Source organism: Bidens hawaiensis, unplaced genomic scaffold (genome assembly GCF_021521415.1).
Source record: "Bidens hawaiensis isolate Kalapana, Puna unplaced genomic scaffold, B.hawaiensis_p1.1 tig00041814_1, whole genome shotgun sequence".
NCBI lineage: Eukaryota > Viridiplantae > Streptophyta > Magnoliopsida > Asterales > Asteraceae > Bidens > Bidens hawaiensis.
This window is the reverse complement of record NW_027505744.1, coordinates 97,451-169,539: the sequence shown is the minus strand read 5'-3', so window position 1 is coordinate 169,539 and position 72,089 is coordinate 97,451. Positions and strand designations below refer to the sequence as shown.

Sequence of the window (72,089 nt, the reverse complement as noted above, 5' to 3'; positions counted from 1 at the left end):
CGAATAAGTCCTTGGTAGCATATATGTCCAAAAACTTACCCGGCTTATATGTCCAAAAAAATATCCGGCGTATATGTCCAAACAACCAAAAAATATTAAAGTATTTTGACGTTTGACATATGAAACGAGCTTGAAATCACACGAATTTTTCCTTAAATGTTCCCAACATAAAAAAGAACATTTTGGTGCAATCGGATTTTGATTTTGGAACGGGCCAATTTTCGCGTTTTGTAACGATTCTTGACGTTTAAGCAGTTAAACGAAATTGAAAACCAACGAAACTTTCCAGACTTGATCTCTAAACAAAATCGAACAATATCTGAGCTTTTGGGCATGATTTGACTTTAACAAACCCGAAACGAACTTTTAACAAATTGAGAAATATATCGAATCTTGACGTGAAACGATCGTGTCTTGTCGTTTCTTCCGATATTGAGCACCAAATTTCTAATACCACTTGTAGGAACGTGTTCGTGTTGTGAAAAAGACGTAGATCTATATCTTGAATCAACGTGAAGGTGTGGAATCCCTAAACATGATAAAAAACAACAAAACTACTCATATATTCTCTATATTTCTCATATATTTCCATCAATAGCAGTGAAGTATAACAAGATATAACAAATATCTATACATGTACATTCTGGAAAAAAAGGTATTGAACTTATAAACCTAGACCACTATGTATAGACTTGGCAAAACATATACGACGTATATGTCTTTTCTGGCGCATAGCTTATGCGTCGTATAAGTACATATTCGATGTATTACTTATACGTTCCAAAACATAAAAAATACATTCGAAACACTAATATTCTAATACACAACCTACAAGACCTAAGCGATAGACATTTCATGTACTAATAATATCCCTTTTGGATATTTCTTGGTCTTGGTGTCTATGCAATAGACATTCATGCTCCTACAAAAGGGAAAAATGATTTTTAAAATTTCTTTTAGTTTGTGAAAATCAGTTGCAACTTTTTTTATGATATACAAAAAGTCCTTAGTTAGCGCTAAAGTTTGCGAAGCTTTATGATTTTTTTACGTAAAATAAAGGTTTTCTTTTGGGCGACGTCCTAGGAAGTAGAGGATCTCTAGATAAAATGACTTGTAGAAATAGTATAAAAGGTCTTAGAACTTGTTTGAAACAAAATATTTTATTTTAAAGATTTCATTTAACATAATAATAATAATAATAATAATAATAATAATAAATCGTTTGGTTTGACTTAAATTCCTTTTTAAAGAAAATCAACTTTATTAAATACTAATTAATTAACCCTTTTTATTAAAAAAAATTTGAGGATTTGAAAATTTGAAGTATAAGGTGTTCATAAAAAAATGAATGCGGAAAAGTATGCATGTGCTTAAAAATTATATTTGACGAGTATGAAGAGACTAAGTATTGGTTCAAGGCTACGAGTACGCTTCAAGTGGCTAAGAATACGGTTTAAGGTATTGCATGACACAAGTTATGCCATCCTGAGCATAAGGGGAGTGCTTAGGTCACTTAATGGTAGCATGCTCGCAACGTGAGTATATGGTGAAAAATAAGGTGGGGTAAATGGTTGAATAATGGGTCATCGGAAAATTTTCGGTATTGTGAGATGATTGAGTGGTGACCAGTACACGGGCTATACAAAGGTTGTGTTTCCGTGCAGGATTTGTTTTTTTCCGTACAACGTGAGTATATGGTGAAAATAAGGCGGGGTAAATGGTTGAATAATGGGTCATCGGAAAATTTTCGGTATTGTGAGATGATTGAGTGGTGACGAGTACACGAGCTATACAAAGGTTGTGTTTCCGTGCATGATTTGTTTTTCTTTTGGGTTGGGATTTAGAGTCTCGTGGTTTGGATTGGTTAAGGCAGAGTTTTGGTGTTTGCGCTTATTGATGCGGTTAGTGTGGGTTTTGATGGTTATCATGGTCGGGATCATGACAGTGAATTACTTGACAATCTAGGCCGTTATTTTGCAGTTAGAGTTTCCAAAGTGACGAAGCGGTAAATGAGAAGACATGCTTCGAAGTGAAAAAGATTCGCGAGACTTAGGATGTAAATATGAAATTTTAATTGAAAACCAAAAGAAACACTACATGAAACATTCTTGAAATCAGAATCAATCTATTTAAATCATAAAATAAATAAATAAGTAAAATCGCATGAAACAAGATTTGAAATCGAAAATGAAATATCCATGGATCACTATAAGTTTTCATTTTTCAATAATAATTTCATAGTTTGTTTTGAATAATCATATGGAAACTGTATGAAATTTGAAATCAGAATATCCATAAACCATCATGTATTTTCATATCCCAATACAAACTTAATAAAAAAAGTGAAATCGAACTGAAAATCTAGCGTTTATGTATCACCATGACTTTTTGAATATTCAATTAAAACCACATATAAACCTAGTATATATATAAAGAAAACGAATTGAAACTCAAGTGTTCTTGTATCACCATGATTTTTCGAATTTTCAATTAAAACCACATATAAACTTAATATCTAAATAAGAAAAAAGAACTGAAACTTGAGTGTTCATCTATCACCATAACATTTTGAATTTAAAATTAAGGCCACATATAAACTTAATATATAAATAAAGAAAACCAATTGAAACTTGAGTGTTCATGTATCACCATGACCTTTTGAATAGTCAATTAAAACCACATATAACTTAATATATAAATAAAGAAAATGAATTGGAAACTCAACTATTCATATATTACCATGACTTTTCGAATTTCAATTAAAACCATAATTAAAACATCGAATTCCCATAATCATACGTTGCACGAATCACCATGACTTGTATATAAATTTAAGAGTAGGAGTGTAACTATTTTCTATTCATAAAAAAATGGCCACATTTGATGGCTTAAAGTGTTGGTTTGTATGGCGTTTGGTGTGGCATTCTTTTTCCAAATAGGTTCCATCAACCTTTTCGAACCCTCCAAGTAATCAACAAGGTCCCACGGCTGACTGGGATTTATGTGCATTGCATATCCTTAGGTTTAACAACCTTGATGACAAGTGTTAGAAAAAAAAGTGTGTCCCCCTTCCTGTTACTACATACTTGCCATATGAAATCATCTTTAAGGAGAGAAAAAAAATAAAATATCGAAACATGAATTTCATTGAAATATCATAGCATCGTTAAAAACGAAAGAATATGAAATCATTTAGGTAAAATCCTTCGAATAATGTGCGAATATGTGTACATGCAATAAGTATACCGAAATAATATAACTACGTGTAAAGAGCATGTGAACAATTCATAAATGCGGGCACATAAGATATTGAGTATATATCACAGATCCGAAAAAATATACTTATGACTATTCTAGGTTGTTACGTCTAACCACGTATCATATAGTCATTTGGATCTGGTATTAATCTGTAACACTCCCACCTTGGGCATAATATGTTTGGGCGGTACGTACAGATTGCTCACAAGCACATGATACTTTTAATATGACTAATATTATTATTTCACGCCATTAACTCACAAGTACAAAATTTGGCATGAATCAAATAACAATACAAGAAATTTGAATTATGATATATTTCTAATATTTTTATGGTCCAACTATCTAGTCTTTAATCCTCAAATTAAACTTCAACCTGCAACACGTTTAAAATAATATAATTTGTCAACACATATGTTGGTGATATTACATAAGTTTGCATATGTATATTATGTGATAAAGGTGTGATTCACTTATCATCATGAAATATATATATTCCAACATAAAGTAAATTAAAGCAAATAATGTCATCCTCATGTTCCTTTAGTCGAAGCTGATGTAATAGGGGAAATGAGAACCACCATGCATAACAACCGAAGTTGAAGCGTTAGGTGGTGTAGGTACGTCCCGTCGGACCCTCCCACTATGTGTGTGCGTTGTGTATACGTCTCTTCCACAATAAAAACAGTAAACATGTTGTACATAATTCATGTATATATCATAAACAATATGAAAAAAATAATATTAAGCATGAAGGATGTAATGCGAATTGGTTTGTAAACAAGTGCACAACTAACGAGATAACAATTGGTAACGTGCTATGTCCCAAAATGTTAAAATATGAAAAAGTGGTTATGAAAACTCACATGATAAAGCGTAACGGACAGAAGATGAATTTAAGCATTTAAACGAGCTGAATCTGATAATTTTGGTTCGACGAGCCGAAGAAAAATAAACGGAAATGGAAGATTTTAGAATATTCGGTTCATGGTTTAGTTTTTAAACCTTTGAAAGCAAAATAAACATTTACTCTGTAATTGTATATTTTTAGAGTTTCCGCCGGAAGTTTATAAGTTTGTTATTTTTAATCATTTATAAAAAGTTGGGTTATAATATTTCTTAGTCATGTTATTAGGTCGGGCTCCTATCAAGAAAAATCCCAAATGGGCTAAAAATAAGTTTAAGCGAGTGGTCGTTTTTCGGCCCCGAACCCAACTTTTTCGATGTGGTTCGTTTCCAGTTTGGTAAAATATTCCGGAATAATAGATAAAAAGAATTTGATTTTTATACGTTGATATGATTAAATTAACTAAACCGAACCAAATGGACAATAAGCGAGCTGCGTTTGTTTGTTTGTTTATTTTTTTTGAATGAACATTTATGTTTGGTGGATTTTAACAAAGTATTACAAAAGAATCCTAACTTGTTAAATACAACTACAACATACCTGGATGAGAAGAAATAAAAAAGAAAACTTGAGTTCTTTACAATTTGACTTTCAAAGTCAAACCAGAGAATACGAGCAATTCCTCTTGAAAAGCACCATGAACTTGGAAGATGAAAGATGAAGAATAAAAAATTGAAAGCAAAAGAATGAGGGACTATTTGTAGAAGGAGAGGGCCAAAAGAGTTACAAAATAGTTTGAAATTGGTTAAGCTAGTTAAAAACTCATAAAAAACATAGAATTGCATTAATAATTAACGCAATGAATTGAGTTGAAACTTAGTAACTTGAGTTGTAACATGTGGTAGAAGAAGATGACGATGATGAAGATTATCCAAGAATATCCGAGTATTGCTTTTCCCTTGATACTCATGGCTTAATTTGTGCCATGAGAGATCTTGGAGAAAAATCAAGGTGGCATCGGAAGAATGAGAAGTCAATGTCCTTCAAAGGTAAGTCCAAATGGTGTGCATTTCACGAAGACTTCGGGCATATGACCGATAACTGTATCGGTCTAAGGAGAGAAATTAGGTATCTTCTAAGAAAAGGTCACTTCAAGGAGCTTATGAGAAGAAATAAATCAAAGATCCAGTATCTTGACGAAATCCCACCATAAGCAGCTCCACAATCACCTGATGCACAGATTATCAATTTTATCTCAGGGGTTCATACATATGTGGAACCTCATTCCCCTCGGCAAAACGACATGCCAAAGTAACCAAATTGGAGAATGGTGAAAGACCTATCAGGACAACAACTTTAACTGGTCAAAGGGTCATAAAATTTGACGAGGAGGATCAAATGCACCTTCGGGATCCTCACCATGAAGGTTTGATTGTTACTTTATTTATAGTTGACCATTATGTTCGCAGGACACTCGTAGATGGCGGGAGTTCTGTGAACATCATTTAGGCCAATGTACTCAAGAAAATGAACATCCCTGAAACTGAAATCACATCGAGATCATCTGTCCTCGCTCGTTTTGGTGGAGAAACCAAAAACAAATTGGGGGACATCAAGCTTCCTATTTACATCGAGGGAGTTAATTGTTTCCAAAAGTTTTGTGTTATAGATAACCTGTCATGTTGTAATGTGATTCTTGGCAGGCCCTGGATACACGAGATGAAAACAGTAGCCTCCACCTATCATCAATGTATCAAGCTCTCAACCCCCGTGGGGAGTAGTGAAGTTGTGAAAAACACTTATTTTCCGCACCTTTTATCGTCATTTTAATTGCTTAATTATATAATATATAATGATTTTAACTTGTTTTGGCATGATCTTACAAAGTTTATAATTTTTTGTAGGTTATGAGTTTTAAAAGAGAAAAGGACCGGGTTTTGGAAGACATGAGAGGCTTTTATGATCAAGTTTTGAAGACCAAACTCAAGGTCCGACCAAAGCCCACTAGTGGAAAGCCTTAAACACATGAATATATAATAAACAAAACAAGAAAAAAAACCCTAGCTCTAAAATTGTGTCAGTGCGGCAGCAAGAAAAGAAGAAATTAACAAACCCATTTTGGGTTGACTTCCTATCGGAAGTTGGTGCAAGAAGAAAAGAAAGAAAATAAACTTTTAAATCAAAGTTGGTAGAGGATTTGATTTAGTTGTCAAGGCAGCAACAACAAACAAAGAAAATATAAAAATTAAACCAACTCCCCATACCCATAGCAGTTCGTTTTTTGCACTTGTAAGGTAAAGGGAAGAAGAAGGAAGCTAAAGGAGAATTGGGACAACAGTTAGGGAGTGTTCTTCATCATAAAACTCAGCCTACATGATAGTATAACATTCATAATCTTTGTGTTCTTGTTTACATTCATAACTAGTTGATTTTTATCTTTAAGGTTAATTGTTTTGCAATTGAATTAAGGATTGAGTTGTGCTTGATTATCATTGATTATTGAATGACTTGGATTATGTTTTTGATGATTAATATGATGTTTTTATTAAGTATATGCGGCTGTCCAAAAGTTATGATTGGCTAAACTTGTTAGTACTACCTAGGTTTGATGATTGTTGTTCGGTTTTGATGAGTTGATTGGATTGTTTGATCAATATGACTTGAATTGATATAGAAAGTTTAGTTTATGTTAAACCAAATTGTCCATCTATCCTTGGTTGCGTAGTATTCGTTTCCATTAGGGCCGTGTGTCAGTGAGTTCGAGAGGATAGTTGGGATTAGAACACCTTAGCATTCGTTTACGGTTTGTTCTTAAAATCAATTAAGTGTAAGTTAGGGTTTTTTAGGGAGACCGAAAGAGATCTAGCTTTCTTGAGCGAACCTTAGTTGTGTCATCTTTAGATACCGGTGTCGTGATATCATCAATCCATTAGCTTATTAGACCGTCAATATGATTCTTCCCTGTGTAGACGTTTTCTCCATAGTCAGTCACAGTCGTTATGTTTTGTTAAGTGTTCCGTTAAGTTTCGTTAATTTAAGTTAAATAATTTAGTTAAATTAATTTAGGTCAAGTAGTTTAATTATTAAAAATAAATTTAAAAAATATTATTCTTAGGAAGGTCTTGTCTAGGGTTTAGTGATCATAGGCGTTTTCGCATGTCCTTGTGTTCGATATTCAGACTTATTAGGTCTAGACTACTTGTGATCGGTACACTTATCGGTTGTGTGTGGATTCATTAGTAGTTTCGTTTTAAATTTAAAGCTTAATTGTGACTTCCAAAGAAAGAGCATTCAGTAGGCACACATCAAGTTTTTGGCTCCGTTGTCGGGGACACGGTTTGAGGCATATTGTGAACGACTCGAGTTAGGACCTACCTTGTTTGCTACTTGTTTTTTTTTTCTTTTGCTTTATTTGTTAGTTAAAATAGTTTAGCTAATTTTAGTTTCTTTTATTTATCTTAATAGTTGTATGCGACGTACTCGATCTCTAGGACCGCCTGAATCTGAGGGATTTTCCGAACCAGAGAGAGTTGCGTGAGAGACGTCGTACCAGGCCGTCTTCAAGTTCTTCTTTTTTTTTGTTGGTAATACATCCTCTCCTCCTACTTTTTCTGAATATGTCATTAGGGATAGGATTATGGGCGACGCACCACAGAGGAGGACAATTGCAGACCGGGCCCATCCCGTCGATGCGGGTGCGAGATCCAACAATGCTCCACTAGCCATCGCAGTTAACACGAATTGGCAGATTCCATCGAACATTCTGAATACCATCTCACATTCTGCTCCATTTCACGGGTTGCTCCACGAAAACCCGTATTCTCATCTCACTCGCATTGCACGTATTTGTGACACTTTTCATCTCGCCGGCGTATCCGAATACGCCATCAGACTCCGGTTTTTCCGTTCTCACTCGTTGATCATGTGAGTATGTGGCTTGAGGCCCTCCCACATGGCTCCATATCCACTTGGCCGCCATGCAGACCCAATTTCTTGATAAATACGATCCTCCAGCTAAGGCCGCTCGTTTGCGTAATCAGATTCATTCTTTTCATATGGAGGACACCAAGAGTTTCTACGAGGCATGGGAGAGATTCATAAATCTACTTGCTTTATGTCCGAACCACGACCATCAAGACTAGGCAGTTGTTGAGAAGGTCTATAACGAGGTGATGTACGCGACACATAGTATGCTTGACACGACGGCGGTAGGTAACTTGCTTGACACGACGAAGGATATTGATGAGTGCATTGCTTTGTTTAACGGGTTAGCCATTAGTGGATACTAGCGACCACCGGCTAAGAGCACCAAGACCGTCGACTCCCTATCACGCGACGTGCATTTGGTCGACAAGAACACCGCACTCGCAGAACAGGTTGAGGCGTTGGCCCAGATTGTGAAGGACTTGCAGGTGAAGAGTAAGTTGTGCGAGATCTGTAGACGAGGGCATGATACTGTTTAGTGCCCCGTAGGTTTCCAGTAGTATGCGGTAGACTTTTTTAGTAATCCGAACCGAACTCAAAATTCTTTCAATTCTTATAATTCGGGGTGGAGAGAAAATCAAAATTCCAACCGGAGGAACGAAAATTAGTCCGACTTCCAGCAGTGTCAGAGTCTATTCCAGTATTCTGGTAAGGGAGCGAGTAGCGGATAGAAGAAGCCCACGTTAGAGGAGATGATGGCACAACAGACACAGATGCTGTCACAGCTTATGATTCGAGAGGATTCCCATCACAAAGACACCCAAGAGAAATTTCGATAGCACGAGTCATTCATGAGAAATCAGGGAGCGTCAAGTCAAAATCTCGAGCGACAGATGGGAGAGATAGCAAGTCGTCTGAATGAGAGATTTCCAGGAACACTTTCGAGCAATACTGAGCAAAACCCGAAGGCGTTCGTGAAGGCTGTGACGACGAGGTGCGACGCAGGGGCATGTAGCGAGCCTGTTAGTCAGGAGACTATGAGAGGAGTTATTGAGGAGCCTGCAGTCGATGGAGAGGAGAAGGTGGATGAAGAGATTCAATTTCAGTCTCCACAGGCCAAGGTGCATCATAGGCACAGCCCTGGAAGTACAGCACAGGCCTAGGACCAGCAGTTACCCAGCACACCAACGAGAGTCTATAAACCTAGAGTTCCATACCTCGGGAGACTCCATAGGGATAGAGACGAGGAGAAGAACTCCAAATTTCTTGATCTTTTGAAGCAGCTTCACCTTAACATTACATTCCTTGAGGCAGTAACTCAAATGCCGAAATATGCAAAGTTCCTTAAAGATATTCTTTCGAATAAAGAGAAGTTAGCTGGGGTATCTTCCATCCCATTGAGTGCTAGTTACTCTGCAGTCTTGCAGAGAAAGTTACCAGAGAAGATGTTCGATCCTGGGAGTTTCGCAATTCCGTGCATCTTGAGTGATAATAGGGTGGTTTATGCGCTGGCGGATCTTGGTTCCAGTATTAACCTCATGTCGTATTCTGTGTATTACAAGTTGGGTTTAGGTGAACCGCGTCCTACCCGGATGAGTATCCAGCTTGCTGATCATTCTGTGAAATACCTTCGGGGAGTGGTCGAGTGTTGGGCCTAGTTTTGTTGTTTGAGCTTAGTTGTTTTAGTTTATCTTGATTATGGGCTTTGGTTTCGGGTTATAATGTAAACCGAGAACACTTGTGGGTTCTCGGTGGGCTTGGTGTTTGTTTAGGCCGGCCTTAGTTGGTTAGTGTTCCTATATATAGTGATGTTATGTATAGGGTTAAAGGTTGTTCATTCCTAGTATTATTATCTATCATTGTAAGTGCTTAAGCACCCGACGTATTCAATAATATACGTGTGTTTTGAAGCAATTCTGTAACGATTCCGGCAGAATCAGGTATACCCTAACCGGAATATACTATTTATGTGTTATTTAATAATGAATATATGAGTTATAATGTGTTTATACGAGTATGTATGATTCACAGTACGGATTATACTCGATTATACAGTTAATCGTATTGGAAATACGATCAACCGATTAACGGTTATTGAAGCCCGAACGAATCGGGGATACATTATAAACGAGATATATAATATATAGTGATGTTTACGAAGTATTAAAGCTTCGGGATAAGTGAATTAAAGCACAGAAAAGAATTTTCGATTTAACGGTACGTCGGTACGTTAAACGAAACCTTTAATACCAAACCGAGCAAGAGACTATCGATCAAGCCGAAAAAGATGCGTAATTATTAATAATATGATGTTCTAAGTTAATGAAAGTCATGGTTTAAGTTTTTGAAGTTTTTAAATCGGCTTTATATAAATTTCATTTTTAAGCCGAAAAACGACCGTTTTAGCCTCGTTTTAAGCCGAATTAAACATTTAACCGAAAAACGAACTGAACCAGATTATCCAAAACATTATCCGGATTACGAGAATCTGAATATGTGGCTTAAAATGGAGATGTGGGTCCCACCCCACCCTCCAAATGGTCCGATCGGAAACAAGGGTTTCCATACCCTTATTATTTTTTTTTCATCCAACACATTCATCAATCTTTCAACTCTCTCTCTCAACCTTTGAACTAAAACCCGAGATCCTAGCAAGAAAACCGAGGTAAAGATCGTGTTATGTACGTGTTAATCTTCGTTTCTTGAGTTTAATTTCAAGAAAATGAGGTTTCAAGTGAAAAAAGGGTGAAAACCCGAGATGAAACCGATTCTTGCATGATCAAGTGATGTATACGGGTTATACAAGGGATCTTGGTCCAAGAAAGGAGTTAAACGAACCAAAAACGAATTTTTACGGTTAAATCTTTGTTTTTATATCATAACCGAAACCATGAAAGAAATGGCTTGATTGTGGGTGTAACTTGCTTGGTGTGGTGTTATTGTGCTTGTAGGTGTTGTATCTAGTTGATAGCAAAGGCTAGAAAGCGAGATCCTTGCGATTTGAAGCTAGAAACACAAGGTAGTTCGGTTTTTGTGTGATGATTAAGTTTTGGACAGATTGTGACTCGTTTAGAGTTAGGTCATGAAATTTTACAGAGGTGTTTGATATATGAAAATATGAGTTCTGTGAATATTTGGTAATTTTTGGACAAAGGATGAATATTTGGTGAATTTAATGCTCGGTTTTGGCCAAAAATGGTGAAAAATAGTTAAATATCATGAAAAATTCTGGAAAATTTCAGATAAGCTTTTTATAACATGTATAAGTCACACACAAAATTTGGGGTCAGTTGGAGAAGTCTAAGTAGGCTTTTCGGTTGAACGAGTTCTAGGGTTTTCTAGCTCGGTTTTAGTGAAAATGGCATAAACGAGATTTTGGTTCTGGAAAAATTACAGGGGACTATGTTGATGGCAGGGGTCATCCAGGAAAAATTTGGGATTTTTCTAAGATCGTTTGGTATTTACGACATATTTAGTGTTTAAATGGTGTTTAAAAATAGATAAATAAATTTTAAATATAAAAATTAATTCTGGAAATATTTTTATAAAAATCCCCACTGTCAAAAAGTGATTTTTGCAAAATTTCAAGATCCGAGTCTAAACGGATAATTATTTGTGCTAAAAAGAAGATAAAAACAAACTTTTAAAGCTTAAAACGCGTAAACCGGTAAAGTTCGCATAATCGAGCTGACTGGTGTATAAAAACCCTAAAAATGGACTATTTTCATATAACTAAGCTAAACAAGTAAAAATAAATCATCCGAAAATAATTCGGATGATTTGAGTAATTTTTACCCGATTTAACAGTTTCCGGTGCGCTAAAGGCGGAAACGGGTCCCGCGGCCAATCGGGGCGCCTAAACCGAGCTCTAATTTCATAACTATAAATAAAATATCAGTCAACCACTACTTTCGGGTCGTGTGTGACCAAACTCATTTTTGAAACCTAAAAACGGACAACCGTGCTAGGCACGCAAATCGGGGAAAACAAAATAATAGTAATTTTGACTGTTAAACTCTAAAAGAATCACAATCTGAGTCCGAAAAAGTGTTTATGGGTTAAAGTTGTATTAATAGTGATTGTATAGTAACGAACTTAGGGATCGTATTACAGATCCGGGCTAATAGCTGGTGTACTGTGATACCTACTTGTTGCGATAAGGTGAGTTTCACGAGCCCCTTTTTCCTGAATTGTTTTTAAATATTTTCCCGGGGCGGAAAGCATGTTGTTACTAAAATGTTTAAGTACATACTGAACGCATGGATTTGCATGTATTTATATATTTTTTATTGTACGGGAATCGTACGGAAATGTACTAAGATGGTAATTGTCTGAGTTACTAACATTGAAAGGCCCCGCAACACGAGTGATTAACTGAAAGCCGGTAGAGTGTGGATAGTACTATTGGTCTGACAAACCCAACTTGTCCGGCATGGAATTGCTGATGTTTCCCAGCCAGTTGCACATGTCTATATTGGGTGTTATATTTATTTTGCTATGTAATGTTAGGCATAGCGGTTTGGGGCCGGTTCGTGGGCGGAGTATGCCACGGGGTTGTGTGTGATAGTCAGAGGTTTCACTTGTGGGCTCAGCATAATTACATCGCTAATATATGATTTATCATAATGATTTGTCAATGTTTATTTACATTAGTGAAACTCACCAACTATTCGTAGTTGACCCGTTTTCTTTCCATGCTTTCTAGGTACTCCCAAACTGGAATAAGTGCTACATACTTGATGATGCGTGCTTTTTGTGGAAGCTTAGTGATCATTTTGTATTAATTATGTTAATGTAATGTTGGTAAAACTTATGTGCTATCGCCTAGACGGTAACTAAACTCGGAACAATGTAATATGATGTAAATTAATGTAGTAGTGTTTTCTTTATAAGCAATGTTGTTGATATCAGATGTGTCTGTTGCATCCAGTTTACGTTTCCGCTGCGGTTACGGGGTGTTACAAATTCCGAGTTACCTTTTACTGTTCTTATTCATATTCTTGAATCACCGAGTGTTGGTATTCCGCACCAATACTCGTTTGGTTAATATCATATTGTAGTGATCCAGATTCGGGACTTACAATTGGTATCAGAGCCTTTGACGAATTCAGGCTCGTTATTGTGATATCAATGGATTCAAGATATCAAGGTTGGGTGGTTCCTGTTATTTCCGGTGGGTGTGTGATCGGAAAAGAAGCAAGAAACTATTTTTGAACAGATTCACCTTGGTTTGGAAACAAATCAAAATCCCATTTTCTCGGGAGTTTGTTACAAGTCAGCTGAAGAAATCTCTGGTTTTCGGCCATTTTTGTTCTCGACTCATTACTGTTCTCGGTTTAACTTTTTGTTTTTGGTGACTGAGTGTTCTCGGCCACTGTTAGTTCTCGGTCAACAAATTGTCAACTTTTGAGTTCTCGGTCAAGGGGAACCAACTCGTCACTTCAACTGGACCTAAGCACAATTTTTAATCAGTAACAAATTTGAAATGGCACATTTAACTAATGGCAGCAATGCAACCAATTCGTCACTTCACCAAGAACTTGATTCCATCATGGGCACTGCTACTCGCATACCTCGTTTGTTATTCCACGAGGGTATCAGTGAGTGGAAATTCCGTTTCGAACATTATGCAAAAATGAAAGATGCGAAAATTTAGAGAAGCATTGTGAGGGGACCCCAAGTGATCATTTATCAAAGAGAAAATTCAAACGAGGTCCTTGTAAACCCGGTTGTTGACTATGATGATGATGATTTTGCTAACGTTGAAGAAGATGAGAAAGCTCTCTCAACTCTAACCATGGCACTTTCACCCGAGATTGCTCTTCATTTAGAGAACTCCGAACATCTAAGGAATTGTGGGCTGCACTGATAAAGGTTTATGAAGGGAATGAGGACATGAAAAGAAGTCGCCAAGATCTTCTAAGACAAAATTTTAACATGTTTAATCATGTTCTGGGAGAGACAATGGAGTCCCAACTTCAAAGATTTATATCTCTTGTAACTGAAATGAGAACTGCTGGAATATTTCTACAAACCTCAGAGATTAACAACAAGTTGGTCAATTCTCTGCCAAAGAATTGGGACATGAATGTTGCAGTTATCAAAAAGACTAAAGATATTAATAGAATGAGCATAACTGAAATGATTCTATTAAAGCCTGTTATATGGATGATAAACAACGGGCAATAAATCATGCTAGTTCTTATAGTGTTGCTGGATATAACGTTGCATCAAACAGTGCTCTCATGTCACAAGATAGTTTCTCTTTGTTCAAGCCTACTAAACAACCACCACAGGGAAACTTTCAGATGTTTTCATCTACCCTTGGTCAATCATCGTCATCCAAGTCACCCAACTCAGCTGCAGTATTTTTCACCAAGTCTGGTCTGTCTGCAAATGATTCTGGAAAGACCACTCCTAGTCAGAACTTCAGCCAGATTCCCACCATACCGAAAGAAACTCAAGAGAATATCACATTAATGGAAGGATTTATGAATTGTTACCATGTGTTTCTAGCTGGAGACTTGGTTCAACCCATGGCTGCTACTGAATTTGATCAGATTCATCCTGATTATGTTGAAGAAATGGACATCGCGTGGCAAATTGCCATGGTGGTTTTCCGTGCTAAGAAGTTTACCAAAAGGACGGGTAGAAATAATTGGAACATGCCAAATAATAAAAAAGTGGGTTTTAACAAGGAGACTCTCAGGTGTTACAACTGTCATGAGCCGGGTCATTTTGCTCTTGAATGCACCAATCCGGCTAAAGATGGGAATACGGAAAGGGCTTTGGTTCCAACTGGAAATGCTCGTGGTGAAACTGGAGGTAGTTCAGGAAATGGTGAAAGAAGTATGGTTGCTCAAACGTTCTCTTGGGAAAATCAAATGGTTACGCTAAACATTGGAAATCAGACTGCCAATTTCGCAACTGTTGAAGACTCGGGAGAAGAAAACATTGCTGAGGAGAAGGTCAAGGAGCTCCAGTTTGCATACATGGCATTCACTTCTCCAGATACGTCTGAGGTATGCTTTCAACCATGCTCTTTAAATTGTGGTGAGAAAATAGAAATGTATAAAATTCATAATGACAGTCTAAGTAGAGATATGGAAAGAATAAAATCAGAGAGTTTTAAACTTAAGAAAAATGAGAAGGGATTTTTAGACAAAATTGAATCTCTTAACAAAGACATTAAGAAACGTAAGTCTGATTTTAGCATAAAGAGATGTCACCATCGTGATGCTAAACAAGAAATCGCTGACTTACTGCTAAACTGGAAGCCTCTAAGTTAGAAATTTTAAAACTTAATTGGAAGCCTCTAAGTCAGATTTAAATTTAAAATGTTTATTCAACCAAAACTTGATTTAAAATCTAATTTTAAATTGGAGGACACCGTCGATCCTATCAGATTTAAAGATACAATCATAGCACGATAGGGGTCAAAGTCAGACTTAAATTTCAAATGTTTATTCAACCAAAACTTGATTTTAAAAAATTCGATGGTTCTAGTAAAGTAGTTGATTCAATGATTGAAAAAAAATTATGGTGGAAGGAAAATGAAGGTGAGGGAATAGCATACAGTCAAGTTCCCCCACCTTACAATCACAACTATGTCCCTACCCCTGTCACCAAAGAACAGGAAGAAAAGATAAAGGATATGAAGTATGGCAAACAAGACAAAGGTGATGGAACCAGCTCTACGGATGCTGGTTCGTCTACTTTAAATATGACGAATCTAATGTATCTACTTCATGTGCAGAAAAAATAATTGTGAAGGAATGGACTGATGAGGATGACGACCCGTGTTTTGATTTTGATAATAATATTGTTTCTGATATTTCTTTAGAACTTCCTGTTTTGAATTCTGTTATTCCGACTGTTTGTGTGGGCTCTGTTTTAAAGAGCAAAGATTCTTGTGTGGTTGATTCGGTTGAGATTTTAAAATCTAACAATTTAGTTTCTAATAAAAACAAAATTTCAAAAACGTCTGAAAAATATGTTGCACCAAAGTTTGTCAAGGAGGGATGCTCTAATGACAAACCATGTGATAAGTTCAAAAAGGGGAACATTAATTTTTGCAAATCCAAGCAGACTGGTCCACACAACCAGTCCAGACAAGGAGCTGCCCAGAATGAGTTCTTCATAAATGTCAAACATGTTTTAACTGTGGCACTCCTGGTCATATTGCTAGAAACTGTCCATATATTCCCTATTACGGATTTTATCAAAGGAATATGCCATATATGCCCCACAACTCTTACAGGCAAGGATTCAGGTATTATCAAGCTAGTTCCTTTGACGATGATTGGAACAGAAATAAATCTGGCAGGTTTAGTCCTCATCAGACCAAATCTAACATGTCAAAAAGAAGGTCAAAAAGGGTGTTTTAAATTCAAGTTCTCACAAAACCACCAAGGCTAGACAAAAACAGGAAAAGAAGACTGATTCTTCTTCTTCCACACCAAAAACACCGGAGATCATGGCAACCATTCGTACATATAATTCTAAATCGTACAGACACAAATAGTTGCCTAAATCTCCGTCAAAAGTGTTAACTCATTCAATTTTTTATGATATTAAGGATATGTCGTGGCAGTCTGTGACAACAGTTGATGATTCAGGGTCACCCAGTGTAAGTATGGACTGGGTACCAAAAATTAACTAATCCCGCGCTTTGTGCAGGGACAGCTATGGAGGAATATCATCAGACCTTGGTATGTTGATAGTGGTTGTTCCAGGCACATGACAGGAGACATCACCCAACTACACGACATTCAAACATTTAATGGTGGGTATGTGTCTTTTGCGGGAGGTGAAAAAGGAAAGATTACTCAGAAGGGTACTGTAAGTAACGGTGTTTTAAAGTTTGAAAACGTTAATTTTGTTCCAGAATTTAAGCATAGTCTTTTGAGCGTGTCACAAATTTGTGACAAAGAATTTTCAACTCATTTTACTAAAAAGGAGTGCTTAATTCTGAAACCTGGTATAATCATACCTTAATATTGGATTCTTGTTCGTTCACAACGAAAAGATAATGCTTATGTGATCGACATGAACAAAAATGTTCCTGACAAAATAACATGCTTGTTTTCAAAAGTGTCGGAACATAATGCGATGCTTTGGCATCGTCGGATTGGTCATGCTAATACTAAAAACTTGAATCGTCTTGCTAAAAACAACTTAGTGCTTGGTATACCAATCAAGGATTTTGTGACAGTTGAAAAATGTGTGGCTTGTGCTTTGGGCAAACATCATCGAAAATATCACAAGCCAAAATTGATTAACACCATCTCATCTGTTTTTCAACTACTTCATATGGACCTTTTCGGGCCAGTTCATGTTCTAAGCTTGTCTCGTAGCTCTTATTGTCTTGTTATTACTGATGACTACTCACGTTTTACATGGGTATTTTTCTTGTCAAATAAGAGCGAAACTGCAGATCTCATCAAGAGGTTTATTGTGCTCATGGAAAATCAACTGAACCTGAAGCTGAAGGGAATTCGTTGTGACAACGGAACGGAATTCAAGAATGAGAATCTAAATCATTTCTACTCAGAAAAAGGGGTGCTTCGTCAGTACAGCGCCCCTCATACTCCTCAACAAAATGGTGTAGCTGAAAGAAGAAACCGAACCCTTATCGAAGCTGGTAGAACAATGTTGTGTGACTCCAAATTGCCACTGTTCTTTTGGGCAGAAGCTGTTAACACGGCATGTTATGTTCAGAATCGGGTGATAATCAACAAGTCAAATATGAAGACTCCCTACGAAATTGTCTATGGTCATCAACCTACGGTTGCACATTTCAGAGCGTTTGGCTGCCCATGTACCTTACTAAATTTGGAAACCACTCCAAAGTTTGGGGCTGCAGCTGATGAGTGTTATTTTGTTGGGTATGCGGGAAATACGGCCTACAGGTTTTACAACAAGTCCACAAAACAGATTTTAGAGTCGTTTAAGGTTCGTTGGTTGGAGGAAAATGAGACTGATGCTCGTGTCGGTCCCGATTGGTTATTCGATTACAATGAGTTCTTCAAACCATTCTATGTGTTTCCAGTTATCAACTCCGAACCCCCTTGTGATCCCTCGGTGGGAGTTGCAAAGGAAATTCCACAAACTGTGTCTCATATTTCCCCTCTTATTGATGATGATGTTGTAGAATCGACTGATGCCTCACCTGCCTCTTCTGAAAGTCAGTCCAAAAATACTCCATAATCAAACACCAGTGAAAGTGCAACCAACATTGAGGGGGAGAGTACCATTCGTCAGATCTTCGGGAGCACTTTGTTTCACGATGACTTTCCAAATGAATACGTTGCCGGCACCTCATACTCTCATAGCACGGAAACATCTGGATGGAAAAACCCTCTTGTTGATAATATCGAGAATTTGTCAAATCTGCAGCACACCAGTGATGTCTCTGAACAGTTAATTCCATCAAGAATTCAGAAAGATCATCCGATTGAAAATGTCATAGGTCCAGTTGAAGCAGGCGTGTCCAGCAGAAGCCAAACCGGACACATAAACACTTGTATGTTTTCGTGTTTCATCTCTCAAATTGAACCTAAAAATGTAGAAATGGCTCTTCAAGAACCAAGTTGGGTCGATGCGATTCATGAAGAGTTAAATCAGTTTGATAAGTTGAAGGTCTGGAGATTGGTTAAACTGCGAGAAGGAAAGAAAGCTCTTGACACTAGATGGGCTTTTAGAAACAAGCAAGATGACACAGGGGTTATTGTACGAAATAAGGCTAGATTGGTAGTTCGAGGTTTTCGTCAGGTTGAGGGATTAGATTACACTGAAGTCTATGCCCCAGTAGCTAGACTTGAGGCTATTAGAATTTTTCGGGCATATGCTTCCTTCATGGGTTTCACTGTATATCAGATAGATGTGAAGACTGCGTTTCTGTATGGAGAAGTTAAAAAGGAGATTTATGTTGATCAGCCACCTGGTTTTGTCAATTCCAAGAAACCTGATCACGTCTACAGATTAGACAAGGCCTTGTACGGGTTACATCAGGCTCCTCGATCGTGGTATGCTACACTGATCAAGCATCTCCTGGATCATGGGTACATGCGCAGAAACATCGATCAAACCTTGTTCCGCAAGACGATTGGAAAGGATTTGATTCTCGTCCAGATCTATGTTGATGACATTATTTTTGGATCCACAAGCATGGAGTTGTGTACATAATTTGAAGATGTGATGAAAAAGAGATTTGAGATGAGTTCGTTGGGTGAGATGACCAAATTTCTGGGGTTACAGGTTCGTCAGAGTTCAGAAGGGATTTTACTCTATCAAGGGAAGTATGTTGAGGATATGCTGATAAAGTTCGAGTTTCAAGATTCAAAGAGTGCCAATACTCCCATGGCGGAAAGACCATTGCTATCATCTGATCCTGACGGAAGTCTCGTAGATCAAACATACTACAGATCGATGATCGGGTCTCTTATGTATTTGACGACAAGTCGGCCTGACATTTTGTTTGCAGTCTGCCAGTGTGCTCGTTTCCAGGATAATCATAAACTCTCTCACTTAACTGCTGTTAAACGTATTTTTAGATATTTGAAGGGACAACCGAAGTTAGGTCTTTGGTATCCCAAACAATCAGAATTTGATCTTTATGCTTTTGCTGACAGCAATTATGGTGGAGATGACATTGACAGGAAATCCACTTCAGCCGGTTGCCAGTTTCTCGGAGACCGCCTTATCTCATGGTAGTGCAATAAACAACAGACGGTGTCTACTTCGACTGCCGAAGCAGAGTATATTGCTGCATCTGCTTGCTGTTCTCAGGTTATCTGGATGCAAAACAAACTGCTGGACTACGGTTTGGAATTTCATGACACTCCTATTTTCTGTGATAATGATGCAGAAATTGCCATTGTAAAAAACCTTGTCCAACATTCTAAAACCAAGCACATCGATATTAAAATTCATTTTATTCGTGACTGCTTCGACCGGAAATTGATTCATCTTGAACAAGTCCACACCGACAACAACGTGGCGGATTTATTTACAAAACCGGTCGGAACAGCAAAATTTAATGTGCTTGTGAGTTTTCTTAAAATTCTTCGTTTTGAGGATTGAGTTTTTTTAAGGTTAAATTTGTACATTAAAATTATTTAACAAATTTAGGGGGAGAAAAATAAAAAATTCAAAAATAGTGAGTGTGTGTTTCTTTTTATCCTTAAAAAATATATTTTTCAGATTCATTCTCGCTTAAAATTATGTCGGTTGCTCAAGTCTGAAGGACATATACTCGTATATGGTTGGTCCGGTGTTCTTCTTGTAGCTTCACAGGATAGCCATTTACCCAATGACTGAAAGCACCCAGGGCGATTATGATGTGTTTTGTGTTGTGTGTTCTTTCACTTAAATTATGTCGGTAACTTTGAGCTGGAAGGACATGCATATCCATGCATGGTTGGTCCGGTAAACCACTTGTGGTCATACAGGATAGCCATTTACCTAAAAGCTTGATAGTGACCGGGGTGACTGAATACTTAACACGTATGTTTTTCTTAAACTCCTTGGGAAATGATATTACTATTCAGTTGACAGCTTTTAGAAGCATCAAAAATATTTTCAAATGAAAATTGATCCAACCATTGGAAAATGATAGATGAGTCGTTTTTGTGTGCCTAACGGGTGAAGTTATTAAGCTTAAAAGGCTCTAGAACAGTCATTGATATTGTACGGTAGCTTTCCATGATGCGTAAAAGTTAAAGTGATATAAACTAAATTTGCTAAACTTAACGTGAAGGGTCATTTTGAAGACAGGTGCATGTCTCTAGATACATCTCTCCGAATGATAGGCAGAAAAGCAACTACCCAGTCATACACGAGCCCGTTAGTGTCTTGATCACCAAAAATATTATGCTATTGTGTTTATTATTATGATTTAAAAAAAAATTAGCAAAGGAGTTATTTATGAATTACTAATCTATTATTAAATTACTTTTAATAAAGGCTTAAAGGGACAAACTAGAACTACAGAGATGGGGGCACACAAGTAAGTCCTGTCATGTCTCGAATGAAAGGTTTGTCAGTTTACTGGCACTAAATCCAACGTTCAACCTTAAAGCCTAAAATATTTGCGTTTATAAAATTTTTGATCAAGCACTAGGGGGTTGGAGTCAAATTGGGGTGATCTGGGGAAAGCCAAATACGCTTTGAGAAGAGATAGGAGGCACCACATGTCCATAAGTGATGTCCATCTAAGCTTTATGCCGAACTGAACCTTAATCATATCACTGATGCAATGAAAATCATGCTAAGTAAGTCATACCTGCTATCAACGTGTCTCTTTATGTCATAATAACGTTGAACATGAATCCTTGTGACAGCCTCTTAAACAATATGATTCTATGTTCGGATCTTTTCATAAAAAGGGCGGTAGTTTTACTAAGAACTGAAATTTGATCCCGACTTTAAATTCGAAAGGGAGTTGTTTTTGTGGATAAATATTTATTTTATTTTATTTCATCCTAATCTTATTTTTATTTGCTTTTTTTCCTGTCTAATTTTATTATTTAATCTCGAAATTACTCTCCTCGAAATGTTCGCGTAAATCAAATTTCCTTGCTTTGGGCTAAAAGGTATTGCAGGTTTTAAATAAATTCTATTGGATCACGAGTTCTGTTGGGTTTTTTTTTTGTTTTTCGGACTAGCTTGACCCACATAAAGAGTTTTTGGCCCGCTGAGGTGAGCACATCAAAGGTTTTCGGCCCACTGAAGTGGGTATAAATGGTTTAAGGGTTTCTTATTTTCACTTTATTACTTTGCACGTTCAAACCTTCAAATCATCTCAGCCGATTATATTATTTTCATCTTCGTTGAAATCAAGTCTCTTCTCACTAATCTTAATCTTCAAAGTGTTCATTTTTAACTACCAGGTACTGGACAAGATCAAAAGAGTCTTGTATGCTACTAAGGAACATATTGGTGTTATCATGAACTGATGTTATGGGTGACCTTGATTCGAAATTGGATTTATGAGCTATTAGGGCTTCGAGGGAATATTGGTTTTGATTTAGGGTTTTTGGCTAAAATGTTGCAGGTTTAATGGCTTCTTAGGGATCTCGGTCGGTTAAAGAAGGATTGTACAAATTCCAAGATGGAATCCAAAGGGGTTTTCTGTCACCAGCTAGCAAGGGATTTTCGGTTTGACTTTCATTGACCGAGAACTCCCTTTCTTGGCAGATAACTTTGTTTTGGCAGATAACCTTCTTACCTATCGTTGACCGAAAACTCATTGAGTTGACCGAAAACTCATTAAGTTAACCGAGATCTCTCTTACTGGGCTTTTTACTCGCTGGCAGGGCCAATTAATGTCCTTTGGGCTGTTAATTTTTTTTGCTTGTACTTTATTTCAGTTTCTCTTCTAATTATGAGAGTCGTTAAACACTGTTATGCCAAACTATTTGATATCTAACTTGATACGTTTGGTGCAGACATGGCTGATCAGAACATATTAAAGGTTGCTGAGTCACATAACGTGTCTGGATATTTATATGATCCACCCATGGCTCACAAGGAGTTCAACTCGATAATAGTAGCTCTCAACACTTGCAGGATCTCTCATGCAGTATGAGAAAATCCTGTCATATGTAAGAAGATGATCTCCGATTTTTGAAACAATGCATCAATCAACCCTCAAGGACCAGATGGAGCTATGTCAATTGTCTCCTAAGTACAAAAGATGCCCGTTGTTATCACAAAGAGTATTATCAGAGAAGTTCTTATGTTCGGGGATCAGCTTGATTACCCGACAGAGTATGTTGCTGCTGAAATTACTGAAGTTCATACAAGAATGGGGTACGAAGGCACCTATCCTCCTGCTATCAAGAAGCTATTCCACTATTATTGGAGATACCTTTTCCACACGTTCTTCACATGTATCTCGGGGAGGAAGGGAGGCTCAGATGAGATCAGTCACACTCAGACATCTGCTATTGTTGCTCTGATCATGGATTGGAATTACAATTATTACAAGTTCGTCTTTAATGAAATGATGAGCAATCTAAAGGCAAAGAAGAAGGAGATGTTCTTAATGTATCCAAGGTTTTTACAGATGATTTTTGATTCTCATTATACTGCACTAGTTAAATCTGTTGAGACCTTGGATATGAAGTCTTTGGGACCCAATTCTTTTGGGTTGATGAAACAAACCAGAAAGGGGGCCAAGATTGTTTATCGGGGCCTTCACCCTCTGGTGAAATTCGGAAGATTCGCTGAGACAGAAGCTGAACCTGTTCTGGCTCAGGTTGCTGATGATCATCTGGTACCAGTTCAACCGCGTGTTGCCACTTTCTAACTTTCTGATGATGAAGATGATGAAACTGAATACCGTCAGACAGACACCCCTCAAAGTACTGAAGATTTAAGTGCTTTGGAAGCTGTGAAAGATCTATTACAGTTAACTGCGCTGAAACCTCTTCAGTCTGTTGTTGAAGTCAATGAAGAAAACATAGCTGAAGATCCAACTGCAGACTTAGGTCCTCGAAAACGTAGAAAGAAAGATCCGAGGCCTGGAGTGCTAATAGATGAATCTGAAACAATCACTACACCAACAACAAACGAAACAACCAACCCAGTTCAACACTCCACACAAACAGAGACACCTGCTTCAGAAACACAAGTTGAACAAGATATACCTGCTGATGAGCCATCATTCCATGATTTATTAACTAGTGATTTTGGTGATAACTTTGATTTTGATTTTGAGGCAGAAATTCCTCACACCGACACTACAGATATTCCCTCCGGCTCATCTGGCCCAGACACTCTAGGTCAGTCAAGCACCAGTGTGTCAGACAAAGTTGCCCAGATTCTAGCGATGCAGGAAAACTATCTTCAGAATAAAGGTAATGGGGTGATTTTTGAAGATGCTCCTGTTGATGTTCATGCATTGCAACGTCGGGTTTTGAAATCGAACAAGATGCGGTAGTCAAAGATGTTCGTATTCAGGAATTGGAGGCGGGAAATTCTGATAAAGACTCAAAGATTAAAGAATTACAGTCCAATATGGGAGAGTTAACTGCACTCTATATTGACCTCCAACAAAAGCTCTTTCAAAAGTTTGGAGATGAATTTAAAGGCAGTGACGATATAACCTCTAAACTACCCAATGTGAGTCAAGGTGCTAGCTCTACTGCTCGTCCTGTTGAAAATATTTATGACTCGGAATCTCTGCAACAATATCTAGATGCTCCTCCTGTCTCCAAAGAGAAATCTGATAGAATCAAGAAGAATGTGCTTGAAAAGGGAAAGAAAAAGCTGCTGGTGATGAAAAACTCAAATCAAAATGTCGAGTCGTCAGATCATCCAGACAGGTTTGTTATTGAATTTCAAAAGGGTTTTAATAGTAAATATGGTGATCGATCAGGAGTTCTATCATGGGGCTTTGATGCGGATAAAAATATGTGGTGAGTAAAAAGGATGTCAGGGGCCACCGAATACTACAAAAAGATGAAGGATTTTGGTTCCTGGACGAAAGTGGATTTAAGCGATTTAATCAACTCTCCATTCACTAATCCAATTAATGATAAAAGAGGTGCTGAGTTCTGGAATTTCCTGAAACGAGAGGTTGATCGAGGCTTCCCGAATATGAAGACTGCTGAATCCTTCCTAAAGAAAGCCAAAGGGGTTCAAGATCCTAGGACTGGAAAAACTATGGTCAATGTCATGTGGCCTACAACAAACAAAGCCACTCACATTCCTGTTCCTGACCAGATTCCAGATGGCACCTTGGATAATATGAAATTCTGGATATATGATAGCGTGTCTGCTACTGTCATTATTAAGCTAGAGAAGGGAAAGGGTCAGTACCGATTTGTCGAACCAAGAGATCTATTAAAGCTGGGAGAAAGAGACATCCACACTCTTAATACTTTTCAAATAGTTGTTGATCTAATTTTTGAAACGGACGCTAAAGATTTCACAATTATGGTAGCCACTATCATTCATTTCAAGTTTTGGGCAGGTGCTTTGAAGGATGCTGATGTTGACTACATGGAGCAAGATTAAAGACCAAGCTACAAACCAAAGGGGAGATTGTTGGGCCTAGTTTTGTGGTTTGAGCTTAGTTGTTTTAGTTTATCTTGATTATGGGCTTGGGTTTCGGGTTATAATGTAAACCGAGAACACTTGTGGGTTCTCGGTGGGCTTGGTGTTTGTTTGAGCCGGACTTAGTTGGTTAGTGTTCCTATATATAGTGATGTTATGTATAGGGTTGAAGGTTGTTCATTCATAGTATTATTATCTATCATTGTAAGTGCTTAAGCACCCGACGTATTCAATAATATACGTGTGTTTTGAAGCAATTCCGAGTTACCTTTTACTGTTCTTATTCATATTCTTGAATCACCGAGTGTTGGTATTCCGCACCAATACTCGTTTGGTTGATATCATATTGTAGTGATCCAGATTCGGGACTTACATTGAGAACATGCTTGTTCGTGTCAACAAGTTCATCTTCTCGGTGGACTTTGTCATCTTGGACATGAATGATTATGATAGTGTCTCATATATCTTAGGCCGACCATTCCTTGCCACTGCACAGACATTGATCGACGTCTGCGAGGGTAAGTTGATTTTGAGAGTTGGGGATGAGAACGTCATCTTTAACGTTCGATAGTCATTGAAATACCCCAAGTCTGTTGATGACTTCTTATACTTCATCGATACCATCATGGAACATGTTGGGGAGTTTTTCAGCGAGATTTGTGGAGGATCTGCCTCCGATACCCGAATTCTCGATAGAGATTACGGAGATTGAGATGGTTGCCATAACCGATCAGTCCTTGGATGACAACACCGAGTCATATGGCCCTGAATATGGCGTGTCTGCTGATATCGTACGAGACGATCTGGTGGGCCGACCTTCCGTCGAGAGTCCTCCTTCTTCCTAAGAGCTTAAGGATTTGCCTGCCCATCTGGAGTATGCGTTTTTAGATGAAGAGAGGAAGCTACCGGTTATTATTGCATCTGCTTTGACGGAGGTTGAGAAGGAGAGGTTGTTGAGGGTGCTACGAGAGCACAAACAGGCGATTGCATGGAAGATTATCGATATTAAGGGTATCAACCCTTCGTTTTGCACTCATAAAATCCTCATTGAGGATAATTTCAAAACTGGCGTTCAGCAGCAAAGGCAGATTAATCCGAAAATGCAAGAGGTTGTGAAGAAGGAGATCATTAAACTCCTTGATGCGAGGATCATTTTCCCCATTTCTGATAGTGCTTGGGTGAGTCCAGTCCAAGTGGTTCCCAAAAAGGGTGGCATGACTGTTGTCACCAATGAGAGGGACACGCTTATTCCCACTAGGACTTTGATTGGATGGAGAGTCTGCATTGACTACCGCAGACTAAATGACGCTCCCAGGAAAGACCATTTCCTTTACCTTTCATTGATCAGATGTTGGAGCATTTAGCAAGTCAGCAGTACTAATGCTTCTTAGATGGTTTCTCCGGATATTTCCAGGTTCCTATAGCTCCCGATGACCAGGAGAAAACCACTTTTACCTTTCCTTATGGGACGTTTGCCTACAAACGTATGTCGTTCAGACTATGTAACGCTCCAGCCACATTCCATAGATGCATGGTGGCTATTTTCCTTGATCATTGTCTTTCTAATATTGAGATGATGATGGCCCGCTGCGTTGACACTAACCTAGTCCTTAACTGGGAGAAGTGTCATTTCATGGTTCGCGAGGGCAGTGTTCTGGGGCATCGGATTTCGAGTTCGGGGATAGAGGTTGACCGAGCGAAGGTCGAGACCATTTCTAATCTTCCACCGCCCACTTCTGTGAGATCCATCCGGAGTTTTTTAGGTCATGCCGGGTTCTACCGCCGCTTCATCAAAGATTTTTCTAAGATCGCGAAACCCATGACCAAAGTTCTAGAGTAGGATGCTCCATTCTTTTTTTCTTAGCAGTGTATCGATGTGTTTGATCTTTTGAAAGACAAACTCGTTAACGCCCCGATCATGGTTGCTCCCGACTGGTCGTTACCATTCGAGTTGATGTGTGACGCGAGCGACTTCGCAATTGGAGCAGTTCTTGGACAGTGGAAGGATAAACACTTCCATCTGATTTACTATGCTAGCCGGACCTTAAATGGTGGACAGGAGAGTTATACCTCCATCGAGAAAGAGCTTTTAGCTGTGGTGTTTGTATTCGATAAATTTAAGTCCTATCTAGTTATGTCCAAGACGATTGTGTACACAGACCATGTTGTTATTCGATATCTCTTCAGCAAGTTGGATTCTAAGCCTCGTCTTATTCTTTGGATCATGTTGCTTCAAGTGCTTGATATTGAGATCCGTGATAGAAAGGGGGCCGAGAATGCGGCGGCCGATCATCTTTCGCGTCTAGAGGGAGTAGAATTAAGATATTCAGGGGTCAGGATCGACGATCGTTTTCTGACAGAGAGTCTCATGTTTGTTATGGCATAGGAGGAGGGTTTTCCATGGTTAGCTGACTTCGCAAACTATCTTGCTGACGGGTACCTCCCGAAGATGCCTTACCAGCAAAAGAAGAAATTCTTTGCTGATGTTAAGTTTTACCTATGGGACGACCCGTATCTTTTCCGTATCGGTGCTGATCAGCTGATTAGGAGGTGTGTAGATGCTAAGGAGGGATGGCAGATTCTGAGCCATTTCGATATAGGACCGAAAGAAGGTCACCATGGTGTGAGTTCGACGGAGAAGAAGGTGTTTCATTCTAGTTTTTATTGGCCTTCGATTTTTAGGGACGCACATGCATTTGTGAGGAGTTGTGATCGTTTCCAGCGTGTCGGCAACATTTCGATAGGATATATATGCTAGCCCAAAAATAGTATCATATTTTTTAGCATCATATTGTCACCAACTTTAAACTCCTTTCCAAGAGAATGAGGTATCATGTTAGCTTATCACAGCATCATATTTTTACCAACTTAATTGCTAGAGAATGAGGTATCATGTTAGCTTAGTTGCTAAATAAATAATGTTTGTATGCTAGCTTAATTGCTAGAAAAAGAATGTATGAATGCTAGTTTAATTGCTAGGGATAAGAATGTAGGTTATATGTATGTTTACATGATTGTGTGAGAGGTAGAAACTAGCATAAGTGAAATCATAAAAGGAAGTATGTAGAACCTGAGGAGTAATGTAAAGAGTTAATTACACTTGGTCACTGTCATTAACTACTTACCTTACGAATCATGTGCTAAATAATTCCTAAAGTGATAACGTTTGTGTTTCCTTGGAGATAAGATAGATGACTGATACAAAGGGACGAGCACGAGAAGGTCGTACTGGATGTTGTGATAAGAAACGTGTCAAGCAGACACCTTTTAAAGAAATGTGTGATAGAACGATATACAAAAGCAAGATGACTCCGTCTGAAGAAAGTAATGAAGAATGATTACACTTGGAGCTGTAGTCATATACACTAAGGGAGTTTCTCAATTGTTTCGCACTTCAGTTCCAACAATGTTCGCTTAGGCATCGAAAGGAGCCCAAACGGGGAAATCCAAGTGGAAGCAACATGAAATAAACAAAATAAGCCAACAAGAATAAGTCAACACATGTAGTGTGCCTGCAATAGTTAACTCCATCAGAGAACTTGATGGGATCGTGAGTAACGAAGCGAACAATGAGAAAGCAGAGATGAACGCGAGGGACGGGTGAATGTCAAGGTATCCTAATTGAACATGCATGAAAGGATGAGGTTACTTAGTGGAGCTAATATGAAAGGAAAACACTACGAAGAATGTAGTTGTGTACCTGAGACTTTATGGAAGAGACCACCAGCGATCCTTTAGTTAAAAATCATGAGAATTGTTAAGAATTGTAAGGTAGAACTAGAGGGACGTGAGTTTCTTGCTACTCTTTATGTTCGACCTTATGAGAATTTGATGTCGTTTGGGAATGGATTTGTTGTTTGAGCATAAGGTTCATATAGCACGTAAGAGTAAGTTGATAAGGTTGAAGTCTTTGGATGGCGGTACAGTGACGGTTTATGATATTTGGAAATTCAGGGTTTAATGTCATTTCGATGATAAAAGCCAAAGGGTTTGTTAAGGAGAGGGTGCGGTGCCTACCTGGCGTAAGTCGTCAAAGCTACGGCCGAAACGAAAGAAGTGAAAGATGTTCCTATAGTGTGTGAATATCCATAAGTGTTCCTAGATGACCTTCCGGGGCTACCACTAGAACGAGAGAAAGAATTCCAAATATAGTGAATACCAGGAGAACAACCTATCGCGAAAACACATTACCATCTGGCGTCGTCCGAAATGAAAGGGTTAATGCTCCAACTTCAAGAACTCCTCGAAAAAGGTGTTTTAATGTCGGGCATTCCTGCAGGATGTATCGGTGATGTTCGTGAATGACAAAGACGGAAGTGTAAAAGTGTGTAAGGATTACTGCGAGTTGAACAAGCTAACGTTGAGGACTAGATATTCGTTGCCACAAACTGATGATTTGTTGGATCATATGCAAGGTTATTATCAGTTGAAAGTGAAAGAGGCAGGCATCCGAAAGACAACGTTTCAGACACGATATGAACACCAAGAGTTCTCGTGATATTACTGGGATTGAAGAATGCTATAACAACATTTATGGTTATGATGAATAGGGTATGTCATCAGATGTTGGTCAAATCTGTCATTGCCTTTATTGATGATAATCTTTACACTTGAAGAAAAAGTAACCGTATGCTGGGTTTTCAAGTAGAAAGAATGGAATATAAGACAAGAAGTTGGGTAAGGCTGATAAAGGATTATGATTGTGAAATAAAGTATTATCCTAGCGAGGCTAACGAGGTCACTGACGCACTAAGTCGTAAAGGTGGAGAGGTTATCATGACAATTGAGTTGTATAAATTAGCTAGCACTTCGGATTCATGAGCGAGATTTGCGAGACACAATAGAAGTTATAAAGGATGAGAGCAAGATGAAAAAGAAAAAAAAAATTGGGTTACACCGAGATTTGAAAGAGAATACTTATGATGTAAAAATCAGATTTGGTCGCCTGAGGATTTCACGTCATGGAGATCTTCGAGACCAATTCCTAGATGATGCGCATAAGTCTAGGTACTCGGTTTACATCAAGGTTTTGAAAGGAAAGAAGTTGATTATCACGAATGTAGATATTGATGAAAGTGAAACCATTATATAGAAGTCAAACGAAGATGAGTTCATGGTATGTGACAGCCGTGGAAAGACATGATATTTCGCCTGCATGGAAAACGACAACCGTAAGTGTTACAAAGGTGAAACCAACAGTAACACATCAAGAGGATGCAAGAAACCAAGGACTAAAGCTAGAAAGACATGGAAGGAAGGCGTAGAAATGGCTTAGACTTATGTTATTGGAATTAAGTCTTAACATGTATGATTAGTATGTAAATGATAATCATCTGATCATGGATGGGAAGTCCTCTAGAACAGTAAAGATAGAATGGTATTATAAATGTCCATATGAAGGTCAAGGCATTCCCGGTAAGGAAGTTGGTTAAGATAAATAGTTATGATATATCAGGCAGCCTGATGTACAGCAACAAACAACAATGGATTCATAGGACAAGTTGAGACTTGATTTGTCAAGAAATGAAAGATGTATCATCATGGACTTCATGATCAAACTACCTTAGATAGCTATAACTCATGAACCCTACGTGTTGATGCAGAGCTCAGAATGAAAGAAGGTTTAAGTTGTAACTTAAGGAGTTCTTCGACAAGTTATGCAATGGATGTGCTCAAGAATTGTAAGAAGTGTTCTAACTTAAGGAGTAGACAAAGGGATTTTAAGAAGTAACCCTTAAGGACGAACTGGAAAGGTTTCCTTTTTGGAATTAATATGTTTTAAACATATTGCAAATCAGTATAATTGCTAAAAGTTGTAATTAGACAGAAGAGTCATTCAATGCTTAGTGTGGTGACGGTAATTGCAATATTTATGTTTGAAAGACAAGAAAGAAAAGCATGCTTAAGGAAATGATGGGGACTTGCTAAGTATAGAGAAGGAAGCATAACATCGAGAACTTCATGGAAAAGCAACTGTGGACGGCTAAAACAAATTAACATCACTCGATGATTGTAAGACAAAGGTTAAAATGGTAAGCTAGGAAGTTAAAGAAAGGAGGTGAATACTTGAAGAATTCCTTTACAAGGACTAAGCAAGTTTCGAGGATGAAACCTCTTTTAAGGAGGGTAGACTTGTAACATCCCGAAATTTCTATAAATGATATTTAATATATTATTAAATTATGACGGAAAAGTTTACTTGAGTTAGTAAATAAAATAATAAAATAATAAAGATAGAAGGTTAAGTAGGCTTTAAAGATAGAATTAAATATAGACTAAAAAGGAAATATGGGCCTAATATCCATGGGATTAAGGGAGTATAAATACCCCTTAAACCCTAATCCTTTCCATTTCCATCAATCTCTACACCATAGCATACACCTTAAAAAACATACACTTCTCAAATTCCCGTTTTTGAGAAAATAGCCCACAAAGACACGATGATTCCTTGAGATCTAACTGTTGGATCGGTCTCAGATTTTTACTGGGTGTTCATGGAATATAAGTGAAGATTCTCACTGATCAGGATCTTCGACCAGAGGTCTGGAAGTCCGATTTTATCAGCAAAACCGTAGCAGCCCAAAAATGAAGATTCCGGTGACTTTTCAGCTCCTCTGGCCACTGTAGCAAGGTTTTACGGCGACATAGAGCAGATGGGTTCGTAGATCGGGGCGAGAGGGTTCCGTGGCCGCTTGAATCAGTCAATTCCGAGTTGTTTGATATGGTTTTGGTCTATTCGAGTGATTTCAAACATAAACCTCAAAGGTACGTTTTTGTTAAAAAGGTTTACTTTTCGTGTATGGATATGTATGAAAATTGGTAGGATGATAGAACGGGTCATGGTTATTGATAAAGTAATGAGCTTACTTTTTGTGTACGGTTAGTAGGTTCGTTTCGGGTAAAATGAGTAGTGTTCGGTTTGTGAAAAGGACGGGTAAACGAAGTCGGTTTTGCATAAAACTTAGTGGGATTGTAAATCGGACCTTATTATGTGAGAAAAATGTAAAATTGAACATAGACAAGTTGTTTGGAATGATACGGGATAAACGGGAGACGTTTGGACCGTGTTTACGCAAGGAAACAAGGTAGTTATATACCAAGGCTAGTTCCTTTGCAAAACGGGCAAGCCGGGTCAAAAGGAAAGGGCTGGAAAGTGATGAAAATATGACCATATTCGAATCTACCATTCGAATAGAAAGTCCATTCGGTTAGAAAGTCCATTCAAATAGAAAGTCCATTCGAATAGAAAGTTCATTCGAATAGAATCTATCATTCGAATAGAAAGTCCATTCAAATAGAACTGAGGATTCGATTAGAATAGCCCAGACTTAGAAGTTTCTGATAAAACCTTAATGATATGGGTAGGGTTAGTTAATTGATACGTGTAATTGTTATACATTTAGCCGAGCCCAGTTAAAGAAAAGAATTAGTATAAATTCAGAAAGAAATAGGACCCATGTGAGTTTCTAGCCCCTTTTCTCTGTTATGTTTTTCGGGGCTGTGTGCATACTCCTATGTGTTAGTTAATACACTTACCTTAAGTGGTAAGTGTATGCTATATGAATGTCTTATGAAAGATATATGAATGATATTGAAATAATGAAAGAATGTAGAAAAGGTTAGGAGTATATATATGTAGATGTTTATGAATATATATATGTGTGTGTGTGTGTATATATATATATCTAATGCATGTATGGCAAATAATGTATGGTTGTATGGCAATGAATGTATGGTTTTATGGAACGGGAAGAAGGGACCAGACCCTAATATTATTTGAGATAGAAGGGACCAGACCCTAATAATATCTGAGATAGAAGAGACTAGACCCTACTAGTATCTGAGATAGAAGGGACCAGACCCTAATAATATCTGAGATAGAAATGGAAGGGATCAGACCCTAATAATATATGAGATAAAAGGGAACATACCCTAATAAAATCTGTGATAGAAGGGACCAGACCCTACAAATAACTGAGATGGTAAAGATGGTTATGCATGTAGTATGAAAGTATGAAAGAACGTATGTATGTAATAAGGAATGTATGAATGTATGTAAGTATGTATGTAAGTATGTATGTATGAAAGGAAGGTAAACAACTTAAGTATATAATATGTATCTACGGATGCATATATGTAAGTATGTGTATGAAATGTATGTTGCCTGATTAACTTGAACTCATTCAGCGTAGCTGAGTTTTAGTATGCACGCAGGCAAATAGGATGAAAGAGCTGGCTTGAGGGAGGCACATGGCATGGATTGAGCTGACTGGCATCAAGTGAAGAAAATTACGATGCTTTATGAAAAGATAATTTCTAAGTTTAAAACAAGTTTTTAATATTTTGTAATGAATGTTTGATGTTTTTATATTCTGTGAAAAGGTTTTAATTAACTCTAGTATTTAGAACTGTGTTTATGAGTAAATCCAACGCCAATGTAGGGCACCAGGACCAGGGCCTTACAAGTTGGTATCAGAGCATAAGTTCGAGAGAATTAAGAATCCTATATACTTAGACTCGAACAGAGAATGGGACTAAAAAAGAAAAGAAAGGAGATGTCAGTTCAAGAAAGCCATGTGTCGCTCATGCAAGTTCGGTAATGGTAAAGTACACGATTAAGTTCATGTAATTATTTAGAAGTATATGTATTTGCATGTTAAAGTAGAATGATGAATGAATGCTAGCTTAATTGCTAGAGAACGAGGTATTATGTTAGCTTAATTGCTAAATAAAGAATGTTTGTTTGCTAGCTTAATTACTAGAGAAAGAATGTATGAATGCTAGCATAATTGCTAGGGATAAGAATGTAGGTTTTACGTATGTTTACATGATTGTGTGAGAGGTAGAAACTAGCATAAGTGAAATCATAAAGGGAAGTATGTAGTACCTGAGGAGTAATGTAAAGAGTTAATTACACTTGACCACTGTCATTAACTACTTACTTTATGAATCATGTGCTAAATATATCCTAGAGTGATAATGTTTGTGTTTCTTTAGAAATAAGATAGATGACTGATAAAAAGGGACGAGCACGAGAAGGTCGTACTGGACGTTGTGATAAGACACGTGTCAACCAGACACCTTTTGAAGAAATGTGTGATAGAACGATATACGAAAGCAAGATTACTCCGACTGTAGAAAGTAATGAAGAAGAATTACTCTTGGAGCTATAGTCATATACAATAAGGGAGTTGCCCAATTGTTTCGCACTTCAATTCCAACAATGTTCTCTAAGGCATCGATAAGAGCCCAAACGGAGAAATCCAAGTGGAAGCAACATGAAAGAAACAAAGATAAGCCAACAATAATAAGTCAACACATGTAGTGTTCTTGCAATAGTTAACTCCATAAGAGAACTTGCTGGGATCGTATGTAATGAAGCAAACAATTGAAAAGCAGAGATGATCGAGAAGGACGGGTGAATGTCAAGGTATCCTAATTGAACATGCATGAAAGGATGAGGCTACTTAGTGCAGCTAATATGAAAGCAAAATGCTAAGAAGAATTTAGTTGTGTACCTGAGACTTTATGGAATACACCACGAGTGATACTTTAGTTAAAAATAATGATAGTGGTTAAGAATAGTAAGGTAGAACTAGAGGGACGTGAGTTCCTTGCTACTCTATATGTTCGACCTTATGAGAATTCGACGTCGTTTGGGAATGGATTTGTTGTTTGAGACTAAGGCTCATATAGCACGTAAGAGTAAGTTGACAAGGTTGAAGTCTTTGGATGGCGGTACAGTGACGGTTTATGATATTTGGAAGTTCAGGGCTTAATGTCATTTCGATGATAAAAGCCAAAGGGTTTGTTAAGGCGAGGGTGCGGTGCCAATCTGGCGCAAGTCGTCAAAGCTACGGCAGAAACGAAAGAAGTGAAAGATGTTCCTATAGTGTGTGACTATCCAGAAGTGTTCCTAGATGACCTTCCGGGGCTACCACTGGAACGAGAGAAAGAATTCCAAATACAGTTAATACCAGGAGCACAACCCGTCGTGAAAGCACATTACTGTCTGGCATCGTCCGAGATGAAAGGGTTAATGTCCGAACTGCAAGAACTCCTCGACAAAGGTGTTTTATTGTTGGGCATTCCCTGCAGGGTGTACCGATGATTTTCGTGAAGGAGAATGATGGAAGTATGAGAGTGTGTATGGATTACTGCAAGTTGAACAAGCTTACGGCGAAGAAGATATTCGTTGCCACAAACGGATGATTTGTAGGATCAAATGCAAGGTGCTAGTTGGTCATCGTAAATAGACCTTAGAGCAGGTTATCATCAGTTAAAAGTGAAAGAGGCAGACATCCCTAAGACAACGTTTCAGACACTATATGAACACTAAGAGTTCTCGTGATATCACTGGGATTGAAGAATGCTCCAGCAGCATTTATGGTTATGATGAATAGGGTATGTCATCAGATGTTGGACAAATTTGTCATTGCCTTTATTGATGATAATCTTGACATATTCAAGGAATAAGTCCGACCATGATGAACACTTTAGAGAAGTGTTGGAGACATTGAAGAATAAGTAACTCTATGCTAGGTTTTCAAGGTGTACCATTGATACAGTTTATTAGAGTTTGGATATCTCTTCAAGCAGAAAGAATGGAATATGAGACAAGAAGATGGGTAAGGCTGATAAAGGATAATGATTGTGAAATCAACGAAATTGAATTTTGATAGGATATATATGCTACCCCAAAAATAGTATAAAGGTAAAAAGGGGGTGTGAGAAACTCACCTTTGATATTGGTGACAACTTGAAATAAATAACCGAAAGTGAGTTAACAAACGAAGCAATTGAATCTCACGAAACTATAAATAATAACGAAGATACAAAAATCAAGGACTAGCTACCAGAATTATAAAGTTAATTAACTTATGGTAAATGGGGACTTGGGGATTTTTAATGAGTTTAACAAAAATGAATAAAGTTTATATAAATCATTTGATGTTTATTAGTTGAAGAATGATTTATAGACAAAATATTATAACTTATTAATATATGATTAAATAATAATATTAATAAAAATTTATGATTAAAAATTTGTTTCCAAGTAACATAATTAATTAATTAACTTAAATGTTTTGCATGAATTCTCTTAAAGAAAACCATAAATTGTAGTTATGTTGAAATAAAATAAATAATAATTAATTTACTCAATTATTAATTCAAATATATGAAGTATGTTATATCTATTGTAAAATATTTTAAATAAGAGAAATTATTATAAATAATCTTATTTAAAAGAAAGTTTATAAGTTATGATGATCAACGAATCATAAGATTTAGATAAATATATATTCATGTTTGTTCTTTCAAAATAACTAGGCTTGATCCAAGATTTAGAAAAATCAAAGTGTTCATCTTGGATATCCATGATCTTAATGATTCTTAAAACCAAGATATAATATTTTTATGATAAAAGTAACATGATCGTGCAGAACAACTTATGAACAAGTATGAACATTCAAGATAAAATCACAACGAAAGCTATAAAATGCTTGAAATGGTAACAACTTACTTGTTAGTGCTCTTAACTTAAGAAAAGAATGGACTGAGGTGTGAAAATAATGGAGGATTTGTCTTTCTTTTATATAGAAAATATAGAGTTGTTATGTCTTAAGAATATTATGAAAATTAATCATATTTAATATAATTAAAACACAAATTAAAAATTGTTTAATAGGGTATTCAAAAGGTTTAACTATTTTAATAAATTTTATTAAATTAAAACATTCATTAGTTTTTATTAGTTAAGTAACATATGAAAAGATGATGATAATAATAAAATTAATAATAATAATTATAAATAATAAAAGTAGTTGTTGTAATTAAATAATAATTATAGTAAATTGCATGGGACATGTATAGTAAATTGCATGGGACATGTACATAAATATTTAATCTTGATTATGAATGTTTAAAATTGAGTATGTAATACTACAAGGGTGGTGAAATTTATAATTGCATAGAAATGATCACATAAAATACATTAACGAAAATTGAGATTAATTAATAATATTATAAAAATATATAAATTTAAATAGAAACAAAACCGAAAATTTAAACTGGGTCGGGTTATAAACGAAATCGTAATGTTGATAGGATATATATATGCTACCCCCAAAATATGTGAAAGCGTTAAAAAGGGGGTGTGAGAAACTGTAACATCCCAAAATTTCTAAAATAATATTAATTGTATTATTTAATATTGGCGGGAAAGTTTACTAGGGTAAGCGAAGAAATAATAAAATAGAGTAGGAGTTAGTATGGGTCAGGCTAGTGTTGGTTAATTGATATGGGTTATGGACTTGGGTCATGAAGGAAAGAAGGATGAGGCCATGGGCTTAAGCCCATGATCCATAATTATAAAAGCCTTAATTACCCAATTATCATTCATTTCTCATACTCCATACACCACCCAAAACACACACTTAGCTCTATCTCATCCTACTCTCTCTCTAAGCCGAAACCAAGAAGAAGAAGAAGGAGAATCGATTTCCGACCCAAGGTAATGATAGTATGATATTGTAGAGGTCCAAAACCGTTAGATCTAGTTGCGAAACGACGAGCCGACACCGTTAAACCATTAGAGTCATGAGATCCGGATGGAATCGGGTATAAACCGAACCTAAGATGAGCTTAGGGGTCACCCTAGCTTAGACCTGGATCGAACGGGACGAAAAATGGTGAAGACGGTGCTGGAATGCGTTTTTCCGGCCACGGCCCGTTTTTCCGGCGATGACGGCGCCAGAAAGTGTGTACGAGGTAAGCATGTTAGAGAATGTTCTCTGACATTCTGACCTAACCCTAATTCGTTACGGATGAATAACGAATAAGCTTCAATTCGTTATGTGATTCGTTAGCGGGAGTGGGACGAATTAGCCTTAGTTCGTTATGCCAGTTCGTTAAGGGAAGATAACGAATAAGCCTTAATCCTTTATGTGGATTCGTTAAGGAAAGGATGACGAACTAGCCCAGTTCGTTAAGGGTCCAGTTCGCTAAAGAGACTAGTTCTTTAGAAAGGTTCAATTCGGTATAAGGTCCGATTCGTTATAGGGTTCAGTTCGTTATAAAGGTCGATTCGTTATGAAGTAACGAACAGGAAATTCGTCATGAGACCGGAGTAACGAATGAATCCCATTTAGTTAAGGACCAAGCAACGAACCAGACTTTTATCATAATGACAGAACAGTCCCTGGACTTAGAAAGAATGAGATAATGACATAGTAGCCCTTGGACTTTGTTAATTTATGAAAGATACCTTTAAAGATTAACGAGTAACGATTAACTAACCGGTAATGATTCAATAAAGTAAAACCGGCTTAGATGCGTAAGACTGATTAAGAGCATTAGAATGGCAAGAGTAGTATTTTATATTCAATTATTAAACAGTTAGACGCGCACAACTAGAGAAGGAGTAACCATTAACGGAAGAAGCAACCGAGTTCAGGTGAGTTTCTAGCCCCATTTCCTTGTTATGTTTTCGGGGCTGTGTGCATACTCGATGTGAAGTGTGAATACACTTACCTTAAGTGGTAAGTGTATGCTATAGATGTTATACAAGTTGCTAATATATAATGCTTGCAGGTGCGTGAACGATCTTCGGATATTGCACGTATCGCCAAGGATAGTGACTGTCAAGTGGTTATTAGTGTGCATATAAATGTTGTGAGGTAACTTAGTTAATATGTAAATGATGTAATGATATGAAGTGTGTTGTACACGTGTAGGGTAGAGTGTGTTAGAAGTGGCAAGAGTCTAGTAAGAGTGTTAGTGGCATGACGATAGTACGTGGTAGGGTAAGCCTATACGTGACTTCGTTATTAAAGTGGCAAAGTGGCGTAACGTTATACGTTATTAAAGTGGCAAGGTGGCATAACGTTCTTCGTTATCAAAGTGGCTAAGCTGTAGAGGTGAATAAGAGGTTAAGTGGTAAAGCAGTAGCAGGTTAGACAGTGGATTATGTGTCTTCGGATACGTATATGATATATGATGTATGTAGTGGTTGTATGATAAGTTGCTTGATTAACTATAACTCACTCAGCGTAACTGACTTTTAGTATGCACGCAGGTGAGTAGATCAAAGAACTAGCATGATATGGGCACATGGCATGGATTGAACGGCTGGCATCTGAAGATGGAAGAAAAGATGTTTTAAATGTAATGTTTTGTGATATGGTATCAAAGAAAAAGGTTTCATGTTTTGTAACGAATTATTTAAGTTAACGTTTTCGCAAAAGTTTTAATTAACTCTGATTTGTAAGAACTGCGTTTATGAGTAAATCCAACGTTAAAGTAGGGCTACCGGGTTCGGGGCCTTACAAGTTGGTATCAGAGCAAAGTTCGAGAGATTTAAGCATCCTACATGTTTAGACTCTAACAGAAAATGGGATTTAAGTAAGAAAAGAAAGAAGATGCCAGCTCAAGATAGACATGTGTCACTCAAGCAAGCTCAGTAACGGTAAAGTATGTTAAATAATGTATAAAAATGTTCGCTTAATTGTTAAAGGAAGAATATATGCAGGATAGGGATAGGATTAATTGATTGTTTGATTGATTAACTGTTTTAGACTAGAAACCAGCACAAGTGAAATCATGAAGGGAAGTATGTAGAACCTGAGGAGTAACGCAAATAGTTAATTACACTTGATCAACGTCATTAACTACTTACCTTACGAATCATATGCTAAATAATTCCTAGAGTGATAACATTTGTGTTTCTTTTGAGATAAGATAGATGACTGTTACAAAAGAGGCGGGAACGAGGAGAATATGTGGCTGAGCGACATACGAAAACAGCATGACTCCAACTGCAGAAAGTAATGAAGAAGGATCACGCTTGGAGCTTGTAGTCCGATACGCTAAGAGAGTTGCCAAATTGTCACCAAAGCATCAGAGGAAGCCCTCGGAAGGACGAGACGATACTTGGTACATCGAGGGCCTCATGGACAAGCTACCTTAATAGCTACAACACATAAACACCACTCGATGACTACGAATCAGGAGTAAGAAGGATAACCCAGAGAGCAAAGACGATCCAATAAAGCCTGTGAATATAGGAAGTGTTCCTTTTACAAGGAATAAGTTAGGTTTCGGGGACGAAATCTCTTTAAGGGGGGAAGACTTGTAACATCCCGAAATTTCTAAAATAATATTAATTGTATTATTTAATATTGGCGGGAAAGTTTACTCGGGTAAGCGGAGAAATAATAAAACAGAGTAGGAGTTAGTATGGTCAGGCTAGTGTTGGTTAATGGATATGGGTTATGGACTTGGGTCATGAAGGAAAGAATGATGAGGCCATGGGCTTAAGCCCATGATCCATAATTATAAAAGCCTTAATTACCCAATTATCATTCATTTCTCATACTCCATACACCACCCAAAACACACACTTAGCTCTTTCTCATCCTACTCTCTCTCTAAGCCAAAACCAAGAAGAAGAAGAAGAAGAAGGAGAACCGATTTCCGACCCAAGGTAATGATAGTATGATATTGTAGAGGTCCAAAACCATTAGATCTAGTTGCGAAACGACGAGCCGACACAGTTAAACCATTAAAGTCACGAGATCCGGGGGGAATCGGGTATAAACCGAACCTAAGATGAGCTTAGGGGTCACCCTAGCTCAGATCTGGATCGAACGGGACGAAAAACGGTGAAGACGGTGCTGGAATGCGTTTTTCCGGCCACCGCCCGTTTTTCCGGCGATGACGGCGCCGGAAAGGCAGCGCCAGAAAGTTTGTACGCGGTAAGGATGTAAGAGACTGTTCTCTAAAATTCTGACCTAACCCTAATTCGTTACGGATGAATAACGAATGAGCTTCAATTCGTTATGTGATTCGTTAGCGGGAGTGTGACGAACTAGCCTTAGTTCATTAAGCCAGTTCGTTAAGGGAAGATAACGAATAAGCCTTAATCCTTTATGTGGATTCGTTAAGGAAAGGATGACGAACTAGCCCATTTCGTTAAGGGTCCAGGTTGCTAAAGAGACTAGTTCGTTAGAAAGGTTCAATTCGGTATAAAATCCAATTCGTTATAGGGTTCAGTTCATTATAAAGGTCGATTCGTTATGAAGTAACGAACTGGCAATTCGTCATGAGACCGGAGTAACGAATGAATCCCATTTCGTTAAGGACCAAGCAACGAACCAGACTTTTATCAGAATGACAGAACAGTCCCTAGACTTAGAAAGAATGAGATAATGACATAATAGCCCTTGACTTTATTAATTTATGAAAGATACCATTAAAGATTAACGAGTAACGATTAACTAACCGGTAATGATTCAATGAAGGAAAACCGGCTTAGACGCGTAAGACTGATTAAGAGCATGAGAATGGCTAGAGTAGTATTTGATATTCAATTATTAACAAGTTAGACGCGCACAGCTCGAGAAGGAGTAACCATTAACGGAAGAAGCAACCGAGTTCAGGTGAGTTTCTAGCCCATTTCCTTGTTATGTTTTCGGGGCTGTGTGCATACTCGATGTGAAGTGTGAATACACTTACCTTAAGTGGTAAGTGTATGCTATAGATGTTATACAAGTAGCTAATATATAATGCTTGCCGATGCTGTGAACGATCTTCGGATATTGCATGTATCGCCAAGGATAGTGACTGTCAAGTGGTTATTAGTGTGCATATAAATGTTGTGAGATAACTTAGTTAATATGTAAATGATGTAATGATATGAAGTATGTTGTAGACGTGTAGAGGTAGAGTGTGTTAGAAGTGGCAATAGTCTAGTAAGAGTGTTAGTGGCATGACGATAGTACGTGGTAGGGTAAGCCTATACGTGACTTCGTTATTAAAGTGGCAAAGTGGCATAACGTTATACGTTATTAAAGTGGCAAAGTGGAATAACGTTCTTCGTTATCAAAGTGGCTAAGCTGTAGAGGTGAATAAGAGGTTAAGTGGTAAAGCAGTAGCAGGTTAGACAGTGGATTATGTGTCTTCGGATACGTATATGATATATGATGTATTTAGTGGTTGTATGATAAGTTGCTTGATTAACTAGAACTCACTTAGCGTAGCTGACTTTTAGTATGCACGCAGGTGAGTAGATCAAAGAACTAGCATGAGATGGGCACATGACATGGATTGAACGGCTGGCATCTGAAGATGGAAGAAAAGATGTTTTAAATGTAATGTTTTGTGATATGGTATCAAAGAAAAAGGTTTCATGTTTTGTAACGAATTATTTAAGTTAACGTGTCCGCGGAAGTTTTAATTAACTATGATTTGTAAGAACTGCGTTTATGAGTAAATCCCACGTTAAAGTAGGGCTAGCGGGTTCGGGGCCTTACAGATTCTCACCTTGAAATTGAAGACAAACTTGAAATAAAATTGAAAGTGCGTTATATGAAACTGAATGATCGAATCTCACGAGCTAAAATAATAAAAACACAAGAATTACTAACTAATTTTATGGAAAATAGAGGGTTGGGTATGGTTTTAATAATATGTTATTATATTTAATACATTTAGACATCCGGCCTCTCACACCACCAATATTGTCCGCTCTGCCCACGAAGAGCTCACGTATTTATTTTTGGTTGCTCAGATGGAGACTTCCCAGGAGGTCACCCATCCTAGTATTACTTCCACCTAAGCACGCTTAACCGTGGAGTTTTCATGTGCTCCACAGCCAACTAAGCCTAAAACGCGTTGGTGATTGAAGATGTAGGCCATTTACTTATGAACCAAGGATCTCTTTTGTCCACGACCAATGTGGGATTTTCCTAAGAGTGGGACGATGTTGTGTTTGCCAAGGGTGTTACAACTTGCTGCACCCCCACCATTTTTTTAGTTCTGATCTTATTACTCATTCTTTAATCTAAGATTTTTTCTGCTTATTTATTACTGATCTAGGTAAGTGAAATCTGATGTTAAGAACTTGAAGGAAAGTCTTGAATGGAATATGATGTTAAGAACTTAAAGGAAAATCTGGGTAGGTGAAATCTTTATTTCAAATCTTCAATTTCTGTCCATAATTGGTTGGTTTAATTTTGACTTTATAAGTTTATATTCTAGCTCTATTGATTTTAGGGGTACATCTTTGATGAATCAAGTAACAATGTTTTATGAATCTTAGGTTTTTTTAACACCCTTTTCAAACCCTCATTGTGAATGATTTATGGTTGTTATTTTTTTTTTAAATGAAAAAAAGGCTTTGATGAATGAATGTTAGTGTTTAAGTTATGATAAATTTATATGACTTTCATATTTTACCAAAAAAGATAGTTTTGAACTTACCATCTATGTATATATATAATGCTTGAGTTTTTTGATTTGAGTATCCTCTCAAAATTTAAGTGATTTTATTGGTTAAACACCTTGGGGTGTTTTGAAAATACTTAAATCTATCATTTTTCTGATCTGGACAGTTGAAATTTGATATTATAAAACCATAATTCAATCAAAATTATTTTTTTAATCTTGCTAAACATAAATAACCTATGTTTTTGTTGTTTTAAACATATGTTTTTTTTAAATCCTGCAAAAATTAACATATGTTTGTTGTTTTTAAATATATGTTTAAACAATTAACATATGTTTTCTTTATATAATTAACATATATTTTATATTACTTTGTGACTGGAAACCCGCTAAGAGATCGACTTGGTGGGATGGATTTCAAAAAAGTGTCAGGAAAATGAAGATACGTTTAAAGCTGACTGGAGCTTGAGAGAGAGAGAGAGAGAGAAGAGGAGGAAGAAAGAGAAAAGGTAGGAAGATAAAATGAAATTGATACGGAGAAGAGAAAAGTGAATAGTGGTTATATGTTCATTTACTAGATTGTCTTTTTGTATTTATTTAAATGTTTATTGAAATTGATTTTAGTTTTTTATTTTACATTTGAAAAAAATAATATAAAACTCGATTTCACAATTAAAAAAAATAGTTTTAACATAAATTTTTTTGGGAGTTTTTATTTTTAAATACTTGTAATAGACTATCCAATAGAAAAATTAATTTTGTAAATAATATTATTTTTTACCTTTTTTAACTGAATTTTTTAAAAAAATTAATGAAAATGGCTTTTACATATGTTTATATGAAGATACTCAAAAAAAGATTATGTAAAAATGTGATTTTCACATGATTTTTTTAATTATATTTTACATGTAAAAGACATGGTTTTTCAGTTCTCTATTTTTTCATGGTTATTTTTTGAACATGCGCTTATATATGTATTTGTAACGAAAAAGTTACGATACTCCATATGCTTGCGTTAAAACTCAGGATCTTTCACTAACAAGTAAGATGGATTAATATAAAAAAGTCATAGCTTTTTAATTCATCAGACATTATTAATCCTGTTTAGGTAGCTTCTGTTTGCATTATTACAATAAATCAAATCTGCAATTTAAATCGGTCAATCTAAGTTTCGGTACGTTTGCAAGTTGTACACTGGTGGTGTAAACATTTTCACATGTAAATTAAAGTTTGAGTGGCCCAATGCAACAGAATTTGTTGGCGATCTTTTTCTTGTAATGTAGACTTTTAATATTTATTTATTTTTTTTATCAGCGTCCTCAATATCTCAGTGAAACTGTTCATACTGATGTGATGTTTTAGACCTAACTAATTCAAAAACATCTTAAAAAAAGTCCAAAATTTTTGGAAAGCTTCCTTGAGTTAGATTTCAAACTTAAGACCTTAAGATCTCAAAACTTAACCATCACCCTCATGCCATTGGATCAGAATGACAAATGCGACGTAGACTTAATAATTTAGACTTTAGCTGTAGATCGGAATGGGCTGAGTTAATTTTCACAGATTTAATGCAACCTCATTTATTGGCGATCATCTATTATCTCCCTAACTGTTTCTTTCTCTCTGACTTTCTGCTCACCAAACAAATCTATAAAATGGTTATTATTCCTCTTTCTTCCTACACTGTATCTTTCAAACCAATCATAAGTTTTGATATGTCTTTATTATAAATCCTACGCGTGTCATACATCAAAATAATTTTCCTGAGTGTTTTGATAAAATAATCTTAATTTTCATCCTACAAAATTTACCATTCTGTGTTTGGTGATCATGAGACTAGCAGGCATGCCTCATTGTAAAAAAACATGTTGTCAAGGTTGTTTTTGGAGTGTTGATAGTATTGGTCTGGTCAGGAACATGCTTGGCAGAAACACTTTCGGCTAACTTTGTTTTCGGTGATTCGTTGGTGGAAGTAGGTAACAATAACTACATTACATCCCTATCGAAGGCAAATTATGTGCCAAATGGGATCGACTTTGGGAGGCCAACAGGATGATACACGAATGGAAGAACAATAGTAGATATTCTAGGCAAGTGAAGTCAAATGTTCGATTTTCATGGGACAAGAATATATAGCATGATGTTTACATTGTAGTGTTTTTTTACTGTTTTTCCAGGACAGGAATTGGGTTTGCAGGATTACACGCCGCCATACCTGGCTCCAACCACTGTCGGTCCTGTAATCCTTAAAGGTGTCAACTATGCATCCGGTGGTGGAGGGATTCTAAATGAAACCGGAAAGATTTTCGTAAGTTTATATTACCATGTTTTCATCTATTAAAATCATTTTGTTACGAGCTCTTCTCCCTTTGTCTATTTCATCTTCAAGGTCGAATTTAATCCTATATTCTCATAAAGATTGCAATAAAATATGTTTCATTTTATGTTAAGATAGTGTACTTACATACCCACATGATCAGATCTTTTATGGGTTATGCTACAAGTATAAAACACATATTGTTTATACTATACTCAATATATATAATGATAATGTCACTACAATAATACATAGGTTATTTAACACTATACATGTGTTAAAAAATCTTTGATCGAATACCATTTGAAGAATTGATAAATTATTTAAAGTTGAGTATTGGTCTATTCAGAATATGATGGTGTTTGTTTTTGTAGGTTGGAAGAATAAATTTGGATGCACAACTCGACAACTTTGCGAATACGAGGCAGGATATAATATCAAGAATAGGGTCTCCTGCAGCACAAGATTTGTTCAGTGGAGCTCTATTTTCAGTAACTATTGGTTCAAATGATTTTATAAATAAATACCTCACACCAGTTCTTTCAACAATCGAACGGAAACTAGTTTCGCCAGAAGCATTTGTTGGAGACTTAATTTCAAGATTCAGAGGCCCACTTACGGTAAAGCAAACATGTGAAATGGTTTAATAGCTATGAGAATAGTTCATGTATAAATATAGTAAATGTGTTAGTTATTTATAAAATCTAAAAAGAAAAAAAAAGTTACTCAAATCATTTTATTGATTTTTGTTCAGAGACTCTACAGTATGGGCGCTAGAAAGATTGTCATCCCGAATGTGGGACCCATTGGATGCATCCCGTATCAGAGGGACATAAATCCATCTGCAGGAGACGACTGTGTAGCCTTGCCAAATCACCTAGCTCAACTCTTCAATTTGCAATTGAAAGGCTTGCTCCAAGAACTTAGCATCTCACTTGAAGGTTCGACATTCCTTTTTGCAGACGTCTACCGTATTGTTGCGGACATTGTTCAGAATCACAAATCATATGGTGAGTACATGGTTGGTTATACTTAATTATTATTTTCGTTACTAAAACAAACTGGTAATAAAGCCACCATAATCTATCTTTAACTACCTTACACCCATCACAATGTAACCACCAACAACCATCTCATTGTTTGCATCGCATCTTTTGGCTTTAGCCAAAGGTTTAAGAGAATCTTGTACTTGTTGTTGTAGGGTTTAACAATGCAGATTCGGCTTGTTGTTATGTGACTGGTCAACACGGTGGTCTAGTGCCATGTGGACCGACATCTAAAGTTTGTCCTGATAGATCAAAGTACGTTTTTTGGAACCCGTATCACCCTTCAGATACAACCAACACTATCGTAGCCAAGCGACTTATGGATGGAGACGTTGAAGATATATCCCCTATGAACTTAAGAGCCCTTTTTAAATCTTCAAGAACCTAAAGTTGTCTCAATGTGTTATGTAACAAAGTTCTAACAAAAATGTTTGTTTGAATAGTTTTTATTGTTATTATTATTTTGGGCGTATGATAATTTCAAATTCGTATACGATTGATGGGTTATATGTGAAGAGAGTGTATTAGACATCACATAAGTTGAATATGTTACTATGATTTGATCTATACATCTGAATTCAATTTAAGTTTGGTAGTAGTAGGCACTATTTTCTAAAAAAGGTTTTTACAAAAAAAAAATAGTTTCAAAATACCTTTTCTAAAATAATAAATAAAGGCGTTTCACTAATATAAACAAATCAATACTACTGTATACAGAATACTACTATATACAGCATATTGGTAGATCGGATTGGCAATTTGCTTTCATTTTTATAATACTTAAGAAAATTTTCCATTTTGTATGTCTTGTGATATTAATGAAATATTTAATGAACATAATATTAAATGACAAATTACACAAATGCATTATTTATAATATAATATTTAATATTTATTAATTAGTTAATATCTTAATTTTAAACTTTTTTTATTCATTTCTCTTTTTGTAATAAGTTTGGTATTTATTAATAAGTATTCGACAATTTGTTGATGGTTGAGAGCTAAGTAGAAGACTTTGTGTTTTATGTAATTCATATTTGATTCATGCTTCTATTAGTTAGTTTGACGGCATCAGGTGATGATGGTAGTTTAGGTGAGTTGGTGACGTTTATTAGTTGAATCATTAAACTTTACAGGGGTTGGCCTAGGGTTTCCCCATATCAAAAACGAGTGATCCTAATGTGGTGAATTTGACCAGTAACCAATTTAGAGAATTCATTGGCCGTTCAAAAATATAATACGTATTAGTTGGATGGGGTGGCCTGCATATCACGTTAGAACATGTTACATAAAATTGGTTATTTTGATTCGAGTCGTAACAAGTTCGGGTTAGAAAAGAACACATATATGTTTATTAATCAGTTGAATTTATATTTTAATTTTAATTTTCTTTTATTCGATTTTCTTTTAACAAGTTCGGTCTACAATAATATGTATTCATTTTATTCAATTATACCTTGTAATCTTGTACTTAATAATACGTATATTGGTTGAGAACACGGGGAAAATTTCTAAAATAATCCATTTAAGAATAGAGATTTCTTATTTGACCCTCAATTTTTGAATATGTCCAAAAGGTTTATGCCAAACTCATCGAAACTTTTTTAAAAATAGGAAGAAAATGAATGATAAAATGGATTATAGGAAAGAGAAAAGTTGTATTAAAAAAATAGAAGATTCGCCATTTCAAATGACGGATGTCAACAAACATGTAGGGCCTGTCAGATCTTGTCTGGTGAGGTGGACGACAACCAGGAGACCCGCCATTTGAAATGGCGGATCACGAATATTATATTCGTGTTCCGTCATTTGAAATGACGGATATCAACATTAGTGATCCGTCAATATGACTGGCAGGTCACAGATTCCAAAGTAGGCTACCCCTACGTGTAAAAGTGAATTTTGATGGACATCCGTCATTTGAAATGAAAGATGTCATACTGACATCCGTCATTTCAAATGATGGATGTGAATAATAATTTTGACTTATTTAACAACACACCAATACTTTTAAGATATTATTACTTACTTTATTCTTTTTATTATTTACGTAATTACCTTTTTTAAACAACCTTTTTTAATAAATAAAAAGAGTGTATTTAACAAACAACGTTTTTAAAATACGTTTTGTCTCTTTATCATTTATTAGTTTTCTAAATGTCATTATTTAAAAAAATACGAAGTTTAATATTAAATTTTGTATTTTTTAAATATTGATATTTAGAAAACTACTAAATAATAAAAAGAAAACGCGTATTTTAAAAACCTTACTAATACACACTTTATTTAAAAAAACCGTTAACATATTAAAACAAATAAGTAAATTAACAATATAAAGAAAAAAGGACTGGTGTGATCAAATCAGTAAGAAATCACTATTCACATTCGTCATTTGTAATGGCGGATGTCAAGATGACATCTTCCATTTCAAATGAAGGATGTCCACCAAAATTCACTTTTACATATAGGGGTATCCTACTTTTGAAATTGTGACCTGCCAAACAAACTAGCGGATCACCGAAGTTGACATCCGCCATTTCAAATGGCGGAACACGAATAAAATATTCGTGATCCGCCATTTGAAATGACGGATCTCATGGTTGTTATCCACATCACCAGACAAGATCTGACAGAACCTATGTTTTGTCTAAGATACGCCATTTCAAATGACGGATCTCCTACTTTCCTAATACATGTTTTCTCTCTCCTGTAAATCATTTCACCTCTTTATTTTATCATATTTTGAAATTTTTTTCCAAACTCATCGGCGGAGACAAGTTAAAAGATACTTAAATGTTTTTTTTTAAATGTCAAGATAGGTTCTTTAGCTTCTCACGGAAGCTCCACTTTGTATTTTTATGGGTGTAAAGGCTCTACATTTGATGTTTGTTTTTTCACGGTTTCAAGATTATTACATCTAGACCCCTAGTGGGGATTCAATTGTAAATCAAGAGTCATTCATGTGTCTTTTCTGTCCCAAAATTTTATAAAACGGATTCATGAAACACAAAAATCATGCCACTACCTAATTAGTGTGGGCAACTCCTCAATTAGTCATCTGTATAAGGGCACCCGGGTTGGTGCGTGGTGAGGAGCCATCTCGCGTGATGGCCTCACGCACACCACCGCCGGTCCCCCATCACGCGTGATGGAGGTGTGTGTGTGATGTCTATCACACTGTGAGGGGGTCTTTTCGAGAAAATGTGAACGTTGGAGGAGGGAGCCGTTGGAGGGGGTAGGGGGTGTTTTAAATAAAAAAAATGTATTTTACCTATATAAATAACTCAAACATATCTTCAAAACAAACTCAAATCCAACTCAAAAACTTCTACTACACACACCATTTTAACATCATATCAATGGAGGGTTCTAAGAAACGTGGCTCGGGTTCAAAGAAAACCGAAACCTGACCAAAGGTTATACAAAATCTAGGCGAACTGACGAGATTTCGGTTACAAGATGAACCCGACATAACCCAACCATTCCAACAATAACCTTCCCAACAACAACTTTATCCACAACATTTTCAACCGTCCAAAACCAACAACAACATTATTATCAACCGTTCCAAAACCAATCGTATCAAAACCAACCTTTTATTCCACCTTTTTCTACCCAAAATTATCCAAATAATGCTTTCAAATGTTTCAATCTCATCCGTCTCAATCGTCTCAAATGTCCGTCGATCCCCTAGACGATAACGATGTTATTCATCAATTTGCAAGTGCTTTTCGTCACGAAGTGTGATGTACATAAAATTATACATCTTTTCAGCATCAAATAATCTCTAAAAACTGCAAATTCTATTAAATAACATAGCACAAAAGGCTACTTATCATAATAAAATGTAATTCCAGGTGAAGCCAAACCTCAAACGAAGAAACAAACGAAAAGACGAAGAAAAACGAAAGAAAACACAAGAAAAAACAAGAAACACGCCCCCATGCCTCAAGAAACACGCCCCCATGCTTCTGAACACCAAAAAAGACAAAAATTTACAAGAAGAGACAAAACCTGGGAACAAAAGCACGGGGCCGTGCCTGTCAACCACGGGGCCGTGGTCGTCTACAAGAAAAGACAAAAGTGAATTTGGTACATGTCATAAAAATACACGGGGCGTGCCCACGTAAGCACGGGGTCGTGCCTCTCTCTCCAGATTGCCTATAAATAGTGGCTCATGTTGCACTCATTTGGTGTGCCTTGAAAAGAATTCTATCCGGTTTTCTCTTATAAAAACACACACTAACACTCATATTGAAGATCTAATGAAGAGTTTGAAGGCTTGGAGGTCATCACCATCAACCATCATCATCAACCATCATCATCATCATTAAGAAGGAAGATTCATCTACATTTGGTTAGATTGTTCTAATTTGATCATGTGTTTATTGTTATCATCCATCCTAATGTTAATCACCATGCTCATTATGAGCTAAACTCCATTTACCATCTAAAACCTATGAAGAAGCTTTGTTTTACTTGATGATTATTTAAAACATGTGGTGTAGTCTAGTAAAGTACATGGTTATCTTACAATTATCTTTTGATGAGAAATGTTTCACCATCTTAAAATACTAATTCAAATTTGGTGATTGCCAATTATATTGGCAATCGTTCATGATCGATTCATGTTTTTGAAAGATAGAAATACTTTGATACATTATCGAAACATGGATCCTTATATTGTACTTAGAAATGATGATATATAAGTTATGATGTACTTTTCTAAAGTCTTGGTAATCCGAAAATGGCTTTGCTTAGGATATCATGCTAATTAAAGAAATCATATGTTAACGGAATGTGTAATTATAACCTACATAAATCAACCAAAGGGAGGTTGTGTGACTAAACTACAACCACCCGAAGTTGTTAGAATTGGTATTTGAGAAATCGGAGTCAATCCTAATCTTTCTACTTTACGAAACTATTTGCCAACTTAAATTGACATTTTGGAGGTGGCATGACATTCGGAAAGGGTTGACTTTAAAATGCGCATGTTACCTCCCTAGTGTCAAAGATCTCACTTAAGGCTTAAGGAGCTATCTATCATATATTGCTACGACAAGTTTACCACATGTTTGAATATTAATTATCAATGCTAAAATAGAGTGGATTCTTGTTCTTAGATGGTAACCTTCACATAATTAAAATACTCGTTTAGAATCTCTCGTCTTGGTCACCTATATTATATATAAGTATTTATATTTTATAAAAAGTTCGAAAAATTAACCCCAAAATGATTAAAACCTCCGATTAAAGCAAAACAACGATTTATCATTAGAAACATTTGTGTCCATGGATCGATACTTGGTTCTTACCAATACTATTCTACATATACGATAGGTATACTTGCCTATTTTGTGTGTGTTTAGTCTTTGTAAAAATAACTTTTATAAATTTAAAACACGTTCTTGTGCAAAAGCAAATCATTCCATCTATTAATATTTATTAGCAACGCACATCACACATCAAGTTTTTGGCGCCGCTGCCGGGGACACGGTACGTTTCTAAGAACGATCCAAGTTTTAATTTAATAATTGTCTATAATTGTTCAAATATTTCTTAACTCTTATTTAATTTTCATTTTTTATTAACTATTAAACTATATAATTTTACGGCTAGCCTAATTTTTACCTTTATTTACCTAACCTTTACCTTAGCTTAATTAATTTAGGCCTTAGTTTAGTTTAAAGTAGCTTAGCCTAACTCGTAGTTTAACTTAGACTAACCTTTGATTTACATTAGCTAACTTTTGCTTTAGTTTTCATTTTGATTTAGTCCCATGTATGTCCTCTACTTTTGAGCCTGAGCTTGTTTCTCCAATTTATGAACCGGAACGACTCTTTCGTCGACGAGCACGTAAACTGACTGTATAAACCGCTGAAGCAATCAAAGACGAGTCAGGAGACGCCACCACATCAGGAGAAAATCAAACCGAAGAAATGATGGCGGCCCAGAACAATAAGCCGAACATGAGCCAATATGCCAAGCCAACTCTCGAAGGCTACGACAATGGAGTGGCTCCACCCGATATCACCGGACATTTTGAAATCAAATCAAACACCATTCATATGGTAGAAAATTCAGTTTAATTTCATGGTCTCCTCGACGAAGACCCTCTTTCTCATATATCTCGATTCTTACGAATCTGCGGAACCTTTAAAATTCAAAACTGTTCAGAAGATCAGATTAAACTCAAACTCTGTCCTTTCTCTCTAAGAGGTCAAGCCTTAGAATGGATAGAATCTCTTTCCTCTGCACCAACTTCAGGACCAGTTACGGAAATGGAGTCTCCTGATGAAACGCAGGAAAGACTAACCCCAACGGGCACCGTACAACCAAGGAGCCAGTTCGAACTTATGTCCTACCTATTCCATACCCTGGAAGGCTGAAGCAGGAACGACTGGAAGCTCAGTATGGGAAATTTCTAGAACTATTAAAACAACTCCATATCATCATCCCTTTTATCGAAGCCATTTCTCAAATGCCGACATATGCAAAGTTTCTCAAAGAAGTGCTGGCCAACAAACGGAAGCTGGAGGAGCTCTCACATGTCACTCTGAGTGAAGAATGTTCAGCAGTCCTCCAAAACAAGCTGCCATAAAAAATGACCAATCCAGGGAGCTTTACTATCCCTTGTCTTATAGGAAATTTTTCTGTTAGCAATGCCCTGGCCGACCTAGGAGCTAGTATTAATTTAATGCTTATGCGGTTTTTGCAAAACTAGGGTTATGAGAACCAAATATCACCCACATGAGTATTCAGTTAGCTGACCGATCTGTTAAATATCCTCGGGGCATTGTTGAAAACATGCTTGTCAAAATTGACAAGTTTGTTTTCCCAGTAGATTTTGTAATTCTAGACATGGAAGAAGACAAGAGTGTACCTCTAGTTTTAGGAAGACCCTTCTTAGCCACTGCAAAGGCTATTATTGATGTTTGCACCGGCAAACTCACTCTTAGGGTCAATGACGAGGCAATGACTTTTGACATTGGAAAATCTATGCAATATCTGCAACATCATGATGACACTCTATACTGTGTTGACATCAAAGATTCCATCGTAAGTTTCTATATGCGAGATTCCTCCATCGATAAACCACTAGAAACACAAGTCTTAGACAAAACACTCAACATACCCATTTTAGTAAACGAAAATATCAATGATGATTATCAGAAAACATTAGAAGTAGTATATGAAATCACCGAATGTAATAAAAAATCAAAACCATCAATTGAAGAACCACCAGCCTTAGAATTAGAAGAACTACCAAACCATCTCGAATACGCCTTTCTAAAAAAACTCTCAACTCCTAGTAATTATTTCATCTCACATTTCTAAAGAAGAGAAAGACGAACTTCTTAAGAATCATAAGAAGGCCATCGCATGGAAGATCATGGATATCAGGGGCATCAGTCCCTCCTTTTGTACTCACAAAATTCTCATAGAGGAAGAATACAAACCCGTGGTCCAACATCAAAGGCGTCTCAATCCCAACATGCAGGATGTGATGAAGAAGGAAGTAATCAAACTCCTTGATGCCGGATTAATCTACCCAATCACAGATTCACCTTGGGTCAGTCCAGTTCAAGTAGTACCCAAGAAAGGAGGAATGACAGCTGTAATGAACGAGAAGGACAAGCTAATACCGACGAGAACCATCACAAGCTGGCGAGTTTGCATTGACTACCGGAAACTTAAAGACGCCACAAGAAAAGATCATTTTCCACTTCCTTTTATCGATCAAATGCTTGAGCGATTATCTGGAAAAATGTTCTATTGTTTTCTTGATGGATTCTCCGGATACTTTAAAATTCCCATCCCTCCTGAAGATCAGGAGAAAACCACTTTCACATGTCCATACGGAACCTTCGCCTACCGAAGAATGACATTTGGATTATGTAATGCTCCAGCCATCTTCCAACGTTACATGGTGGCCATCTTTCAAGAAATGATCGAGCACTCTATGGAAGTCTTCGTGGACGACTTCTCAGTCTTTGAAGACTCCTTCGATCATTGTCTGAAAAACTTAGACAAAATGTTGGCTAGTTGTGAAGAAGTAACCATAGTACTCAACTGGGAAAAATGCCAGTTTATGGTCAAAAAGGGGCATTGTTCTAGGTCACAAGATATCCCAAGCAGGACTAGAAGTTTATAGGGCGAAAATTGAAGCCATATCCAAATTTCCACCACTAACTCCAGTCAGAGCTATTAGAAGTTTTTTAGGTCACGCAGGATTCTACCGTCGTTTCATAACACTTTTCCAAAATTTCTAGACCTATGACCAAACTTCTGGAGAAAGACGCACCATTCGTTTTCTCTGAAGAATGTGTTGACTCATTCAACATATTAAAAGACAAACTTGTCAACACACCAATAATGACTACATCCAATTGGACCCTTCCGTTCGAAATCATGTGCGATGCAATTGACTTTGCAGTTGGAGCCGTACTCGGACAACGCAAAGATAAACAATTTCACCCAATTTACTATGCCAGTAAAACTCTTAACGATGCACAAGAAAATTACACCACAACAGAAAAAGAGTTACTAGCAGTAGTTTTTTCCTTTGAAAAATTTAGATCATACCTCGTTCTTTCCAAAACCATAGTTTACACCGTCCATGCCGCCATATGTTACCTCTTCAATAAGCAAGGTGCCAAACCCAGACTTATCCGATGGATCCTACTACTCCAAGTATTCGACGTAGAAGTCAAGGACAAGAAATGAGAAGAAAATGTAGCTGCAGACCATCTCTCACGTTTAGAACGCCCAGCTTCAGAGGAACATCACAAGGAAATTATCAATGATAATTTTCCACATGAAATTCTCATGCGCATCCAAGCAGTCATAGAGGAGAAAGACGAAAGTCCTTGGTATGCCGACTTCGCAAACTTCCTAGCTTGTAAAATCCTAAGAAAAGGAGTCACTCATCAACAGCGGAAGAAATTCTTCTCCGACCTTAAGTTCTACTTCTGGGAAGATCTATAGTTGTTTAGGATATGTGCCGATCAGGTTATTCGTAGGTTTGTTGAAGGAAAAGAAGCCCTAGATATCCTCAAACACTGCCATGAAGGACCTACTGGTGGGCACCACGGAACCGCCACTACGGTCAGAAAAGTGTTTGATGCAGGATTCTTCTGGCCCACTATATACAAAGATACACATACTTTGATCCAAGCATGCGATGCTTGTCAAAGAGCTGGAAACATCTTAGCCAAAAATGAGATGGTTCAGAAAGGTATTCAAATTTGTAAAGTTTTTGATGTATGGGGAATAGATTTCATGGGCCCATTTCCTAACTCATTCGGAAATAAATACATCCTTGTAGCTGTCGACTACGTATCTAAATGGGTAGAAGCACAAGCTCTCCCCACTAACGATGCTCGAGTAGCTGTACGATTTTTGAAAAAGTTATATTCATGATTCGGCACTCCAAAAGCCCTAATCAGTGATAGAGGTACCCACTTCTGTAAGGATTTAATGGACAAAGTTTTAGCACGATATGGAGTTCACCACCGACTAGCAACAACATATCACCCTCAGACTAGTGGGCAGGTAGAGGTCTCAAATCGAGGAATCAAAAGGATCTTAGAAAGAGCCATAGGGATGAATCGCAAAAATTGGGCACATAAGTTAGATGACGCTTTGTGGGCCCTCAAGATGGCTTACAAAACCCCCATAGGAACGACACCCTTCAAACTCGTTTACGGGAAATCATGTCATCTGCTAGTAGAATTAAAACACAAAGCCTATTGGGCTCTCAGAGCAGTAAACTTTTATCTAACGCCCGCCAGCATAAAACGGGAAGATCAAATTCACGAACTCGAGGAGCTAAGAACGTTAGCCTATAAAAATTCCTGGTCTTACAAAGAAAAGACTAAACGCCTGCACGACGCCCAATTAAAAGGAAACAAGAAATTCCAAGTTGGTAATCGTGTACTGTTATACAACACACGTTTACGTCTTTTCACAGGAAAATTGAAATCACGATAGACAGGCCCATACATAGTTGAATCAATCTTTGATTACGGGGCAGACGAGATTTCAAATTCAAATGACCGAAAGTTCAAAGTGAATGGACATCGTTTAAAAACATACATTGATGGACCAGTCGAAGAAGTTTCGGAGGAAATGATCCTCCAACTCCCTAAATAGGAAATTAAGGAAACAAGGTCTGGCCGAGACCTTCACAAAACTAGGCCTTGTAAATACACATAAAAATAATAATAAATATACATAAAACTAAAAAACACGGGGGCGTGCTCCCAAAAGCACGGTCCCGTGCGGAAAGCTGCGGGCCGAAATCTTCGCTGCAAAAATCTCAGTCAAACTGGTTTGTAACAGAATTGTCAGAGCAAAAACAAGGGGGTGTGCTCCCAGCAGCACGGGGTCGTGTTTAGGCGTCTGGTTGGCTATAAAAGGCACCTCTTGCCAATGCATTCCTTGCACCAACCCAAACCAATACACTCCTCTCTGAAAATTCTATATGCCTACTGAAATGAGTGAAGCAAAACCCGTTCCTCGACAACCGAGAAATGATGCCCGCCATGTTTCCAAAACCGAGCTTCTCTTGAAACTTCAAGAACTCGTTAAAGAACTCACCGAAATGAATCTCCTTGCTGAGATGCGCCTTGTTCAACTCACCGAATCAATGGAAAACATGAAAATGTAACTTCGAGACATTAATGAACAACTCCAGTTTCAAGTTCTCGGTTTCACGTACTTTCCACCACCAGGGCCATTCAGAGGAGGAGAACCTTTCGGGGACATTTAGGAAACTTAATTTTCTGTTCTTATGTGTAAACAAGTGCATTACGCACAACGTGCTAGGAATTCTGGGCTTAACCCGAATATTTTCTTATTTCTAGGAAAACCGGGCTTATCCCGTATTTGTTTTAGGACCTTTTTAATTATAATGGAAAGTAATTTTTAGGATGACTAAGCTCTTAATTTAACATATTAAACATCATTCTAAAAAATTCAAACTCTCGCGTATCGCAGAAAAAAATAAAAGAAAACACCAATAAAAAAAAGCATGGGCCGTGTTTCTATAAGCACGAGGCCGTGGTCACCCTAGAATCTTCAGCATAATACGCGCTGACTTCGTACAATTCTCTGAATCAGAAACATTTATTCTCCTAGCAGCACGTGATCGTGCCTACGTAAGCACGGGGCCGTGTTCAACTTTCCAGTCTCTATATAATGCATGCATAAACTCACTATTCCATTCACACCAAACACAACATTACTGAAATGGAAAGCAAGAAGGTTGAATGGTGGCCAGTGAGGAAAGGCAAGCACCATGAATATTCCTCAAATCTTGAGGAGGAGGTCATGAGGCTACAATGCATCATGAGAGACCAAGTTGAAAGCAACATTCAAACCGAAGCTCGCGTAATCGAGCTAATTAACAAAGTCGAACTACTTAGGTTCGAAAACTTCCATGTTGTGGATGGCCACCACAAAGATGTGGCTTCCAAGCTTAACTTTTTCAACCGGGAAATCGTTAAGCTTGACAAAAAGCTTTCCGAGCTCTTGGAAGCCAAACAAGCACCACCCGACATCCAAGACTTGTTCGGGAATGGTGGTCGTTGAAGTCCCGACTTTGTTTCACGTTGAAGTTGCTCCCGCTAGTGTTATTTGTTAGTATCTAGGATTGTTGTTGAACTTTTTCATTTCCACTATGTTTAATTATGTCTTTATGTTTTATGTTTTAATGAAATTTAGGACTTTTAATTACTATCTTAAACTAACCAAAATAACCAGCTCGACAAATAAACAAAATCAAAATAAAATCTGTCTGCATCATGCAACACGGTACCGTGCTTCCAAAGCACGGCGCCATGCTTTTTACCCCAGTACAGTTACGATTTTATTATAACTAAAATAACTTTTTCCAACCATCAACCCTAACACCCACTTCGTTTTTGTACGATAAACCACCGACAAACCCCTATTACACTAATTTCTTCATCAAATCTTCAATTCCGAAACGAAGGTATGTTAATTTAACGATTATATTGTTCAAATTCATCATTCTAGATTTAGTTTAACCCTAAAATCTCTCAAATTGACCAAATCTGGTCTAAACCCAAAAATGATACGAGGTATTCAATTAATATAGGATGAATAGATTATTGAATAATTGATTGTTAAGGCTTAATTGAAAAGAACAATTCGGGGTTTTGAATATCCAACAAACAAACTAACCCAATTGTTATAACCGGTTAGAAACGAAGGTTCAAGTCTGAATGGAGCCAAAATTAGAATTAAAAACACGAACCGCGCCTTGAACAAACACGACTCGTGGTCACCTTTTGGTCACAAAAAGTCAAAATTGGTATAAACTGACGAACAGTAACAGCACGGGCCGTGCCAATAAAGGCACGGTACCGTGCCCTACTCTCTGTTCTACTAACTAAAAAATTTTTCTACAGATTTTGACTAATTTGGATACAAATTGCAGATGGCCGAGTATGATGATGATGTTCATGCATTTTTGGTCTTTCCCAGACGTGATACGAGGAATAGACGAGCCAATACAAGATTAACATACCTCAACCGTCGACATCCAGAGGCAAACTTCTATGCATGCAAAGCCACATTAAAAAAAATAAATCAATGGAACAGATACAAATCCATTGTGAAAGGACCATGGAGACGGGTCCTTGGTCAAACAGGAGAAGCCGTAACCGAACTTACAAAAGAGTTCTTGGCTTCTTTCCAAATAAAGACCAAAAACCCGGATATGTGGGATGAAGAAGCCATTGAGTTAGACGTGGGGGTATATGGCACACAACATCTTTCACTCAACTCAGTATCGATCTAGGAATCTACATGGAAGAGGAAACAAACTAAGAAATCTAGTTTAGGGCAGGAGCAACATTCACAGACGAAGACGGTGACGATGATGCGGAAGCTAGAAACACACGTTTAGAGGCATGGGAACAACTGAGTTACGGGACTGAGAACTATAATGCAAGCGTTTCAAATAACATTTCACTACGGGACCCGCTTATGAGATACAATCACTGCCTGCTCAGTCACACTGTCACTGCTAGAGGCCAAAGTGAAAGAGTTGTTAATCTAAAGGATCTTTGGGCACTTTATTGCATGAAGAACAGCATCCCATGCAACAACACGTATCTATCCTGCAAGCTGTTCACAACGAATGCTGATGCCAGAGGAAACACACCAATCTTTGGCGGCCCATGGATTTACAACCTCTATGAAGCCTATGGTGTAGACAAGGAAGGTACCAGAAGCCCATATTCGATTGCTCTAACCATTGATTATTGTATTAGCATGCAGATGGTTCAGCGAATTGATCAGAACCCAGATGTGTGGAGGTTTTGTGATAACTATAATCAAGTTTGGGACCCCGAAGACCCTGCAGAGATGATGCTTCAAGATGTGCCCGAGAGGAGAGGATCACCGCCCAGACATACCGACGCCTCACCTACCATGAGAGATGAGGCCCATCTTCATCAGGGGGCCGGCCCCAGATACTCACTCGAGGGCCTGTACGGCCTAATTGATCAGTTCTCTGAGAGAACAACCGCCTCATTTGACAGAATCACAGAACAGATGGCTGCCTCAGATGCACAACGAGCAGCCGAATACGCAAAGACGAGGCAAGAAATTGATCGGTTAGGCTATCGCATGGACAGGAAGTGGGAATCATTTGACCCGGAAGCGGGTAACTGATGAGCAGCGGTACTGGTAGGTTGGGTTCGGGTATGGGCATGGGTTGGTAGCACTTTCATGACACTTCTATTATTATTATGTATGTTTAAACAATTTACTTTCTATTGTACTTGTTTATTTGTTGCTTTGGTTGGATACTTTTATGGCCGTAGGTGCCAAGACATTATGGTAGGTACTAATTAGCCCGATAGGGCAAGGGATGGATGATTCCATACCCAATCTTCAGCAAGTTATGCTTGGTTGTTTGTGGTTGTTCGCAGTTTTATTTGATACAGGTACAAAAACTGGAAAACGAACGATAAACAGGGGACGCTATGTCCAAATTTCGTTAACCCATAGGGAAGTAACTCTCCATTTTAACCCACTATACTCAAGTAGAATTTTTATCTTTTCATGAATCTTTTCACATTGAGGAAAATGTGAGATTCAAGTGTGGGAGGGGTTTACTTGACCAATTGTTTGTTCAAATAATTATAAAAGTTCTCTAATCAACAAATATTTTTGCAGCAAACAAAGATTAGTTTTTTATAAAACCTGAAGAGAAATCCAAGAAATTTTTTTCGCAAATAACCAATTACTACTCCAATAACAAAAAGGAAAGTGAAAAAAAAGTAAAGAGGTTTTGTAATATTGAGAATAAATTTATGCAAAATATGGCGTTAATACCCACTTCCTCCGTTACTGTGAGATAAAACCTTATGCCATATAAATATTGTTTTTTCAGAAGCTTTGAGTGAGTCATATGTTTCGTGTGATTTAGAACTTGTCGCAATTATTCAATTCAAGACCACACGGAGCATTGTGTAAAGAAGAAGGTAATATTGTCACAATCCCATCAAACCATTCTCCAATTTACAAAACCCAAAAACCTTAACCTAAACCCTACCACTTCATCCATTTCAACGGTAAAATACATCACTGGTCTTTTACCGGCAGACCATAAAGAACTGGAAATGCATTCTTTCAATTTCAATTTCCTTTGCTGCATACATTTCACAAAACCAAGGTTGCCTCCAGAACTTAGGGAGATAATCTTTCTCTTTAGTAATGAGGTGAGGAAAAAGTGGATCCAATACGAGCAAAGGCCACCATTTTGTGGAAATTCCAAAAACACAATGAAGAGAAGAGCAAAAAGATACTAACGATTCTTAGGTTACGGAAATTGGTCCCACGAAAGAAGATTTAGAAAGAGTCAAACTCAGTCTCAGCATGAATATACCGAACAAATGAGGGTGGGGGCTATTAGGCTCAAAGCCGAACGGTCCACTAGAGTGGAAGTTATGTTCAGAACAGGATGAGGAAGAACTAATCCACATCCTCGACAAAACTGGACTTGACGATCTGACCTTAAAAGAGTCATTAGGTCTCTAAAAAAAATTGTTGGGATAAAAATCTAACCATCGAAGACATCTCAGAACCCCAGACAATCAGAAAAAGTTGTATTTACCATCCTCAACCAAGAGTCCTTATCCACCACAAAATACCAAATTTCCAACTCACTCAAAACCAACCCATATTACCTTCTGATTTATGCAACCCTTCACAAAGGTGGAGATTTGAACTTGTTATAAGCTTATTTATCACAGGTTGCATTCTGACTAAGAGTTTTCACATACATACATCACATGTATGATCAGATATAAAACTGAGTGTGAGTGAACATTGTGAGAACGTGAAGTTTTGCATAAACGGAAACCTATAAAAACAAAATCTTGTTTTTATTTATCACTAATTAAGATTGGTTACTTTGTTTCCATTTTCTTGGAGCTCGCTTAAGGGATGGCTATAATCCAAGTTTGCTGTTTTTAGAGAATATTTATAAAAAGATTGCTTGAGGACAAACAATGTTCAAGTGTGGGGATGTTTGATGTACATAAAATTATACATCTTTTAGCATCAAATAATCTCTAAAAACTGCAAATTCTAGTAAATAACATAGCACAAAAGGCTACTTATCATAATAAAATGTAATTTCAGGTGAAGCCAAGTCTCAAACGAAGAAACAAGCGAAAAGAAGAAGAAAAACGAAAGAAAACACAAGAAAAACAAGAAACACGCCCCATGCCTCAAGAAACACGCCCCCATGCTTCTGAACACCAGAAAAGACAAAAATCTACAAGAAAAGACAAAACTTGGGAATAAAAGCACGGGGTCGTGCCTGTCAACCATGGGGACGTGGTCGTCTACAAGAAAAGACAAAAGTGAATTTGGCACGTCATAAAAATACACGGGGGCGTGCCCACGTAAGCACGGGGTCGTGCCTCTCTCTCCAGATTGCCTATAAATAGTGTCTCATGTTGCACTCATTTGGTGTGCCTTGAAAAAAATTCTATCTGGTTTTCTCTTATAAAAACACCCACTAACACTCATATTGAAGATCTAGTGAAAAGTTTGAAGGCTTGGAGGTCATCACCATCAACCATCATCATCATCATTAAGAAGAAAGATTCATCTACATTTGGTTAGATTGTTCTAATTTGATCATGTGTTTATTGTTATCATCCATCTTAATGTTAATCACCATACTCATTATGAGCTAAACTCCATTTACCATCTAAAATCTATGAAGAAGCTTTGTTTTACTTGATTATTATTTAAAACATGTGGTGTAGTATAGTAAAGTACATGGTTATCTTACAATTATCTTTTGATGAGAAATGTTTCACCATCTTAAAATACTAATTCAAAGTTGGTGATTGCCAATTATATCGGCAATCGTTCATGATCGATTCATGTTCTTGAAAGATAGAAATACTTTGATACATTATCGAAACATGGATCCTTATATTGTACTTAGAAATGATGAGATATAAGTTATGATGTATATTTCTAAAGTCTTGGTAATCCGAAAATAGCTTTGATTAGGATATCATGCTAGTTAAAGAAATCATATGTTAACGGAATGTGTAATTATAACCTACATAAATCAACCAAGGGAAGTTTGTGGGACTAAACTACAACCACCCGAAGTTGTTAGAATTGGTATTTGAGAAATCGGAGTCAATCCAAATCTTTCTACTTTACGAAACTACTTGCCAACTTAAATTGACATTTTGGAGGTGGCGTGACATTAGGAAAGGGTTGACTTTAAAATGCGCATGTACACTTGATCGATACTTGGTTCTTACCAATACTATTCTACATATACGATAGGTACATTTGCCTATTTTGTGTGTGTTTAGTCTTTGTAAGAATCACTTTTATGAATTTAAAACACGATCTTGTGCAAAAGCATATCATTCCATCTATTAATATTTAACAGCAACACACAACACACATCAAAGTGGAAACTTTGGATGAAGATGAACCCGTAGAAGAGGAGACGCATCAAAAAAATGTTAGGCGTTGGTTGCCTGATGAGGAGGTCAACTTGACCAAGGCTTATTTACATTGCTCCAAATAAAAAAAACACTCAAACCAACCAAAAAAAAAAGATATGTTATGGAGACGTATTAATGAACATTTCTCGAAACTTCCCAGCGCAACCGTACGAAACAAGGATCAACAAGTGGGAGATTTAAATCGAAAAATGTCAAAATTTAATTTTTGTTACCTCCAATTGGTAACTATTTTAGTTTATTTTTTATAATCTATTACTTTATTTTTATAATTTGATATATATATATATATATATATATATTCTAAATGTTTTGTAGTCCCGAAACCCACAAAGCGGAGCGAGCGAGGCGACTATCATAAAGGACGCTTAGCGCGATTATATCGAAGTTTTCAAATGTAGAGCTTTTCTCCACTTGGAAACGTGGGATATTGCGAGACGTCACGCGAAGTGGGAGCCGATTCAAATGGTCGATATGAACGGACCGACGGCTCCAAGGTAGAAAAGATTTTCTTCAAAAAGATAAAAAACTTACGAGTCCGGGGACTACACAACGTCTACCGGCGGCTTGTCATGCAACAAGCCGAGCATGAACTTGAACGAGGAACCCGAAGATGATCCCGACGACGACACACCCACACCCACACAGCCGAATCGCAAGAAAAGTGGGGAATCGTCAAGACTCGAAAAGGAAGCGGTGGCCGAAAACTTCGCCGAATACAAGTCGGCTAAGTTGGCGGAAATGGCTAAGGCGAAGGAACGAAAGAAAGAGGCTCATATTTAAAAATGAAACGTGAGGAGACGTATATCAACCAATTAAATGAAAAAAAAACAACACCGATCTAACATTCCTTCTACAACCGCACGAACATATTGACGAACCCTTTAAATAGGTCATACTTCAACGCAAACGCGAGATATGCGACAAGTGGGGTTGGGAAGGGCCGTAGTTTTTTTTTTTAAATAGTTGTCTTTGTAAGGTTTATTTTTATTTAATCTTGTTTTATTTTTTTATTTAATGTAATCTTGTTTTATTTTTATTGATTTTAGTATTTATTAAAAAAAAATCTATCACACCACACCATCATACCATCACCCCTACCAAATTCCATCATGTGATGGATTTAGACTTGGTGACATGGGAGAGGAAAATGGAACCCCCCTCCCCCTTAAGATCAACACATTATATACGTTCTAAATTGGACCATGTATGTTGGATCCAAGGGTTTTTTTTGTTTATTCTTTTTTGGTAAAGGGAACGGTACCCAACAAACATTTATAAGGTTATGTGTAGTAGAGACGTTTTGTGCCATGTGACGCCTAATCAGCAAAATGTGGGTTTTTGTTTTAAGGGTTGTAATGGTGTTGTAGCCTCTGTATATATATATATATATATATATATATATATATGTTTAAGTTCAAGAAAGAAATGAAATTACTGCGAGAAATGCGAGAAATGAATATGAGCCACTAGTTTTATCTTATGTTTTAAAAGTTTAAATATAAATGAAAAAGATATAAATGCAACAATAAATACACATTTTCTCTCCAATTAATACAACTACTATAACCATAATAAATCCCTCTCTAATTAATATATCTACATAATTTAATTAAATAATTAAAAAGATAAAAACACTAATTTAGTTTTCATAAATAATAAAAAAAAATGTCATACAAATGTGTTCATTAAATATAAACAATAAATATACAACATACACAAAATTATATAACTCACACTTGTTTTGAGCAATAAAAACGTACAATATACAAAAAAGCTTACAACTTACATATTAAATTCGATATCAACAATTATATAAACTACACAATTATACACATATCCTACATGTGTGTAGGTTATATGTTTTTCGTGTGTAGGTTATGTTTTCTTATTCTTAGAACAAGTGTGGATTATATGCTATTGTGTAGGTTGTATATTTCACATTTAATGCAAACATATGTATGATATGTTTTTGTATTATTCATCACAATGTAACCACGTGTTGATGGATATTGATAAGCTGAGTTGGAAGAAATTGGTTTTAAACAGAATATTTTTTTAATGTATGAATAAATTGTATTTGTGTAGGATAAAGTTTTCATGTGTAGGTTATATGTTTTCGTGTGCGTGTGTATTTTATTGATGATGAATTTTGTGTGTATGTTATATGTTTTCCTATTCTCAGAACAAGGGTAGGCTATATATTTTTGTGTATGTTGTATTTTTTTGTTGATATTTAATGCTAACACATGTAAAATAGTTTTTTTATATTATTTATCACAATGTAACTACGTGTTGATGGATATTTATATATTGAGTTGGAAGAAATTTTAACGTATGAATAAATTGTACTTGTGTATGATAAATTTTACTTGTGTAGGATAAAAATTTGGATAGAAAATAAATGAATTCTTAATATTTTTCAATTATGGTAATTTGATTAGTTATATTAATTTAATAAATATATTAATTGAAAAGAGAGATGCATTTATAGTTTCTTAATTAATCTTGAAGCTATTAAAACCTAAAATAAAACTAGTGGCTCATATTCATTTCTCGCAGTAATTTCATTTCTCCCTTGAACCATCTTCTATATATATGTATATATATATGTAAGACACGTGTGAATATAATAATAATAAATGGAAAAGGAAGAAAGGACGATAAACAGTCGTCCCCCTCCCCCAAAAAAAAAAAAAAATTCGCCCATGGGGTCGGTGTTATAGCCCCCTTGTCCAGGGCCGTCTCTAAGAATACGTAAAAAATTAAAGCCTAGGACGTAAAAAAACAAAAGATCCTAAAATACAAACTTAAAACTCTTAGCCGTATTTGTTCATGAAATTCAAGAAAATTAAATATGGAATTGGAAAGTTTTCCAATCAAATATTGTTTTTGTTGATTAACAAATAAATAAACTTTTAAAGGTTTACATAAAATTTTATCCACCACGGGATTTCAACATTTTTGTTATTTTTATTTTTATTTTTATTTTGATAAAGTGAAGGAATTATAAATTTCAACATCTTTGTTTTTGGTGTTTTGAGGAGGGGAGGGCAACGGGTGGTTGCTCTCCTCCTTCCTCTTTGGTTCGGGTGTTCATTCCTCAAACTCAACTCGAGTTTTGTTTTATTATTATTTTTCTTGGTGTGGTACTTGGCTACCGGGGTGTTTTGTGGGTCGGGGGTGGTATGACCGGGGCTATTGAGGAGGTTGTTTGGCCGTGTCCGTTTAGAGGCTTCCACTGTTGCCCGGATGGATTACCGTGGTCCAAGGGGGTTCGATTGGCCGCACATATTAAGTGGCTTCATTTGTCATCGGATGACAAGAAAGAGACCTTACGGGAGGCGATCTCGACAAATTTGGATTTGTTTATTTCGGTTGGTGAGGCTTTAAAGGTCTCGCGTAGGTGGATGTGTGGAGCGTGTATGGAGTCACATGCTTTCCGTCGGGGGTGCCATCATGATGACGGGTCGGTCTGGTACAAGTGTGTCACGGGAGATGTGGATGAATATATAGTGGGGATTGCGAAGCCACATGTTGGGAGGGAAGTTGTCGCGGTGGGAAGGGTGGAGGTGGATGTAGCTCTCCTTGAGCGTGTCTTCACTCTTCCTATTACGACTGTTAAAAACATTCCTCATAGTTGTCGTATGGCTTTTTCCCAAGCCTTAGTGGGTGCTCTGGGTAAGGTGGCGGCTATGCCAGAGTCTGTTGAGGCGTGGGTGAAACTGTTGTTGTTACCACGTTGCACCTTACGAGTTTTCAGATCTTCTAATCGTCAGCAACGCAGGTCTGGCAATAGAAAGTCTGAGCAATGCCGAATTATTCAACGGTCGCTATCCGCTTGGGGTGACCGTGACGGTTTCTTTGAGCTCCTTATATCGCTTTTTAACCAACCCCTAGGAGATGCCCCGGGTGGTGATGCGTTTGTACCCGAGTCTGACAACGCCGGGTTGGGCGCCAATGTTAAACAATGTTTGCAAAAAGTTGCGGACGGGCATTTCACTGCTGCGGTCAAGGTATTATGCTCTTCAGGGGTTGCACCTTTCGGTAAGGATACTTTAAACGCTTTGTTGTCTAAGCATCCCATCATGGCACCTCCGATTATGCCTGCTTCCTTGCTTTCTGAGTCTCCCCTTGTCGTGGACGTTGATAGTGTGCTTGGGTGCATTAAGTCTTTCCCTAAAGGGACTTCGTGTGGGCGGGACGGTTTGCGAGCCCAACACATTTTAGATGCGTTGTGCGGAGAGGGGTCTCCGATTGCGGATGGTTTGCTCAAGGCTATCTCTGCGGTGGTTAATTTATTTTTGGGGGGAAGGTGTCCTAAGGTGTTGGCAGAGTTTGTTGCGTCTGCCCCACTTACGCCGTTGCTTAAACCGGACAATGGGATTAGACCTATTGCCGTTGGGGCCATTTGGAGGCGGTTGGTCTCTAAGGTGGCTATGAGGGGTGTCGGGAAGGAGATGGTTAAATACCTCGGTGACTTTCAATTTGGGGTGGGAGTCCCCAGTGGGGCAGAGGCCGTGCTTCATAGCGCGAACAGGTTTCTAAATCAGTTTCATTCGGATGGGTCATTGGCTATGCTTACTGTTGATTTCTCCAATGCCTTCAACTTAGTAGATAGGACGACCCTTCTACATGAGGTTCGGAGTCGATGTCCTTCCATTTCTCTTTGGGTGGATTTTTTATATGGGCAGTCGGCTAGGTTATATGTGGGTGATACTTTCATTAAATCCACCACTGGGGTTCAACAGGGGGACCCTCTTGGGCCTCTCCTTTTTGCCTTAGCTTTGCACCCACTTGTTCACCAAATCAGAGATCGGTGCAAGCTTCTCTTTCGTGCTTGGTACTTGGATGATGGCACGATTATCGGGGATACTAGAGAGGTAGCCAAATCATTAGATATTATCAGGTCTGAGGGGCCTCGTTTGGGTCTTGAATTAAACGTTAAGAAAACAGAGTTATTTTGGCCAACATGCAATGGGGTGAAGGCACAGGAGGGGTTGTTCCCTTGCGGGATTGGAAGGCCGGTGCTTGGCGTGAAACTCCTTGGTGGTGCTGTAAGCCAGGATGCGGGGTTTATCAGCAGTTTGGCTATGAAAAGGGCATCTAGCGCTGTGGAACTGATGAGCTGTCTCCCAAGACTTCGGGATCCTCAATGCGAGCTTCTTTTGCTTCGCTCATGTATGGGAGTCGCCAAGCTTTTGTTCGGTTTGAGAACATGCCAACCTATGTATGTGGGGGAAGCTGTTTCTATATTTGACAATGGTCTTCGAAGGGCGATTGAGGACATCGTGGTTTGTGGAGGTCCGTTCTTTGGGGATCTCCAATGGAGGTTGGCGTCACTTCCGATCCGTTATGGGGGGTTGGGTCTCTGTTCGGCCGAGGATGTATCTACATATGCTTTTGTGGCTTCGAGAGCACAGTCGTGGTGTTTGCAAGACCATATTCTTCGGGGTTGTGATATTCATAGGTTGGACTCTGATTATGGGTGTGCGATGGATCGTTTACGTACTTCACTTCCAGATTTTGATCTTAGCGGGTTCTCTAATAAGGACACCGCCCCCCCCTAAAGCCCAACATGTTGTGGCGAGTGCCTTATTTAGTGGAATCGTCAAGAGTTTAGAAGTGAAGTTTGATCTATCCCCTCGCCAAAAGGCGGTGTTTGAATGCCTTCGGGCTCCTCGGGCTCAGGATTTTCTAACGGCTATCCCCATTGAAGGATTAGGCCAACGTATGTCGGGTTTGGAGTATCGGGCTATCCTTAAGTACCGGTTAATGATCCCTATGTTCCCGACGGATGAACCTTGCCCAATTTGTCGCAAGGTCTGTTTGGATTCTTTTGGTGACCATGCGGTGCATTGCAAAGAATTGCCTGGCTTTAAATACAGACATGATCTGGTTAGGGATGTTCTGTGTGATGTTCTTAAACGGGCAGGGATTTCTGCTAAAAAGGAGGCCCCTGTTAACTTTCTCACGGATCCTATTGAAGGGAGGTCTACTTTACGACCAGCTGATATTCTTGTGTTCGGGTGGGCAGGGGGGAAACACGCCTGTGTGGATCTTATAGGAGTGTCTCCTCTTGTTGGGCTCAGGGACCGTGGGTTTGTTGTGGGTCAGGCTGCGTTGAAGGCTGAATCGGGCAAAGTTGTTAAACACGAGAAAGCTTGTTTAGATAATCAACATGTCTTTCTACCATTTGCCTTTGATACATTTGGTTTTCTGGCTCCAGAGGCTGTGAAATTTTTGAGTAGGGTTCAGCGCGTCGTACACGGAACCTCTTCAGCTTCTAGGTCTCAAAGCTTCGTTTTTAGCAGGATTGGCTTTGCTGTTCAAAAGGGGGTTGCGGCGCAGCTTGTTGCCCGTTTGCCTGCCACTTTATTGTAATCGTTTTATAGTAAATTATATAAAACTTTTATCTATTAAAAAAAAAATAGAAAGTTTGAAGATTACTATAGCACTCTCAGCTTACATTTTTTTCACCTTCTAGTAAGAACCATGAACTATAAAATTATGTGATACAGAATAATTAATGATGCATAAAACTAATTAGCAATTTTTTATTTACCCATCAAACGTTAGTTATTTTCTCTTATTCATTAAAAAATCAGAATATATTTGCTCATTTGGATTAACTGAATTTAATTTATAGCAACTAGGACATGGCCATAGTAGAGTGGTTTTAGGACAATTTTGTCTTTTAATTTTTTCACATTCCAACTCTTTTTATAAATTTACCGACCAAACACGTTTATAATTTTAGATGGCATTAATTCCAACTACATCGAATTCTAATTCCTTTAAAACATTTCAATTCCTTTCTAATGAATCGTGTGTTCTTCTAACAAAGAAGTGTTTAGACTTAGGAAACATATATAATATCCAAAAAAAAACAAATATTAACATCATAGCGTAACTAACTAATTAACTATCATAATCATTCTATCAAGTATCAACCCATAAAAGTTAACAAATATGAATTTATATAATACAAAAACTTAAATAAAATTTAACAAATAGAAAATTAAAATAATTAAATAAGTAATAAGTTAATATTTAATAACCTAACCTGTTTCATTTTTTGCCTTCCTGGAAGTCTGGCCAGAACTGGAAGTATGGAAGTTTGATGGTCGCCGGATAAACGGAAGGTCTCAGATTTCCGGTTGAAACTCAAAAAACCGATGGTCACTGGACAAAAATAAGGGATTAAGGTCTCAAATCTCAATGTCTGAATTCTAATGATCTTCATAAACCCTGGCTATGTTCAAACATGCTGCTATTATTATTTTAAATGAAGTGGGTCTAGGATATATATTTTAAAAAAATTAAAAACTCATGGGCCCTTATAAAAAAGTGGGTCTGGGGCCTGAGCCCTCCCTGCCCTCCCATGGGCCGGGCCTGCCCTTGTCGCCCGCAAAACCCTCAAATCTGTAGCCCCACTACGAGTAGCCTAAGAAAATGAACAAAAGTGAACACACTAAAATAGCAAACTAAATTCTAGAAAACTATTTACCAACTTCATGAATCTCTCGGTTTTATTACCTTCCGGCTCTTCATCATCATTAAAAAAACCTCCATCGTTATAGGTTTACCTATTCTACTTAACATTTGCCCAATATTACCACTGTTCCAAAAACAAAAGGGTAAACCTTTAATAATTACCCAAACCAAGACTAAGGTGGGGTCTGGTTTAGATAAAATGGTATCTTATTCCTATAACCATAAGACCAATGTTTTCAGACTTGGTCTGGACGTCTTATCGGGTCAAAGATCGGACCGACCCGGAAGAGCAGACCGTTGTTTGATCCGAATGACACCATAAATAATTTAAGTATATAATTGCATATATATATATATGTATATAATTCATATACATATAAAAAATAATGATAACAAAAAATAATAATAATAATAAACTTTAGTGTTTATCGATGTTTTATACATTGCTTTTTAAATATGTATGATTTATAATTGAACAATAGAGATATCAATGAAGCTTGGTTTGTTGGCTCATGGGTAATTATTAAAGCTTCTATCTCTAAAATGACCCAAGTTCGAATCCCGGCATGCACATTTCATTTTGGATTTAATGAAAAAATGGGTTTTACCGGTTCAACCGCAGGGTCAACCGGTCCGGGCTCACGGCTCACCCGCAAAACCGGCCGGGTTTTTCAAAAACGGGCCAAATACAGTGACCCGACCCGGTATAGGGACCGGGTCCCGGTCGGTCCTACCGGCCGGGCCGGGCCGGGTTTCAAAACACTGCATAAGACTAAAGGCAGGTTTTTACTAACCATTGACCACACTCCAAAACTTTTAACAACCCATATTCATTATCAAAAGTGAAAAAAAAATCATTCGGT

At 37.3% G+C, this 72,089-nt stretch overlaps 1 pseudogene across 1 annotated transcript; it reads left to right on the top strand.

Moving 5' to 3' along the window:
- Positions 1 to 25,806: 25,806 nt before the first annotated feature.
- Positions 25,807 to 47,116, top strand: LOC143615079 (GDSL esterase/lipase At4g16230-like; annotated as a pseudogene). The gene is made up of 6 exons (XR_013150404.1): positions 25,807 to 25,899; positions 45,162 to 45,408; positions 45,496 to 45,626; positions 46,010 to 46,255; positions 46,390 to 46,645; positions 46,837 to 47,116. The product of XR_013150404.1 is annotated as a GDSL esterase/lipase At4g16230-like (transcript).
- The last annotated feature ends 24,973 nt before the right edge of the window (positions 47,117 to 72,089 follow it).